Here is a 70,206-nt window from a genome sequence, read left to right on the forward strand (position 1 = left end):
ACACCTAAAGGTGGTGTGTTAGGGAAGTTGTGTTGACACAGACCTCAAGGAACAGTGGACCAAATAAAATGGAAGTTTCTTCCTTTCTTTTGTCACAGTCGGGGCTTAAGATGGTCCAGGGCCCCGATGGTGACCCCCACAGCATCAGGGGGCCAGGAACTCCAGCCAGTGGATTTCCAAGGGGAAGCGGAAGGGAAGACAAGTTCTTTCCTAAGGAGGGCACGCGTAGGAAGTCGCTCACCTCCCGCTTCACCTCTGCTCACCTCCCGCTGGGCCAGAGCACAGTTGCAAGGGAGGCTGGGAAATGCGGTTTCAAAACGCCACCTCCCATTGTTCTATAGAGACCAGGGGACAACTGGAGGTCTCTGCCCCAGGCACAGAGGGGAGAAAGTGCAGGGAGGTTCGAGGAGCCAGTAGCTAGGTGTTTCGAAGTTGCGTGAAGGAAAAACGAGAGATGGGTTGGGGGCCTTCGGTGAAGAAGGGCCACTTCATTCTGGAAGTCGGTGGGGCCCAAACTTGAGCACACCCATCAGCATCACCAGAGGGCCTATTGAAGCCCAAATCCTGAGCCGCCCCCCCACCCCAGAGTGTCTGATTCAGCAAATCTGCGGGGGGGGGGGGGGGGGAGACACAAATGCACATTGCTAATCACTTCCCCCGGTGCTACAGGAACTGAGAAATGTGGGGTCGCAGAAAGTTTTAAAGAGAAGAACGAGACGACAAGATCTGTATTTCAGAAGGCTGTTTCTGTCCAGGGATAGAGAACGAGCTGTACTGGAGCCTCCCCAGAGCACTAGGACTTCTCACCCTCTTGTTCCTGAGTGTTCCTGAGAAATTTCACTCAAGAAAAACCGGGATGATAAAGAGCCTGCAAAGCAGACTTCACAGAACGCCAGTGCTCACGGGTCACTCCCTACTTCCTGGCAGGGCTGATGGCATCGGTACCAACCCAGACCAACCCGCTCTTGGCATTGAGTGCAGGAGCCTGGATAGGGGTGAGGGTAGGCAAGTGCCTTTCCTCCCTGGCCCTGGGTTTCTTCACCAATAATACTCATGAGGAGCATTTACCTATATGGGGTGCCGATGACTGTCAGGTGGCACAGATCAAAAGGTTGGCCAATGTCCTGAGGCTGTGGGGACTCACAGACCCATGGCACCATAGCTTGGAGAGTAAAATGGCATGCCCCCCGAAAGGCAACTTGACAATCAAACCAGAATGTAAGATACCCATGCCCTTTGATCCGAGAGCTACATTTCCAGCAAATAAGCTCATAGATATGCTCACGTTTATGTGCAAAAGACAGGTTGTTCAACACCCATTGTTTGTACTGGCCAGAGGCGGGAAACAACCTAGATGTCATCCAGAGAGGGCTGGTTAAATAAACCATGGTGCATTCACAAGTGGAATAATGGACAGCCCTTCAAAATAATAAGTTAGGTCTATACGAGCCAGTTTACCTGTCAGAGATTGATGATGGTGATGATGATGATCATGGATAAATATATATAGGTATGTGTGTGTATCTCTCAATATATATGTATATTTCATATATATGTATATTTCATATATATATATATGAGAGAAAGGAAGATACATGCACACACACACAGATACAGGAAGAGGCTATATGTTATATATATATATATATATATATATATATATATATATATGAGAGAAAGGGAGATACACGCACACACACACACACACACAGATACAGGAAGAGGCTATGTGTAATATATATATATATATATGTATATATATATGAGAGAAAGGGAGATACACGCACACACACACACAGATACAGGAAGAGGCTATATGTAATATATATATATATACATATATATATATATATATATATATATATATGAGAGAAAGGGAGATACACGCACACACACACACACACACACACACACACAGATACAGGAAGAGGCTATATGTAATATATATATATAATATATATATATATATGAGAGAAAGGGAGATACACACATGCACACACACACACACACACACACAGATACAGGAAGAGGCTATATGTAATATATATATATATGTATATATATATATGAAAGAAAGGGAGATACACGCACACACACACACACACACACACACACACAGATACAGGAAGAGGCAAAATACTGCCATGATATCCTGCCATTTAAAAAATATACACGTGTAAAGAAGAAAAGAGCACATCTATATACACACACACATATACATATATATATATGCTTACCTATCTCTGGAAGGATTTGGAGAAACAGCTTGCCTGTTCAAGACAGGAATTGGAGTGGAGGTCCAGGGTGAGAAAGAAACTTACTTTTCACTGCAACATTTTTTTGTCTGTTTTTTTTTTTCAACCCTCAGTATGCATTATTTATTTAAATAAATAAACATACAAACAATGCCATATGCTTTACATACTTTATCGAACTGAATAACCTAGAAGGGAAGTACTCTTACTATTTCCAAGGCACAAGGACATTCACTCATTTGGGGGAAGGATGGGGGTGGGGAGGCGGCGTAAGGAGCCTTGATCTGTAGGGTTTGCCAGTTCCCATGGGGTAACTTCTCCCACCGTGGCTAATTTCAAGCTGCCAATGGGGACAGCACCGACCAGAGCTGGGAAGACACGCATGCACACGATCAGCTCTAATGGGCCTGGAGGAACCAGTTCCAGCACATGTCTGTCGGGGATCTTGCCAAGGAAGGCACCCGTGGCTTCCTGCTTCACACCTGAAAGGGCTGCTTTTCAAGAGCAAAACAAATGTAAGTAAAATACACCACTTCAGGACCTAAGGGCAGCTTCCGGGGGTCTTGAGACATAGATGCTGGAGCATTTATTTGTAGTATAAATAGCCTGGCTTGTTCTGCAACGGATTTGAAACAGACACCCCGAAATTAAAATTAAGCATCTGGGTTTTATAGTTGCAAATTGCTCTGCCATTCTCTTTATGAAATACTGCCACAGCCATACCAGCAGAAGGCAATAAAAGAATAATAAATTAATCAGTGTTAGCATTCTGTCAACACAGCCCCACAGACTTACCAGGGCCAGCAATCTACATTAGGAAGTTGGCGTAGAAACTTTCCCAGGGCTTTAATGGCAGAGGTGGGGGCGAGAGGACCAGACAGACTTGGATTTGCGTGGTGTCCTGGCTTTGCCGTCTGCTAGGCACCTTGGGTAAGTCACCTTACCTTCTGACTCCCAGTTTGCACATGGGCTACGTGAGGACAGTGGCATCACAGATTTGAGCAGACACGTTCACCACATTTAATAGATGAGGTTAACACGTGGTGTATACTTAGAGATGAGGCAGGGTGTTCCTTCCTTAAAAATCACCCCACAGCATAAAGTGAGAGTTGTCTTCTATTTAGGATCTTATGAAGGCTCATAGAATGTTCCATGTTCCCTAGACTCTCAATTACTTGCTTTTAAACAACAAAGTATTCTTCCAGGAAGACCCATTTATAGAAGTCACCTGATGAAAGAAGTTTTAAAAAAAAAAAAAAGCAAACGGGGTGCATGGGTGCCTCAGTCTGTTAAGTGACTTTGGCTCAGGTCATGATCTCACGGTCTGTGGATTCAAGCCCAGCATCGCGCTCTGTGCTGACAGCTCAGAGCCTAGAGCCTGCTTTGGATTCTGTGTCTCCTTCTCTCTCTGCCCCTCCCCTCACTCACACTCTGCCTCTCAAAAATGAATAAACATTAAAAAAAATTAAAAACAATTTTTGATACATTATACTGCGGTTGGCCTCATACCCCCTATAATGAAGCAAGCCTTATAAAATGACTTTGAAAGCAATAAATTAAATGTTAAGATGCTGTGATTGCAAACAGAAACCAATAGAACAAACAGAAAAACAATAGTGCCCTAAGATTAAGTGAATCAGGACTTTGAGATTAAAATCTTTCGGCAAGAGAATCAATAAAGGCTCAAAAAGTGCTGCATCACACACAATTTAAATAGGAGGGAAATTTATGCGATCCAGGAAGCAATCCAGGCGATTCAGAAATCATCCCCAGCAATAATAAAGATCCTGAAATATACGACCCACAGAAAGAGATGGAATAAAATCATTTTGTAGCTGTAATCATCAAGGCGGGGTGTGGTACTGGCACAAAAACAGACACATAGACTGATGGAATAGAATAGAGACCCCAGAATTGGACCCACAAATGTATGGCCAACTAATCTTTGACAAAGCAGGAAAGAGGATCCAATGGAAAAAATCTCTTTAGCAAATGGTGCTGGGAGAACTGGACAGCAACATGCAGAAGAATGAAACTGGACCACTTTCTTACACCATACACAAAAATAACCTCAAAATGGTTGGAAGACCTAAATGTGAGACAGGAAACCATCAAAACCCAAGAGGAGAAAACAGGAAACAACCTCTTTGACCTCAGCTGCAGCAATTTCTTGCTCAACACGTCTCCAAAGGCAAGGGAATTAAAAGCAAAAATGAACTATTGGGACCTCATCAAGATAAAAAGCTTCTACACTGCAAAGGAAACAATCAACAAAACTAAAAGGCAACCGACGGAATGGGAGAAGATATTTGCAAATGACGTATCAGATAAAGGGTTAGTATCCAAAATCAATAAAGAATTTACCAAACTTAACACCCGAAAAACAAATAATCCAGTGAAGAAATGGACAGAAGACATGAATAGACACTTCTCCAAAGAAGACATCCAGGTGGCCAGCAGACACATGAAAAGATGCTCAACGTCACCCCTCATCAGGGAAATACAAATCAAAACACACTGAGATACCACCTCACACCTGTCAGAATGGCTAAAGTTAACAACTCAGGAAACAACAGATGCTGGTGAGGATGTGGAGAAACGGGAACCCTCCTGCACTGTTGGTGGGAATGCAAACTGGTGCAGCCGCTCTGGAAAACAGTATGGAGGTTCCTCAAAAAATTAAAAATAGAACGACCCTACGACCCAGCAATAGCACTACTAGGAATTTATCCAAGGGATATAGGAGTGCTGATGCATAGGGGCACATGTACCCCAGCGTTTATAGCAGCGCTTTCAACAATAACCAAATTATGGAAAGAGCCTAAATGGCCATCAACTGACGAATGGATAAAGAAGTTGTGGTTTATATATACAACGGAATACTAGTTGGCAATGAGAAAGAATGAAATCTGGCCATTTGCAGCAATGTGGCTGGAACTGGAGGGTCTATGCTAAGTGAAAGAAACCGGGCAGAGAAAGATAGACATCATATGTTTTCACTCATATGTGGAACTTGAGAAACCTAACAGAAGACCATGGGGGAAGGGAAGGGGAAAAAATAATTACAAACGGAGAGAGAGGGAGGCAAGCCATATGATACTCTTAAATACAGAGAACAAACTGAGGGTTGATGGGGGCATAGGGGAGAGGGGAAAATGGATGATGGGCATTGAGGAGGGCACTTGTTGGGATGAGCACTGGGTGTTGCATGTAAGTGATGAATGATTCACTTTGGGGGGAATCTAGCCCCAAAATCAAGAGCACACTGTATACACTGTATGTTAGCCAACTTGAGAGTAAATTATATTTAAAAAAAAATCATTGTGTAAAATGTGAGAGTGGAAAAAAACCCAGTACGTCTCAATTAACATATTATTTCTTAATATATATTTAAATATTATTTAAATAATATATTAATAAACTTGAAAGTATGTGCATACCTAAAATAATAAATTAAATATCGCACATGGACATTTGATTATTTCATCTACGGCCTTAAGAATTTATGTATTCAAGGAGCACCTGGGTGGTTCAGTGGGGTTATTTAGCGTCCGGCTCCTGATTTCAGCTCAGGTCATGAGCTCACAGTTCGTGGGATCAAGGCCTGTGTTAGGAACACATCTGTCAGCACAGAGCCTGCTTGGAATTGTCTCTCTCCCTCCCTTTCTGCCCCTCCCCCACTCATGCCCACATGTACATTTGCTCTCTCTCGAAATAAATCAATAAACTTAAAAAAAAGGAATTTGTATATTCAAGTTGACCCCCCAAATAGTTTCTTTTTTGTAATCTTCTCGCTGTGAAAAATGGGAGGGTCGCCTTATATTTACAACTACTAAATACTGAGGTAAGAATGTGCAAGCACTTAAAACTCAACATAGCTCTGCGTGATCTGCAACAAGAACTATTACGGTTGTTAATACTATTTTTATTCTGAATGTTCCACCACCAGCTGGGATCTTTGGCGGTGCTCCTCAAAGCACTCACCTGGACTGAAATTCCCCAAGCTACTTCCTAGCTGTGTGATCTTGGGCAAGTTGCCTAACCTCTCTGTGCCTCATCCGTAAACTAGAGATCATAAAAGTATCTCCCGTGGTTAGAACTTCAACCAATCGGTATATGTAAGAAGTGTTTGAACCAGTACCTGGTAAGTGTTTCTTAAATGTTAGTTGTTACCATGACGTTCAGCAACGGAGAACTCTATTGAGGAACATGGCAGCTTTCTTCACAATGCAGCGAGATTTCATCATCAACAGGGAACCCGTCTTGCTCATCAGGATTCCCAACTCACACACAGGCAGAGCTGTAGACTGGAATTGGTGGAACCACTCTGGAAAACAGGACAAAGATTCCTCACAAAATTCAATATAGACCTACCATAGGATCCAGCAATTCCATTTCTGTGTGTTGATCTGAAGAAAATGCAAACACTAACCGGAAAAGATACGTGCACCCCTAGGTTCATGGCACCATTATTTACAACAGCCACAAGATAGAAACAACCTAAGCATCCGTCAGTGTATAAACTGGTAAAGAGAATGTGATACATGTATAGGAATATCACTCAGTCGTAAAAAAGAAGAAGATCTTGCCATTTGTGGCAACGGGGATGGACTTTGAGGGCGTTATGGGAAGTGAAAGAGGCCAGACTAAGACAAATACTGTATAATCTCACTTATATGCAGACCCTACGAAAAGAAACAAAACAAAACAAAAATAAAAACAAAAAATATTCCAACAACCCAAGCTGTCAGTTACAGAGGACAAATTAGTGGTCACTTTCAGAAGCAGGGGGTGGGGGAAACGGGTAAAGGGGGTCAAAGTTACAATTTGAAGTTAGAAAATAACATGGGGATGTAATATACAGGATGGTGACTATAGTTAATGATAGCCTGTTGCATATTTGAAAGTTGGTAAGAAAGGAGATCTTCAAAGTTCTCATCACAGGGGCGCATGCGTGGCTCAGTCGGTTAAGTGACCCACTCTTGATTTCAGCTCAGCGATCAACTCTTGATTTGATCTCGTGGTTCGTGAGTTCCAGCCCTGAGTGGGGTTCCTCCTCCTCACTGACAGTGCAGAGACTGCTTGGGATTCTCTCTCTCCCCCCTGCATCTCTCTCTCTCTCTCTCTCTCTCTCTCTCTCTCTCTCTCTCTCTCTCTCTCTCAAAATAAGTAAACTTAAAACTGTTATTTAAAAAAAGTTCTCATCGGGGAGCCTGGGTGGCTCAGTCGGTTAAGCGGCCGACTTCGGCTCAAGGCATGATCTTACGGTCCGTGAGTTCGAGCCCCGCGTCGGGCTCTGTGCTGACAGCTCAGAGCCTGGAGCCTGTTTCAGATTCTGTGTCTCCCTCTTTCTCTGACCCTCCCCTGTTCATGATCTCTCTCTCTCTCTGTCTCAAAAATAAATAAATGTTAAAAAAAAAGTTTTAAGAAGTTCTCATCACAAGAAAAATAATTGTGTGACCATGTGTGGTGATAGATATTAACTAGACTTACTGAGGTGATCATTTCATAATACACGCAAATAGTGAATCCTTATGTTTTACCCCTGAAACTAATATGTTATGTGTCAGTTACACCTCCATTAAAGAAGAAAAAAAAAAAAAAAAGCCTAGACTGGATATTTCTTTACGTCCCTACAGTGAGTTCTTCACGTCCCTACAGTGAGTTCTTCACAACAGGAACTGAATTTTATTCATCTCAGTCCCCAAATGACAAACAGTAGGTGCTTAATCAGTATTCATTGAGCAAGTGAGAATGAGGTGCAGTCTACGTTACTGCACATTATTTTTCACTGAATTGTATTGTTTTTTTCACATCTATAAAAAAGTACTTAAAAATTAATCCCAAAAAGGCATACATTAAAAGTTCAAATCATACAAAAATGTTGAGAGTAGAAGGACCACCTGGAGAGAATGCTTCTCCGCATCTAGAGTATTCTTTATCAAAATGTTTCCTTTGTGTATGCATAATCTAACATGTAAGTACCAAGGCTATATCATGTACTGGTTTAAGACCACGAGCTTTGGAATCAGATATGCTGGGGTTTAAAACCAGGCTTTACCTTGGGGCACCTGGGTGGCTCAGTCAGTTAAGCGTCTGACTACAGCTCAGGTCATGATCTCACAGCTTGTGAGTTCAAGCCCAGCATTGGGCTCTATGCTGACAGCTCGGAGACTGGAGACTGCTTCAGAGTCTGTGTCTCCCTCTCTCTCTCTGCCCCTCCTCTGCGCGCGCTCTCTCTCTCTCTCTCTCAAAAAATAAATAAACATTTAAAAAAAATTTTTTTTAAAAATCAAGCTCCACCTTTTTAGTGGCATGGTCTTGAGAAAGTCACATAACCTCCCTGTGCCTCATGTTCTATGGAAAATGAAGATAATGAAACCTACCCTATAGGCTTAATAGGCTATAAGTCTAAATAGAGCACTTAGGATAGCAACAAATACAGAGAAACAACTCGGTGAAGGTTAGTGATTATGTACATACATATATTTAAACAAAATTTGAAGTCACAGTATAGATCCTAGTTTACATTTGCTTTTTTTAATGTAACAATATGTTGCAAACACTTGTTCTGTGGTAGTACATACGGGAGCCAATTCCTTCTTTCTGATGCCTACATTATATTCAAATGTGTATATAAGTAATCTCCTGTCTCTGCCACCTGAGTATTTCTAATATTTTACCATTACAAACAACCACAATAAAAATCCCCATTGCCTATATATTGCTTTATCCTTGGGTATTTCTATAGGATAAGTTCTAGAAATGGGATCGCTGGATCCAAGTGTATGAATTTTTAACTATATTAATAAACAATGAGTTATCAAATTGCCTCCCCCAAAGGCTGTATCCTTTACACTTTGATCAACGAGTGTACTTTGTTGCCTTGTGCCTGTGGATGTTTTAACCGGGTTCCCCCAACCATTTATTTGGACTGTCCCAGTAGTTAACCAGAATCAGGGACTTTGCCCTGTTACATCTGCGTTATATTCCCTCATCTTTCCAAAAATCATAAACAACTCCTAAGAACCTAGCAACCAGTGTTCTGCGGACACACAGCCTGACAAAGAATGTTTACGCTATTCTCAGATGGGAGAAGAGAAAAGGTTGGAATTTCTGAGCCTCTTCTGCGGCCAATAGGAAGACCATTCGAAATTACAACAATCCATTAAGTTTGGGAAACAGGTGCCTCTAACTGCTTCCATCTTTATTTTCCGTGACTCGGACCCTCTTTGTCGAGTCCTACTGGAGATGCGATGTCTCCAGTGCAGCGTCCCCAGGGTGTGATTTGAGTACCTAACTTACTTGTAGCTCTTCTGATAATACCAGGACGACAGGTGGATGTCAGAGCCAGAAGCTGAACAGCGCCACCAAGCTGACAGGCTGCTTCAGTGGTAGCTAAATCCCATGCCCATGTTTATTTTTAATTTCATTTTAATCCAAGCAGTAAATATATATAATGTTGAAGAGTTAGTTGCTACTGCAAACTGGACCCTACTACAAGGCTTATAAGAAGAACCTCCCGTGCTACCCCCAGTCACAGCCATGAAGCAATAACTCATTCTGTAGTTATCTCTTCAAACCTGATTATGGGGTCACTTCCAAGATCTTTTCATTTTAGGCTTTTTGTATTGATCTGCAGCTACGGAGAAAAAGAATTTCGTTTTCCTCTCTCTCGCTCTCTCTCACTCTCTCTTTCTTTACACACACACACACACACACACACACACACACACCCTCTCCAATTTTCCCCAAATAATTACATCATAATTTTTGGTTAAATCAATGTGCTGTTTGCACATTATAATGACAATGTAATATTATCTCCAGCTAAGTGTTGATGCTTATGATAATTACAACGTTTTTCTTATGAATCGCTTTTGTTTTCTTGGCTTTAATAATCACTGTGTGTCTTATTTGCTTAGTTTTCTCTATAATAGCTCCAATCCATCTCCAACTTCTTTGCCAGAACTCCAATCCTTTATAATTGTCTCAGCTTTGTGCTCAGTCTAGGGGCAGCGTAATGTAATGTGGTTCTTCACGTGTGGTCCCTGGACCAGCAACAGGAACAGCATCACCTGGGACCTAGCTAGAGATGCAAATTACCAAGCCCTACCCAAGACTTACTGACGAGCCACCACTCTGGGGCTGGGGCCCAGCAATCTGGTTTTTTGACCAGCCCTCCACCTCCAAGGGATGCCGACGCGCACTCACACTCGAGAGCACCAGGACAATGGTTACGAGTTCGGATACCCAAACCCAAGGCCACTGGGGTTCGGATCCCAACTATTGCACCCGTTTGTGATAGAAGAGCTTCCAGGGCCCAATCTTCCCATCCATAAAATGGGGACAAAGTGTCCCTCCCACATAGCTGGGCAGCATAACCGGCTTCAGCATTGCTTTTTTCCTTTTAAGATGGAGCGCAAGCAGGGAGGGGCAGAGAGAGAGAGAGAGAGAGAGAGAGAGAGAGAGAGAGAGAGAGAATCCCAAACAGGCTCCGTGCTTTTGTCAGCACAGAACCCCATGTGGGGCTTGAACTCACGAACTGTGAGATCATGACCTGAGCCTAAATCAAGGGTTTCTTGCAGACACCCCTCCTGGAGCCCAGTAGAACCAGTTCCATTATGGGAGGGGAATGCAAGCCAGCTGCAAAGCCTCCCCCAGTTTTCCAGGGTCTCCTGCTCAGAACCAGCCCTCCTCTGAGCACCCACCTCAAGCCTCTGTCTGTCAGCACCTCCAAAGTGAAGCCCCCTCCGGCACCCCTGTAGGAGCCTCTCCTCTTTTTAATGCCTCCCATCCTCCCCTCCCCCTACTACAGCCACCATTTCACACTGTTCTCTGCCTCTGCTGCCTGGCCCTACCCTCCCTCCGCTTCCCCCTTCCCTCCTAGCCCAACAGAGCCAGCTATCCCCCTTCCCCACCATTCCTTCCACACCCCTCCACTCCACCCAACTCTCCCCTCCAGGGCCAGAGCTCTCCACTGTCCCAGGGAGTCACCCCTAGGGTGGCCCCTGGGGCGTTCTCCTCCCCCTGAAATACTGCAGGATGGGCAGGAGCATCAGCACTCTGCCTCCTCCCCCTGGGCAGTACTCAGAGTAACCACCTGCGAGAGCCTCGGCTCTCCCCTCCCGCTCCCTCGCTTTCCTTGAGGTTCCGTATATCACAGAGGCTCAATAAATCCCAAGTCCTCATAGGGCCCATGCATCCCTGCCTCACGACCCACCTACCACATCTCTCTCTCTCCATTTCCGGCTTCTCCTGCCCCGTTCCCTGCGTTCCAGCCACGCTGGCCTCCTTTGCACCTGTTGTTTCCCTGGGACACAAATGCTCTTCCAATAGATACGCATTTGGTGGATTCTATCAGGTCTCTGCTCAATGGGCACCTCCTTAAAGAGGGTTTCCCAAGCCGCCATTCGAATATAGCACCTGCTTGGGGCGCCTGGGTAGCTCAGCCGGTTGAGCCTCTGACTTCGGCTCAGGTCATGATCTCCCGGTTCATGGGTTCGAGCCCCGCATCGGGCTCTGTGCTGACAGCTCAGAGCCTGGAGCCTGCCTTGGGTTGTCTCCCTTTCTCTGTCCCTCCCCTGCTTGCACTCTCTCTCTTTCGCTCTCAAAAATAAATAAAACATTCAAATAAACAAACAAACAAAAATAATAAAAAGGCTCAGTTGGGAAACTAGCTGGAAGAAAGACTCCATTGGCCTTGTTCAGCTTCTGGGGCCAGGAACAGCACGAACAGGGCCAGCCCTGCCTCAGCACTACACAGCCTTCGGTCCTGAGAAGTGCTAAGTAAGGACACTGGTGTTCATGGCCTGGCGGGATTTGGGTTTGTGTATTCACCTTTTAAACCAACTTCATTGCCATATAATTTACATCCCATAAAAGTCCATCACCCAGAAATTTCCCTTGCGCCCCTCAGCAGTCCAACTCCCACCCCGAGGATAACCACCGATAGGTTTTCTGCTGCAGTCGATCAGCGTTGCTTGCCCGTATATTAATGGAATCATCTAGTGTACTCTTTTTAACTCATTTTTTTTTTACGGCTTTAATGAGGTTAAGCTGTAAAACTGATGTACAAAAAACCGCACTTATTCAAAGTGTACAATTTGAAGTGATGTTAACATATCCCTCCCCTGAAACTACCACAAGATAACCTCTTTTTTTTAATTTTTTTAAGGTTTATTTTTTAAAATGTTTATTCATTTTTTTAAATTTTCTTAACTTTTTTTTTTTAACGTTTATTTATTATTGAGAGACAGAGACAGAGCATGAGCAGGGGAGGGGCTGAGAGACAGGGAGACACAGAATCTGAAGCAGGCTCCAGGCTCTGAGCTGTCAGCACAGAGCCCGACGCGGGGCTCAAACTCACAAACCGCGAGATCATGACCTGAGCTGAGGTCGGATGCTTAACCGACTGAGCCACCCAGGTGCCCCATTTATTCATTTTTTGATAGAGACAGAGCATGGATGGGGGAGGGGCAGAGAGAGAGGGAGACACAGAATCCGAAACAGGCTCCAGGCTCTGAACTGACAATACAGAGCCCGACGTGGGGCTCGAACTCACAAACCGTGAGATCATGACCTGAGCCGAAGTCGGATGCCCAACCGACTGAGCCACCCAGGTGCCCCTAATGCTTATTTATTTTTGAGAGTGAGACAGAGCGTTGAGCCAGGGAGAGAGAGAGAGGGAGACACAGAATCTGAAGCAGGCTGCAGACTCTGAGCTGTCGGCCCAGAGCCTGACGCGGGGCTTGAACTCACAGACAGCGAGATCATGACCCGAGCTGAAGTGGAAAAGTTAACCAACTGAGCCACCCAGGTGCCTCTACCACAAGATAATTTCAAGATAATAAACATATCCATCACCCCCAAAAGTTTCCTTGTGTACCTCCCTCCCCACCCCAACTACGAATCTGCTTTCTGTCACCGTATATTAGTTTGCATTTTCAAGAACCATATACAGAATCATGCAGTATGTATTCTTTTGTGCCTGGCATCTTTCACTCAGCATAATTATTCTAATTCATGCATGTTGTTATATCAATACTTCAGGCCTCCCCACCGCCCCGCCCCCACCCCCAGCAGCATCTCAGGGTATAGGAAGAGCACAGTCTAGTCATCCATTGACTTACTGATGAACATTAGAGTGTTTTCTAGTTTGGGACTCTTATGGCAAAAGCCACTATAAACATTTTTATGAAAGTGCATTTGTGAACATAAACTCTCGTGTATCTTGGGTAAATGCCCAGGCATGAAGTTGCTGGGCCATCGGGTAGATCTGTATTCAACTTCCTAAGAAATTGCCGAACCTTTTTTTCCCCCAAAGTGGTTGTACCACTTCACACACTCACCAACTGGCTAAAGTTGAACATCAAGCTTGTTCCTTCCTGTCTTTGGGCTTCTATACTTTTTCCTTCTTCCTTAAATGCCTTACCACTAGTTTTTAGCATGGCTGACTTCAGGTCTGCCCCCTAAATTCATACGTTGAACTTTGATATTAGTTGATACTAATATCACTAATATTGCGACAAACCAATGTCCTGTGCCTTCTGATGTGACACACTCAGGACACAACTTTCTTTCAGCGGCATTCCTGCCAAAAATGCATAATCTGAATCTAATCATGAGAACATATCAGACAAATACAAATTAAGGACATCTACAAAACAACTCCCCAGTACTCTTCAAAAATGTCGAAGTCATGAAAGACAAAGAAAGGCTGAGTAATTGACTGCTTCTCCAGATTAAAGGAAACTAAAAAGAGGGGACAACTAAAGGAAACCTGTGATCCTGAATTGGATCCGGGGGGAATGGCTACATTATTGGGCCAATTGGCAAAATTTAAATATTAAAGGGGTGTTAAAAGAATCATACCATTGTTGAAATTCCTGATTTTGATAATTATACAGAGATTACGCAAGAGAATGTCCATGTTTCTAGGAAATATACACAGAAGTATGTGGGAGAAAGAGGCATAATGTCTGAAACCCACTCTAAAATGATTTGTGGGGAAAAAAAGTGTATGTGCATATTATACACACATACACAGGAGAGAATATGGTAATGCAAATGTAGCAAAATATAGCAATTTGTTATTCTGGTTAAAAGTATATGAGAATTCTTTACTATTCTTGCAATTTACATGTAAATTTGAAATCCACCCCCCCCCCCAACACACACAATTAGTCCTTTCGATGGATGCCCACATTATCAGAAGTGGCCTATTCCCAAACCCAAGGCACTCTTTCACATTCTCCATCATACTTACCAATGTCAAAAATTATTCTATTGTTTAGTTAATAATATCTAACATTTACTGCGTGTAAGGCCCTGTCCTGTTGTTTTAACTGTATAAGTACAGTGATTCCTCCAACTACAGTTCCTCCCATCTTACAGATGAGAACTAAAGTCACAAGAAAGTTAATTAACTTGCACAAGGTCACCCACATCGTTTGTCTCCTCCAGGGGCCTAGAACCTCAACTAAGGTAGAGATTGACTTGTTCACTGCTCTTTCCGCAGCGACTTACAACAGTGCCTAGCATATTACAGGAGTTCAATTAATACAGGTTCAGCTTAAAAATAACGAGCACCTACTAGGCACTGGAGTACAAAGCAGTGAACAAACTAGCACTTTCAGCCTTGCATCCTATTAGCCACCTTATATATATTTTGCTACTCTTAATATATGCATTTAAATTATATATATTTCATTTGGCGCTATCAACACTGGCAAGGTAAGGTCCAATCACCCATTTTGCAGAACAGAAAACTGAGGCACGGAACGGGCCCATGATTTACCCAGAATCAAGGGGCTATGGGGGGCAGGGTGTGGAATCCAACCCAGGCCGGGCGGTTCCCAGGCACTACCTATGAATCAATCAAACCGACCAATCCAATCAACCAATCAGTATTTATTAGGCGCCTACTGAGCGCAGCCCCACTTCACCAAGCGAGGGCGAGGAGGGAGGGGGCTGCGGCGCGCAGTCGGCCGCGGAGGCTAGGAGGACGCAGCGGATCGCGGAATTTGGCGCCTATTTTTTGTCGGCTGGGTGTTCTCGCCTGTGATTGGGCCCCGGCGCGGCGTGCCCGGTGCGCCTGGCTGCGGCTGCTCTGTCGACCTTGGCAAGACCCAGGCGGCGCGGTACTCGACCGGCCTCCCGGGGGATGGGCCACCAAGAGCCCCCGCTGGCCCGAGTACGGGCGGGAGGTGCGGCTTATATAAACAGGTTATGTAAAGGGCTCAGCTGGCGCGAACACGTGGAGAGCCGCGGGAGCCCGGACACCCGGTTCTCCCCCGCCAGCGCCGCTGCAACCCCCCGCGCGGCAGCAGGCTTCGGAGCACACTCGGCCCGGGCCGCCGCCTCTGGCGCCGCTCTGTACAGGAGGCAGCCCTGGCCGGGAGCGGACCATCCCCAGCCCGGGACGCCAGGGGGGAAACGGGCCGCCCGGAAGTGGAGGGGCGCCGGCCAGGTAAGGGCGCAGTCTGCGGAGTCACAGCAGGCACCGAGGCTGGAGCCAACCCATCACCTCGGGCGCTTGGGGAGGGCAATCGGGCCCCCAGTTTGGCGGGTTCAGGGACGCGGAATCTTTAACCCAACCCGCCGCCCTCGGGACTTGGGTCGGTCCGCCGGGCTCAGCTCTGACTTAATTCAATGGACTGTTTACACCCGGGAGAACCTAAAGCGGGATGCGGGGAGGGGTATCCCAGAGGAGACCAGGCAGGGAAGAAGATTTCCACAGTCAGAATTGCGTCTTAAGGCAATTTTCTTAAATTGTAAAGACTGCTGGTCCTTGTTTTTTCTGTTTTTAGACGACAGTTTAGCTGAGAAGACGGGGATGTTTTGCTTTTCTTTACGTTTCCCCCTCTGAGCCACAGTCTAGTGGTTTCGTCTTTCCCGCTTTCCCCTCCCCTCCCCTGTTCAGTCATCAGCAGCAGCTTCCGTCTTAAAGGGGCCGCGGCGGCCGGAGGAGGAGAAGGAGGAGGTGGGACGCCCTGCGGCCTGCGCTCCTAGCCTCCCTGCTTCGGCCTAGTTGGTTAACCAATCCTTTCGTCCGCAGGTCACAATCCAAGGTCCCGCTCCTCCACGTCCCGGGGCCGGACGGAGGGATGAGGCAGGGGGGACCCGGGCAGCGCCGTTGCTGCTCCCCCCGCCGCCCGCAGCCATGGAAACGGGGGAGGAGGACGGCGCCCGCAGAGGTACACAAAGCCCCGAGCGGAAAAGGCGAAGCCCTGTGCCGCGGGCGCCCAGCGCGAAGCTGAGGCCGGCAGCGGCCCAGGCCATGGATCCGGTGGCAGCCGAGGCCCCGGGCGAGGCCTACCTGGCGCGGCGGCGGCCAGAGGGCGGCGGCGGGTCGGCGCGGCCGCGGTACAGCCTGTTGGCAGAGATCGGGCGCGGCAGCTACGGCGTGGTTTACGAGGCAGTGGCCGGGCGCAGCGGGGCCCGGGTGGCGGTCAAGAAGATCCGCTGCGACGCCCCCGAGAACGTGGAGCTGGCGCTGGCCGAATTCTGGGCCCTGACCAGCCTCAAACGGCGCCACCAGAACGTCGTGCAGTTTGAGGAGTGCGTCCTGCAGCGCAACGGGCTAGCCCAGCGCATGAGCCACGGCAACAAGAGCTCGCAGCTTTACCTGCGCCTGGTGGAGACCTCGCTCAAAGGTAGGAGTGCCGCCGGCTGTCCCGCCCCCATGGGGCCTGGACCCGCTCCCCTGGATGGCTCGACCCCGGCTGACCCCTAGACCCGTAGGCCCTGGTCCTGGTCCTGTCACCCTGGGCCCAGACACACCCTCCTTCCCAGGGCCCAGGCATTTGGGCCCTCTTCTCCTCTAAGGACCCGGGATCAGCCCCTGGTGCACACGTTAGCTGGTATTTTCGTAAAAAGGGCCCCTTAAGTGCTGACTATTATCTTAGTGCTCAATAAAGGCGAACTGTTATTAAACTTCTAGCACTTGGAAGTTCCACAGGGCCAGAAGGGGATTGGGTTCAGAGTTGGTGCAAGAACTTCACAGCCCCCTCTCTAGGGCCTCTTCTCTTTCCCTCCCAAAGCAAACAAAAAGAACTTTACTGGACCCACCCACACCTCCTCCCTGTCTGGTTCCAAATGTCCTGACACCCTCCAGCTCCACTCCCAAACTCTTAACTTTCTAGTGTTCCATTTTCCTTGGGGACCCCCCAGCCCATCCCAGGACAGTCAAACACACTGGTGGGTTTCCCTGGCTAAGTCCTCTGGGTCCTGCAGAATAATAACCCCCCTGGAGGGCCTAGAGCTGTCACCTAACTTGTAACACCTTTTTCCTCCTTTCCTCTGTTTTACATACTTAATCTTTTTCTTAACTCCCTAAGACTGGCTGTCTTGGGTATTTTTCTTCATAGTGAAGATGGGGCCCCAGGGAGGCAAAGGAACTTTGCAGTCATGGGAGGGCTAATCCTAATTTTTGGGTTTTAGCTGCTGTTAGGGCATGAGTTCATGCTGAGTGTTCAGGTTTGTTCAGACTACAAGCAGCCAAGAATCTCTTCAGAGAGGAGAGGGCAGCTGGGCTAGAAAGGTCTTAGGAGACCTTCTCAAGGGAGAGGTCACCAATCTGAGTCCTAGCTAGGTCCTAGACTTTGGGTAATTTTAAAGGTAAACCCTTTCCTCTTTCTATAAATGAAGAAACTAAGGATTAGAGGTGAACAAATAGAAGTTGATGAGGTTAATCAGCTTGTACAGGAAAGTTGGGTTTCTTTACAGTTTTTCAGAGCTTAAGTGACAGTGAACCCAGATGTGTCTTGATTCAAGGCCTAGATTCTTTGAAATGGGTAATGATGCCCTCACTTCCCCAGAGAAAAAGGTGGAAGTGACCTTTAAGAATGGGTAGGATTTGGGGTGGGGCTGGATAGGGCATTTTATTTGAAGCTTTTGCCTGATTTTAATCTCCTACAGCCCATCCCAAGAGAACTCTGTCCCATTTCAGTTGTTTGACAGTGGGTTGAGGGACATGATCTGTATCACCTGGGGTCCTATTTTTCAAAACAGGTTTTCACTTTTTATGCCCAGCCCTGCCTCCCACCTTAAAAAGCCCACCCTGTCTCCCCAGGGTAAAGACATTTGTTTTGAAAAGACTTTCCAGGAGATTTGAGCTTACCTGTGTTCTGCTCCCTCTTCGCTTCCGTTCTGAGGCTGTCTTCTCCCCTGGATAGTCTGGATTTCCATGATACAGGACTGCCTTGGGATGTGGGATTTCACACTTTGCCAGCGGTCCCCTTCTACCCTCAGTTCAGCGACGCCAATCTCGAAGTTTCCACCTGGGTGTGGAGTCTTGACTTCCTCTCCTTGCCTATAGATACTGTTCGAATTCTCTCGCATGTCGGATTTGTCAAAACTCCATGGTAAACGGCCGCAGCCTAGTCTGGTGGTTAATACCATAGGCTTTGGCGTTAGGCTCGCTTTCAGTCCTGGCTTGTCTGAACTCACTACATGAGACCTACAACAAGTTGTTTAAAACCTGTGGGGAGCATTCCTCTATCCGTAAGATAAGTGTGCCTATGTCCTGAAGCTTGCGGTGCACTCTGGGAATGTCCCTAAGTGCTCAGGTCAGGAGGAACTAAAAGCCTCAGCAAGTTCAGTCCACACTTTGAATTCTCTGTCATCATCCCTCTTGAGATTCACTGTGTTCATGTTCAAGTTTCTGAAAAACTTGTCTGACCATGGAACCCATCCTGTTGTTTGCGTTGTCCATAACACCAGGTGGAGGGAAAAACTGGTATTTTCTACCTCTTTGTGTGAATTAAAACCGGTCTAGAGAAAGGAAATTAATTTTGCTTTAGGGCACACACTTTAATTGTCCCTTTCAGTTGTAGGAGTCTTCTATAAAGTGTGGGAGCCTCTACTGTGGGTCGGGTAACCCTCTGGGCTCAGAGCAATAAAAGAAATGTAGACAACCTAGCTGTTGAAACTAACATTGACATTTACATGTCAAATGTAAATTTAGCAAGCTGTAAATAGGCATTGTTTTCTGCTATTAGTATTAAAGTAAAGAACAAAAAGGCCCACTTTACTCTAGGTTAAGCTTTCCTTGCCTTCAGCTTCCAAAATTTGCAGTCTTAAACTGCCCTGGGGCGCTGCAGTATGCTGTTATCACTCAGAAATGTCCGAGCTGGAAGGAATCTTACAGATAATCTGGTTCAACCCTGTCATTAAACAAACTCTTCTGCGGTCACCTTTTGCCCAGTCTCCTGCAATTTAGACTAATTTTGAAATAGGCCAAAAAAGTGTTAATCTGATTTTAAAGCCTCAATTGAACCAAATCTACATAATTTTACTTAGTCCCCATAGTAGCATTTCTGGGGATTGCCGGGGGGAGGGGGGTGTGGAGGAAGGACAATCTTTGCCCCCAAAGCAACCTAAATTGGGAAAGTTTGAGGACCTGTAGAAGACTAAGTGCTAATCAGGGTCACCTGAGGAAAAGGTAAATTGGTTAACGAGGGCTTTCTACAGAGTGTTGCACAGGATTAACAGGAATGATAATCTAGAGTTAGCCAGGAGTTGGCGGAGAAGGTAGGCTTGAAAGAAGCATGCGTAGGACTGTGTAGATAGGTAAAGAAAGGGGATTTATTTCACAGTTGGCCAAATAGAGAATAGTTTGGGTTTTTTCCCTCTTCAGTATCTGCTGTCTGGTGAATACACAGTAGGCATCTGTACAGTCTTAATCATTTGACCTATAAATCCAATGTCGAAAAGAGAAACTTAATGTAGTTCTTGGTTCTGTCCAACTTTTTTTGGTAGCTTCTATGTCTTATGTCGTTCCCTTCTCTCTGAACATGGACCAAACAAGTCTCTGTGTTAAGTAGAGAACAGAAGTTTCAGAGTCCGTGGACGGAAACAAGCCTAGAAATGAGGATTTGCCCCCCTACAGAGTTAGTGGTAGCATTCAAACCAGCCTCCCAGGCTTTTTTAAACCAGATTAACAATCCTGTAAATTATTTGGCTGATGAGTTGATGTCTTTGTTTAGCTTTTTGAGTACTTTTCACAAAAAACAGGAGTTAAAACATCAACAGCTTGCTTTTATCCCCCGTTTCCATTGCCAAAGGACCCTGTCCCAAATGCACCTAAAACTAAGTTCAAGGTGGCTGCCGCTTAGGAGACGGCAGACAAGTCTAAGACTTAAGACTCACTGTCAACCTAAACTCAAATTCTGGCACACTCTAATGCACATGCTGATCCTTCTGACAAACAGCAACAAGTGATGTATATATAAATATATATATTTACATATATAAATTTATACATATAATTTATATATGTAAATAAATAAATTTATAAATAAATTTATATATATAAATATATATATTTATATCTATAATATATAATCTCCAGGACGAACCCAAGGCTTGTTAAACCAAATAAGTTTGGAAAAGCTGGGGGTCTGGCTTATGCCGTCTTGGTAAGACACAAGTTCTGCTTCACCAACTTTCATGTTTACTGTATTAAGAGATCTTTAGGTGGCTTCACAGGGGTGGGAATCTAGGTCCTTTGGGAAGTCTTGTCTGTGCATCTATGCCCAGTGGTGACGGTGAGTCAGGTACTGCATTGGGAGAGGCTTTGCAAAGTTCCCTCCATGGGGCGTGCAGAAGACACAGGCCTAAGTGACCGCGATTCAAGGTCATGAGTGATGGGTAGCCTAGCAAACGGCAGAGGTTCCCTCTGGAGTGGGGAGACACGGGGGAAACAGAGAAGGTAGACTAGAGTAAGTAAGATGAGGCCAGAGTTCCTGTGGGATGGGAAGCCAGGGTCTTAGCTGCCCCCACCCCAGCCTGTTGAGTGCCTAGGAAAACCTTAGGCCAGACCCCTAGAAAGCAACTCTGAATTCTCTACTGTAGAAGTGAGTCCTGCAATTACCCGTTTTACCAGTGGGGAGACTGAAGTTTGTGAACTTGCGTGGTGTAAAACAGCCAAGCAAATAACCAAGCACAGGCGTTAGGGCTCGACTCCATTCTCCTGACCAGCTGTGCCGCGCTCTTGGGACAGGTGGCTTAAGTTCTGGGTGCGCTTCTGTTTTTCTTGGTGGTTAAATGGGCATAATCACATTTTACTCCGAAACTAATGGCTACCGTTTGTTTTTAATTATGTACTAATCAGTACTTGGCACTGCTGATTTCTACTGGGGCCTCCCCCGTGTCTCAGCTGCCGGGGACCCTGTTACCTCCCTTCTGGTCTGCTCTTGAACGTCCGGAGACAACCACGCAGACTTCCCTCACTACTGACTGCCTTCTGTGTGCACTGGGAATTGTAGATATCGGCCTCGGGAGACGGGAACAGCCCTTGCTTAATCGAGAGTTTTGGCTAATTGAGTTGCACTGGGTAGGCTTTTTATAGTGGAAATTCCTAAGAATTGCTCAACCCCCTATAAAACATCCGTTCACTTTCAACTCCGACTTGGCCTTTGGTAGAGTCCTTAGTGACTGCAGAATTCTGGACCCTTACCTAGTTGTCTTTAATGTCTGGACCCTTACCTAGTTGTCTTTAATTCTGCGTGCTTTCTACTGGAACTTTCCTTGCTGTTGTTGTAAGCCTCTCACAGTTCTCATCTGGCTTCATTTCGCCCAATTACTGAGCACCTACTGTGTGTGAGGCACACCGTGAGGAGGCCAGAGACTTGGTTTCCTTCTGCCATGAGTGCCCAGTCTAATGGAGATAAACAGAGCACAGCAGAGGTTACCTCAGGATGGCCTGTGAGAGGGGCTCTAGATGAGTGGCGGCCAGGAAGGTGGACTGTGTTTAGGGGAGGGAAGGAGGAGCTGTGAAAGGGTAAACAGAAGCAATCTTGGCAAGAGGTGAGGCGTGGGGAAGCGGTAAGGCCCTCACGGGTGGAGAGAGGAAGGAGTTGGCCGCCAAGGGTTATTTCCCACTCCCTGCCTGGCTGGTGGAGTCTGCATTCTAACAAGACCCCTCTAATGTTCTAGAACTAAGAGCCGGCCTCAGTATTTTCATGCTCCTTGTCTCCTTTAATCCTCCCACTTGCAAGTGTGTGTGTGTTTGTAGCCGGGTCTCCTATGTGGAAAAATCCGGATCTGTGAAGGTCAAGTAACTCGTCCAGTACTATCAGCGAAGGGTCAGCTGTAGATTTACATCCAGATGCTCTTTCCAATCTCTGCATCCTTGACACGCTGCCTTATGACTGTCAGAGGGCCACCAGTGGTGTCCAGACACAAGAATATAATTAACGCCCAGTAGTTGTCTGTTCTGGCATCTGGGTACCGTGCAGAATGCTTCCTGTGTCACAGTTAAGCCTTCCAATAGCCTCAGGAGGTAGAGGTCTCCCAGTTGATGGAAATGAAACCAACTCATAGGGTCTTACAACACTCGCCCAGAGGTCACATAGCCATGTAAGTGGAAGAGTGGGGGCGTCGACCCTGGGCCTGGCTGGCTCCACAGCCCTTGTCCTTTTCTGTTAGGCCTGCGGCTTCTTGGGTTCTTGGCCTCTTGGCCTCTGTAGGATGCTGTGTCCTGTCTTGGCAGCCACCATCAGGGGTTGATTGTCCAGAGCACAATGACATTTGACTAATCTTGTGAAGTACTTTGAACACACCCTGTGTGTTGATACTGGACCCAGCCTCCTTATAGTAACCTGACACAGCCCAAGGTCATTGAGACTGGGAGTTCATCTTTCTCGATTTTTTTTTTTCCTAACCCTTTTTCTTAGAAAAAATTATAACTTTCTATTTTTAAAATTTTGTATTAAACTTGGCATCCGACGTGGTATGTGACCTCCTCTTTTGACTTATTTAAGTAAATTAGAAGTATAACACGACCCTTGAAAGCATTCAGCCAAGCGGCAATACCATAATTATCCACTAACCCTTCTTGGGCTCTTGTTTCCAGTCCTTCACTTTTTTTTTTTTAACGTTTATTCATTTTTTGCGAGATGGGGGGGGCGGGGGGGAAGGGGGGGGCACAGAATCCGAAGCAGGCTCCAGGCTCTGAGCTGTCAGCACAGAGCCCAGAGTGGGGCTCGAACCCATGGATCGCGAGATACGACCTGAACCGAAGTGGGATGCGTGCAACCGGCTGGGCCACCCCTGGCGCCCCATCCAGTCCTTCACTTTTACTTTGTTGTATCAAATACCAGTTCTGGTGCTTTGGGCACTTGCTGTGCCCTTCTTGTTGCTGTCGGCCATAGGATTTTTTTTTTTTTTTTTTTTTTTTGTCTTTTTGGTATTCTTAGAATAAATTCCTAGAGTGAGATTTTTTATGTCACATGGATGGAGCATCTTGAAGACTTGTCAAAATCCTAATTAGTGCTCCGCTGAAAATTGCGTGGTTGGTCTCTCAACACTAGGGACTTGGTGAACGTTAAACTCCTTGGGGGCATACGTTCCTGAACTTAACAGGGACCTTGCGCCACAGGGGGTGTAGAACGGCTAGGGGTTCCATTCAGCTCGGACCCCGGAGCCTGCTTCAGATTCTGTGTCCGTCTCTCTCTCTCTCTCTCTCTCTCTCTCTCTCTCTCTTTCTCTTTCTCTTTCTCTTTGTCTTTCTCTTTCTCTCTCTATCCCTCCCCCACGCGTACTCTGTCTTTCTCTCTCCCTCAAAACTAAACTTAAAAAGGAATCCAGGCTGTAGAGACTGGGCCCTGCCTCTTACTAGCTGTGAGACCACAGGCAAGTAATGTAATCATGAGCCTTAGTGTCCTCACCCGGAAATGGGGATACAGTTATGGTCTAAGTAGATAGGGGTTCGGAGTAAGAAGAGGGTTGGCCAGAGCTCTCTCTCAGTTCTTCCTTTCCATCACGGAGGACGGGTGATGTTCCTAAGTTCTGTTGATTCTAAACCTCCCGAGACCTCCCCCTCTCCCCCTCTCCCCCTCCGTGCCCTTCTCTCCCCTCCCCTGCCATCTTGGCGGTCAGAACCCAGCTTCAACAGTCGCGTGTGGTAGGGTTGTCAGCAGCCTGTACGTCTTAACGTAAACGGTATATCTCCAAATCAGTGACTTAAGATTCAGGAAGCAGTATATCCTTCTAAAATATGCCAACAACTTTTATGGCTTCTTTTTTTTTTTTTTTTTTTTTTAATGTTTTTATTTATTTTTGAGACAGAGCATGAACAGGGGAGGGGCAGAGAGAGAAGGAGACACAGAATCCAAAGCAGGCTCCAGGCTCTGAGCTGTCAGCACAGAGCCCGATGCGGGCTCGAACTAACGGACTGTGAGAGCATGACCTGAGCCGAAGTCGGTCGCCCAACCGACTGAGCCACCCAGGCGCCCCTTTATTGCCTGTTTCTTAGAGCCGAAGTTCAAATCCTTCAGTCGGCCAGACACCGGTTCTTCGGACCTAACTCAGGCATCCTTCCCAGCCTCATTGCTGCCCACCTCCTCCTCCGTTTTCTGCGTTGACCCCCAGATTTCTTGGGTCCCTCGCTGCAAACTCACACCCGCCCTGTGCGATGTGTTCGTTCTACATCCTTGGAGACCCAGCTCAGGGGTCGCTCTTGAGTGATTGCAGCCTGCCTTTCTTCTCTCCTAACCACCCTTCCCACTTCGCTTCCTCGGGCACAACTGTGGCCTATTCCTTGCTCTCTTAGCTGCGGTTGGTCATTCTGCATCGAAAGACCAGAATCCCTTGTGAGGGCAGAGACCACTGGTTATCTCGGGGCCGGTGTCTGACCAGCAGTGTGTGCCCAGGAAATGTTTAAATGGAATGGACTAGCGCAAGGAGATCCAACTTCTGGAGGCAGCTTTGGGTAGAGGCTTCTAAATCCCTGGGGATTTTGTATCCCTTTCTAGGAAGTTGCTGCTGTCCCAAAGCTCACGCTGACTTACCCTTATGCTGAGCCTACTGGCCTCAAGTCTCTGAACAAAGCAGGCCCCATTTTTGTTGGGAGATGCCAACAGTACCTATCCCCCTGAGTAATGAGATAGGAGACACCTGCTTGACTTTTTTTCTCCTCCCATTTTCTCTGTCTTCCTGTGAGCTGTGGCTTAGCATACGTTTTGACGTAGAGTTTATGTGGTGGTCTCCTGGCTGTTGGCCTTGAGGGGAAGGTAACCAAACTATCCTGAAAGTGGGCCTGTCTCGCTTTAATCAAGCTGCATTTCTTGGGACCCAGGCGACAGCCTTGGGTGGTGGAAGGAGTTGGCAATGGAGGTTCACATCTTACCCAACCAGTCATTTCGGGGATCTTGGGCAAGTTACTTAACCTTCCTCTTAGTTTCCCCACCTTATAAAACAGTGTCCAGAGAGATGAGACTGCTCCCACGTTGACGTTTAATGGTGCCTGGGACCCAGAGCCCAGTGGCCTCTCCCAAATCCTGAACAGTTCCAGGTACCAGTCTTTTCTCCCGCCTTGGGGAAGCTAAATTTTTAACTCCTCACCTTACAGAACTGTCAGGCTGCACCAAAGGAATTAAAATTTTTACTTTCGTTTCTATCCACTCAAAGAGCTGTAAGCTTCAAGTGGGGTTTCTACTAGACGGCACATGTGTATGCCACTTATACATCTTGAAATTGGGGATAAGCAAAGCATGGGGTGGCTTGGTGACCGCAGGGCCCGCCGGGAGATGGACGGGCGCCGAAGCTCCCTTGGGTCACCTGACCTTCATAAGCCTCCTGCTAACTGGTGGACCCCAGCAATGTGTCTCCGGGAATCCGTGCTTGGTAATCCCTGGAGGTTTGAGCCTTTTTCCTTCCCGGTGTGCAGTCACCTTGGTAAATTACAAGGCTAGGGCTGGTAAATTACAAGGCTAGGGCGGTGGCCGGTGGGAAGAAGGAAGTTACTGGGGGATCAGGCAGGCATCCAGTCGGTTGGCATTCAGGCAGGACCCAAAGGTACGCATTCAGATGCACCTGCAGAGATCTGGGAAGAGGGGAGGCCTTATAGGGAGAGAGCACCTCAAAACTGTCTGGTCTGGCTAGAACATGGGTTTGGCTCGTAAGAACCTGAGCAACACGACAGAATCTTCCACTTTTCATTTTCTGATTCCAGGGTCCTAACATGTGGGAGCTTCACTCTGGCCTACAGCACCGGGGTTATTGGAATCGGTGGCTTCCTCGGACTTGGCTGAGGCCCAGGAGGGATGTTACTGATGGTTAGGATGTCCTTTCCCCAAAGTATCTTAGGCTCTGCGAAGTGTATTTTTTGCCTGAGACTTAACTCCCAGGAATATGTGCTGTAGGTGTCCCTCTCGTTTGGCAGACGAGGCAGAGGCTCAGAGGGGTTCGGCCATCTCTCCCAACCTTTGCCCACGGTTCTAGCCATCTTTCCATGGTATCTCCGGCCCTCCTTGTTTTCCATTGAACTAATGAACCACCTAGTTAACCAGTGGGCAGAGCTGGTGTCTAAACCAGACTCCTCATCTTCTAAGTCTCCCCTCCTAACCCTTCCCGTTTCTTTGCCCGGCCTTGCATCTCCACAAAAATGCATCAAGTGCCCTGTGCCCTCCCTCCTCCCTTTTGCTGTGAGGTAGGTAGGGGTTCAGGTAGGCAGTCTTCCTGGAGGAAAGGACTGGAATTCTCACATGCCTCTCTTATGTTTATGAGTAGGTAGCCAGGGATTCCTGCGTGAAAACACATGCTGTGGTTTTCTTACGAAAGGAGCCCACGGCCCCGTGCCTGTGCAGGGAAATGGCTTCTTGCGTCTGGGACAAGTAGCCGCCTTCCCCAGTTTTCCATTCTGTCATGCTCGCTGGTGCTGTCTGTGTCTGATTCCGAGACTGCTTCGTCCTGACCTCTCATCCAGCAGCCCCCCCTGTAGCACCTTCTGGGCTTCGATCATTCCCCCAGTGCTAGCTCTTCAGTCCTGGGGCCCGTCTACCCCCCTCCCCTCCCCCCCATTCCCTGCTTAGGGCACTTACGTACCCTTCTCCCCCACCCCGGGTTCTTCCAACCTGGACCTACAGTGTAGTCTGTTTTGCCGACTTGTTTTCTTTTGCCTTTAGTTGCTGTGGTTACCAACTTTGTATATAAAGTAATCACCATTCCCCACCCTCTATTTCCCCACTTTCAGTGAAAAAGTTTCACTGTTTTCTGATGGTCGCCCTTGCCGAGGGAATTTGATGGCTTTTTAATCGCTTCCTTTCTGGCTGTACCACCAGTAAACCTCTCTTGCCCTCCTTTTTATGAGTCTTTACTCTGGAGCCTGGATTGATTTGGGCTTCAGATCACTGCATCATCTTGCAGTGTTTTCAGATAAAGAACCTCAGCCCACCAGAGCCAGCGACCTAGAAAGAGGATGAGGAGGTGGGAAGAAGCTAATTAAAAAAAATAATAATAACAACACCCATCTGCCCTAAACTGGTTCTACCTGTATTGCTTTGATTGTGAGTAATCTAAACAAATTATATAATTACAGGGGAAGTGTGGTCTGACCGATCGTGGTCAAAAACCTAGAGCTTTTGCCTTGTTCATCTATCGGTCTTGCCTCACCCTAGAGCGCCCAGAGTGGCGGCTTCTGGGGGACTCTGCCTTGGTGGAGGCTGCGTGAAGAGGTGTGACTCTTGCTTTCCGGGGGAGTGGGGACACTGGTAGGCATCTGAGGACTGTCTTCGGGCATTGGCTCAATCATGAATGACCCATATGCCCACCCCCGGTGGGCCCAGCCTTTTCATCAGCAACATAAGCCGTCTGCCTCTTTAGACTCTGGGGGCAGTTCCAGTAACTTCCACCAAAGGACTCCATGGGCCATTGATTGCTTTATAAAGAACATTGGGATTTGTCGGTAGATGCCAATCACCAACTTTCCTGGAGTTTCTTTGGGTCCAAAGGAAAGACTTCTGGAAAGGCAGAGCCGGAGTTTCCGGCCGACACAGTTTGATTCTAACCCCTTCGTCTACTTTGGACCCCACTGTTCCTCCAGACTTCCTGTTTACGCCTTTGGTCCGTTTGTTCCTGTGTTCCATTATCCATCCCGTCTCGCAGCCTAGAATTCTCTTGCTTATCCCCACTGATCTGCCTGTCCTTTAGGTGTAACTCCAGTCTTCCGCCTCCCTCCTGACTCCCAGGTCTGGCAACTCCCACCCACCCTTCCCTGTTCGTAAAAGTTGACTTCGATGCAGATGCTTAAGATGCTTGCCGTTCTAGATACCTGTTATGTCCCTGAAGCTAAACTTTCTGGAGACAGGGGCCTGTTATATAACTAGCTTGTGCTGGGCAGATGTGGGTGAGCAGGAAACTCTGGTTGGAGTATGCCTCTGAAATAAAATTGTGGTGCCATTCTAAGTGCATTGACAAGAGCCTCACCAGTTATAGGAGAGCAGGGTGGGGGGAAAGGTCCTTCGCTTGGAGGGGATGAACAGACCGTTGATGGCCTCCGTGCACACTTGCCCTTGTCTGGCCCGCAGCCCCGCAAGCTGTGGGGGCGTGCTGCTGTCTGGAGGCACGGTAATGAGATACCATGGCTTCCTAGTCACGCATTTGAGTCCCTGGACTCTTAAGTCTCTGTGAGCCTCAGATTCTTCATCTCGTAAGATGGGGCTATTTCCTCCCACCTCCTGGGCGGTGGTAAATACTGAATTGAATGGCAGGTGCCGGTATAGGTATTCTGCAAGTGATTACATGTGGCCGTTTACAGGTGAAGCAGCGGAAGCAAACTTGGACAAGTGGACCGAGGGCAGTTGCCTCCTGGTTATTCATCCAACCAGCCAGCAGTAAGCCCCTTGGTACCCAGGCACCGGGTGATTCCAGAGCCAGGTGTCTAACACCCGCCCCTGCAGCCCGTGCCGCTCCTATCTTGTTGACCCTGATTTCCTCCTGCGTGCTTAGAGATGGGCCTGCTTGTGCGGTGTTGGCTCAGTGCCAGTTTGGCGGGTCCTCTTGGACCGGAGCGTTGTTACCCGTGTCACTCTTCCCTTCCCGAGCTGCGTGCCTGTCGCCTTACCGGTGACGCGAATGTGTCCGTGGCACTCAAATTCTTTCCGGTCTTCTTTGATTTAGGAGAAAGGATCCTGGGTTATGCTGAGGAGCCCTGCTATCTCTGGTTTGTCATGGAGTTCTGTGAAGGTGGAGACCTGAATCAGTACGTCCTGTCCCGGAGGCCGGACCCAGCTACCAACAAAAGCTTCATGCTACAGCTCACGAGCGCCATTGCCTTCCTGCACAAAAACCACATCGTGCACAGGGACCTAAAGCCAGACAACATCCTCATCACGGAGCGGTCTGGCACCCCCATCCTCAAGGTGGCAGACTTTGGACTAAGCAAGGTCTGTGCTGGGTTAGCCCCCCGAGGAAAAGAGGGCCATCAAGACCACAAAAATGTGAATGTGAATAAATACTGGCTGTCCTCAGCCTGCGGCTCCGACTTCTACATGGCCCCCGAAGTCTGGGAGGGACACTACACAGCCAAGGCCGACATCTTTGCCCTGGGCATTATCATCTGGGCAATGATAGAAAGAATCACTTTTATTGACTCTGAGACCAAGAAGGAGCTCCTGGGGACCTATATCAAACAGGGGACCGAAATCGTCCCTGTTGGCGAGGCGCTGCTAGAAAACCCAAAGATGGAGTTGCACATCCCCCAGAAACGCAGGACTTCCATGTCTGAGGGGATCAAGCAGCTCTTGAAAGATATGTTAGCTGCTAACCCACAGGACCGGCCTGATGCCTTTGAACTTGAAACCAGAATGGACCAGGTCACATGTGCTGCTTAAAATTCAGGGCAAAGCATCTTGAGTGTTTTGAAACTAGGTGAGTGTACTCCTTTTGCTCTGCATGCACGCTTCCTGGACTGGATCCTTCATCCTGGGCCCTTGAGGGAGCCCCGTGGAGTTGGGGGGAGGGGGGGAGGGGCAGATTGTAGGGTGAAAGACCACAAAGTGCTTGTGATCAGAGACCCCCCTGCCCCCACCCCCCACAGGTCACGAGGAGGAGATCTGTGGGGTGGAGGAAGAAAGAGCCCGAAAGTCTAGCGAGGTTTTCCGAGTGGACGTTGCATTTGAGCGGTGTCTCGAGGTTTTTAGAAATCCCTTTTCCTCATCCATTGATCAATAAATGTGCAAAAGAGGTACGGACAGTTTTTTTCAGAGACTACACGCTACCCCTGATGGTATCCCTCCTGGTCACACGTGCAATTCTGCACGGTTTAGAACGTGCTATATTTAGGCACCGCTTTGTTTCCTGCCCTTTCAGCGCTAATCTGAGCACTTCCCCATGTGATCCTTTGAAAGTACAGTTTTCCAACATTGGCATTCCGTTACACGTGCCATAACATAACCTTTCTCCTGCTTTAGACATCTGATGGGTTTTCTCCATTTTAGGTACTGTGAATGACGTGCGAGTGAATAGTCTTATGCGGAAGTCTTCGCTTATTTAAGGAGGTTGATTCGGGCTTTCGTTTGAGCGCTGTGCTGGGCCCTGGGGTGGCAGTGGTCAGCAAATTCAGAAAATGGCCCCATCCCCATGAATTCTGCAGCTTAGTTGGGGAGAGAAACATTGATCGGTACTTAACCATAGTTGCTTTGCCACAAAGGACAACTGATAGGAAGGGAAATGAGCCTTTTAGGGGAGTTGGGGAATTGGGGGTCAGGGGAGCGTTGCAGGGAAAAGGACTAGCCTCTGCAGAGGACCTGAAGACAGGCAGCCTAGCGCCTTTGAGTACCTCCCCTGGTTTGGGGTCGCGGAGACAGCAGACCGGTGGTAACCAGAGAGACTGTCACCTGCCAGGAGAGCTGAGGTGGCAAATCCCAGCAGTGGCAGTGGGAGTTCACCTGGACCAGAGTCTGAGGCGTGAGCGAGGGAAATGAAGTCAGAAATCAGGTGGCACCAGGGACCCTGGAATTTGGCCTTGACTTAGTAGGCATCTGGGAGCCACCCGCGGGGCAGAGCAGCGCAGCAATTAAGAACTTCCGGCACGTGCGAGTTGAGTTGAACTGGGGCCTGGGAGACCAGACGGACCAATTAGTTTATTCCCACCATGAGGGATGTCGTTGAACCTGAACTTGAGCAGCCGTGAGGATGGAACGGTGCCTGGGTCTTCAGGGCAGGCGGTTGGCAGGACAGCTGGCCGGATGTGGAAGCACAAGGAGCTCCTAAATTTGGGGAGATTCGTGGCAGCAGACACAAGTGCTGGCTGGTGGATTGGTCAGATGCGAATTAAGCTCACATCGTCCAGCCTAGTTTTGCGTGAAGGGAAAAGAACGTCGACCGCCAGATACGCCAGGGGGACACAGTAGCATTTTGGTTCACCTTTGCGACTCCGCAGGGGGTTAAGTCATTTCTCCACCGTCCTAAGTTAAGTTGCAGGTGTATTTCTCCTCCCTCCTACCTTCTTTTTCTTACGAGGGCAGGTTGGAAACGAGCTCCTCTTAAATTCGCTGAATCCCTGAGATGAGGCGATGAGGCGTGCTGCTAATCCCAGGGGTCACATTGGGCACAGAGCCGTCGGTCACCCGGGTTGGTTCTCAGTCCCTTCCTTCCCCTTCATCACCCTCAGAGTGCTAGTTGGTGGTGCTGAGTGCCGAGTTGAGCCTGGTCACATCTGCAGTGTTCTCCGTGAACTTCTGGATTGAGTCACCAGGTTAATCCTTTCCAAAACCCCTGAGCACTTTCCAGATGCCAGGCCAGTTCGTCCCCACTGCCCACCGAGAAAGAGTGCTCCCTAAAGCTCAATAGGAGACAGTGCCGGGTCAGAGCCCAGAAAGGGTTGGCTAGACTAGGTTTCGTCGTATTTCACACCATCACATCTCCTCCCTTCCGCTTATAAAAAAGCTCTTAGAATTCAAGTTTGCCCTGGAGTAAGATGACGGTTGTCATTGGAAGAGAGACCTGAATGTGGGTTAGAATCGTGGGGTTGTCGCAACTGATTGAGATCGGGGCTCCATTTGCACAGCCACGGTTGGGATTTGCGCTATTTTGCAGGGCACAGTTTTAGCTCCTATAGGGGTGATTCCTTCAGGTAGGAGAAATAGATGACCTTGACATAAGATAAGATGGGGCATGTAGCCCTGCAAAGTGCCCCAGGCTCTGACTGCTAGTGAGGACAATAGTTGTGAGCTGTATCTGGCCAGTTCAGGGATCCGAGGCTTGAGTTGGGATGAACTATTGTGCAGCCTCCCCCTGCTCCCCACTTAAGTTTAATAGACGGAGAAGCTAGTTCCACATATTCAACATACTATTGAGAAACTATTTGCCCGGGACTCTTTGGCACCAAAGATACGTCAGTAGAGAAACTAGACAAATACTCTCGGCAGTCGTGGAGCTTATATTCTGTTGGGGAGATGGACTTATAAGTGATATGTTCGAAAATACTCAGTACTCTGGGGGCCTTAGAGCAGGACAAGGGACATCAGACTACTGAGAGGTGGAGGGCGGAGGTGTACTTTTCAGTGGAAGAGATCGGGGTGGGTCTCTCGAGACAGTGACATTTGAGTAAAGGTTAGGAGTGGAGGGAGTGAGTCATGAGGATTTCTGAGGGGGTGGGGGGGAAGCATCCCAGACAGGGAGCAGTCAGTATAAAGGCTCAGAAGCTGGGCAGAGCAGGGAGGGGAATGTACGAAAAGAAGCAAGAAAGGTGACTGGGAGTCAACTAGGGTAGGCCTTGGAGGCCATTGTAAGGATTTGGGGTTTTGTGCCTGGGTAAGATGGGAAGTCCTGGCCATGTCCTTCAGCTGTGTGAGAACTGATCTTTTGAAAGGATCATTGTGGCTGCTGCCCTAAAAGGATAGGGGATAAGATAGGAGGCTACTGTAGCAACCCAGGTGTGAGAGGGAGTGGTGGCTTGGAACCATGGAGCCAGGGAGGGGAGATTGGATTGGGGATGAGTTTTGGAGTCAGCCAACAATTTTCCTGCTGGAGCGAATGGTACGAGAGAAAGGGATCCAGGATGACTTAGAGGTTTCTGGCCTTGGAAGCCTTTGGAAGGATGGAGTTGCCACCAAATGAGATGGGAGGGGCATCGAGAGGAACAGGTTTGGCTGGGGAAAGTTAGGCTTTGCTGTCGTGTGAAAGTTTGGAATGCCTAAGTGGAATCCAGGCACAGAGGCGGGACAGGAGCTAGAGGAGTCTGGGGTTCAGGGGTGAGATCTGGTCTAGAGATAACAAATTTAGAGACTGCCAAGGCACCGCAGCGGGCATAGTGATTTCCAAGAGGGACCGAGCTCTGGGCCATCCCACAGTGAGGTTGGGGAGAAGGAGAGGAGCCAGAGAGAGAGGAGACCTGGGTCTGGTGTCCCGGAAGCCGGATGAAGATGAGACATCAGGAGGGGGAAGTAATCAGCTGTGGTCCTTGTGGCGGTGGGTTGAGGGAGAAGAGGACCGAGGATTGACCTTGGGCTTCAGCGATCAGGAAGACATTAGCACTCACCAGCAATTTTGGTGGCGCATAATGGGGAGAACCCCTAATGAGGGTGGGTTTGAGAGGAAATGAAAGGAGAGGAGTTGGAGACAGTGAGAATAGACCATTGATTCTCCCAAGTTTTTGGTTTAAAGGCTCGGTTATACTCATGAAATTGAGGACTCCAAAGAGGTCCTGGTTTGGGTTCTATCTATGGATACTGGCAGAATTAACAATTAAAAAACTGAGAAGCGTTTTAAGTGTTCTTTTCAAATGAATAAAAATCAGCTACGCTTTAGTGTAAGCATCATAGTTGATGAAAAATATTTTCAAAAAAAAAATTTGGTAGAGTGGCCGTGCTTTCTATCTATTCTTGCAAGTCTTTTTACCCTCTGCCTTAACAGTCAGCTGGGTTCTCCTGTCTGCTTCTGATGTTTAACCTGGTGCCACGTCCCTCATCACATAACCTCCAGAAAACTCCACGGTACATGCAAGAGAGGAGGAAAGTAAAAAGGCAAACGTGTCTCGGTGTTACTAAGAAAAGGTTTGGCTTCATGGAGTCCCGCGCTCCAGACCACACTTTGGAGAACCGGGGGTGTAGATGTCTCTCCCTGAGGAATTTTGTGTGGAGGGCAGCTGGAGGCCTAGAAAGAAGGAATTATTCAAGGTCCCAAATGAAGACAGGGAACTTGTGTGTCCTTAGTCCTTGCCAGCTTTCCCATTCGGCCTGTTGTCGTGGCTCAAACTCCCACCACGTGTAGGCAACACTCTTGTCCCCAGTACCGGCATGATGGAGAACCATCTCCGTAATCTGGGGTTGTAGATTTCAGAGTAATGTCCAACTCAGGGTCCCCCTGGCTTTAGCTCTCTGCAGCACTGAACGCATGCACTTGGGGTTGACAACACAGGGCTCCTCCGAAAAGAGCCTGGTGGACCGTCCGGGACCAAGTGTTTCCGTTTTCGTGGTTGGCTGTCTGTGGGACCTCGGGCAAGTTATTTTACCTCTCTGGATTTTATCCTCCATTAAATGGGGTAGATCATAATTATCTTACTGAGGTTTTACTGTCCATAAAATGAGATAGATATTTCTTGTTGAGGTGGCTGGAATCACAAGAGGTTGTGCAAGCGCCCTGTGTAAACTGTGGAAGTGCAATGCTAAATTTTAGATACACACTTTGGCTCGAGGCGAAAGTATTGTCTTCTGTTCTTCTCCGAAGACCATGGTTTTTAGTAGCCTTGCCTCAGAGGATTACCAGATTGCTTTTTCTTTCTTTCTTTCTTTTTTTTTTTTTTTTAAACAAAGCTGGGCTCAGAGGCAACTCTGTCCAATTGCTTGTTCCAGAAAACTTCTCTATTTTTAAAGATTACTCGATGGTGGGTCTTATCGCTCCCTTATTTGTCATTTTTTAAAGATGTTTAATAATTCCTAACGTTTCCTCCCAGCTGGCCACAAACCTTACCCAAAGTGGGTAAGCCAGACTGGTGTTCTGCGTGCCACTGCCCATGTTACCAAGGGAGGGTGCTGTAAGATGAGGGAATCCACATTCGTGTCCAAGTTTGCTGTCTCCTATACAAGCCTCGGTTACTAGGGCCGGACGAAGCCAGGGCCCTTGAGTGACATTTACTTGGAGCGGGTGGCTCAGGCCTGCTGAAGGAAATCAGATGTTGCTGTGACCTGAAGGGTCATAGAAAATACTCTTTGTTCCATATGTGATCTTGGTAGCTGCCTAACATCGGAGAGAAAAGAATCCGGCTTAAGTTATTGTTGAAGTAATAAAGGATATATTTATCCTTGGCCTGTGGACCAAAGACGTGGCTCTGGGCTCGCATGCTGGATGACCTGAGTTGACCCCTTGACCCGGGCTTCAGATTTTTCTTGTTTTGTGAGATTTGAGAGGACGGTCCCCCAACCTCTGGCGGGGCCCCTCACGGTCTTCTGCAGATTCCCAACCTTTTCCAGATCATCTAACAGGCAACGGCATGTTCGTTCGCATCGGAGCTATAGAAATCTCTTCAGATCATTTGTTTGCTTTCGGCAGAATCCTACCCAAATTGTGTCCCATTCTGAGTGTCCAGTTAATCAAAAGTGATGCTGGAGACTAAAAGATGGGAAAGAAATGCTTCACGTGGTTCGTTTTGAACAGCTGAATTTCCAGAACAGGATCCCTGGAGGGTAGATTAAAACACGGGTTGTCGGGGGGACATTGGGAACCTGGGACAGATAGGCATTTGGGTCCCCTCTCAGTTGAGGGTGACTTCCTGCCCCAGCTGTGAATCCAGGAGCACATAAGCCCTGCCCTACCCTCACAGGACTGCAGGCCCTGTGGGAAGCAGACACATGAAACTGAGCTTCCCGGCCATGGGACCCCCACCTGGAGACCCTGTGCATGTGAGGTTAAGGTTAAAGGGGTAGGTTTTGAAGAAGGGCGACAGTTCCGAAGGTGGCCAGGATGGGGTAGTCACTGGCCATCCGTGGGCCAAGTGTTTTTGACCATTATTTCATTTATTTCTTCTCATGTGACTTCCCAAAGGTCACCGCTGGTCTGGAGCTGAGTCTAGACTTAAACCCAGGTCTAAGTCCCTGGTGTCAGCCGGTATGGGGTATTGCCTCATTGAATCATCTATGGAAATCATGGGTCTTTGCATTTTTCTTTTTTTTAATGTTTATTTTTGAGAGAGAGAGAGACACCATGCAAGTGGGGGAGGGGCAGAGAGAGAGGGAGACACAGAATCGGAAGCAGGCTCCAGGCTCTGAGCTGTCAGCACAGAGCCGGACACGGGGCTCGAACTCACAAACGGCGAGATCGTGACCTGAGCCGAAGCCGGCTGCTTAACCAGCTGAGCCACCCAGGCGCCCTGAAATCATGGGTCTTTGTAATTGTGTTCGGCAAACGGTTGAGCACCAAGTGAAGGCTGAGACGAGTAATATGGGTACTCCAGGAGCACCTAGTAGGTTTCTAGTTGGGAGCTAGTTTCTTCTCCAGGAAAGCACTGCGTGCTGGTGAACAGCTAGGTAGCCCAAAGAGGGATAAGAAGGACACTTTGTCCGTGAAGCCTTAGCTGCTGAGGGGACTGGAGTCCGTTTGATTCCTCCCACCCCAGAGGCTCATCCCACTTAGTCTCTGGTGGAGCCTTGACCCTTCCAAAGAGAGGGTGGGAGGAGGGAAACGCCATCCTTGCCCTAAGTAGATGACCTAGATCCTTAAAGAGTGGGGGTCTTATTTAAAATTGAGAGCTGAGGGGCGCCTGGGTGGCTCAGTCGGTTAAGCGTCCGACTTCAGCTCAGGTCATGATCTCACCGTCTGGGAGTTCGAGCCCCGCGTCAGGCTCTGTGCTGACAGCTCAGGACCTGGAGCCTGCTTCGGAGTCTGTGTCTCCCTCTCTCTCTCTGCCCCTCCCCTGCTCCTGCTCTGTCTCTCTCTGTCTCAAAAATAAAAAAAATAAAAACATTAAAATTGAGAGCTCACTGGAAGGGGAATAGATTGAGTGGGTGTTTATCAATCCTTTGATCCAAGGAGATCTGTAGTCTTGAGCCCCTCTTGAGTCCCCGTCTGTAAAATGGAAATCTCCCCGCTCGCACTCCACGGGACTGCGGGGCTGTGTAAGAGTGCAGGGGTCGGGAGCAAAGATCCAGAAGGTTCGCTTCTCCTTTCCCCTGGAAATTAAAGCTCAGCCTTCACTGTGAGGACTTGGCAGCCCTGGGTACCGGCTTACAGGGAGGCCGCAGGGCCTGGTCCGTCCACTCATGTTTTCTGGAGGCTCCCCCGGGTCACAAAGGCTGGTGTTTGTGAGACCAGACAGTTCCCTGGGAGGGGCTGGCTTCTGCCCCTGCTGTCGCCATCCCTGCTCCGGCTCCAGCTGTATCAACGGGAGGAAGCTAAGCTGAGCCGTGGGTTATGTAATGGGGCTAGTGGCCCCCAGGGATAATCTGTCCCTTGAAGCTCCTCAGGACATCAAAGCCTCAGTGAGGGGACAGGCCTGCCCCAGGGCTGTTGTTCCTCACATTCTGCTCCTCCCTGGCATCCTTGGCTCCTCTGAGCCCAGACGGCATCCTTTTGGGCAGCGCACAGCAAAATCGCTTTTGTAATCATCCAGCTGTAAGCGGGCCTGCCTGATGGTTGGGGTCCTTCCAAGTCCCATTTCCTGCCCCCCCCCCACCCCCCACTCCAGGACACAGGCACTCCTACCCACGATCGTAGCCCCTGGTTATCAAAACCTGCTCTGAGGGGCCCCTGACTGGTGTTGAGCAGAGGTTTTGTCCTTTCTCCTCACCTGAATTAAATACTTTCCACATCTTTTTTTATAGTGGACACTCTGTATATAATCAGCCCATAGCACCTGCATACCTGTCCCGGGCGGCCATCCTTCTGCAGTTGAGGAAGCAGAGAACCACTCTTACTAAGTGCTGAGAGCCAGGATTTGAAGCAGGGTGTCCGACCGGAGGTTTCCCTGCTCCATTCTGCTTCCTGCAGCCTCTTCAAAAGCGGCTTTCGATGGGTTGACGTTTTCAGGCAGACGACAGGGTCCCTCTCCAAGCAGCACCGCACCGGTGACCCCTAAGGCATTCGTGCATGGTGCCGCCCGTGGGCAGCGTTCAGTCTGACGGCCGATCTTGGCCGCCACCCGCCCCTTCGGGTGACCTCACCTGTGTGCGGATTCCTCCTGTGTCACACCGCCGCTGCCTCCAACGTGGGCAGGGGGCGGCGAGGCTGGGAGACGGGAGGCACCCACCTAGCCAGGGGTCGGGGAGCGGGAGGCAGAGGCCACATGAGCAGGCAGAAGTGAGAATTAGCCAAAGGTTGGACCGTGGGAGACCCGAAGCCCACTGCTGCTGATGGCCGCCAGGAGGGCGCTTGCGCTGAGGGAGTGCTGGAACCGTCTGTGGCACCAGTGTGCGGAAGGGACTCGACGTGACCCGCAGCAACCTGTTGCCTGTTCTATCTGCCAGGTATCCTGGTGGAAACCCGTCTCAAGTAAAAGTGGAAGTAGTCTGGGCGGTTGAGGCTCTGGACCCAAAGCAAAATGGCAGTAGTTGTTGGGTTTCTCCCCGACGAAACTTCCAGTGCATTTAGTAAATCTTGACTAATCTTGTCATCATTTGGTGCCTCTCAATGGGGCCACGTCACTTTTGGTGTTGATCGTTTGGCCTCCAGTGTTGCCCCCTGGCGGTTGACCCGTGTGGCAGCGCAGATGAGACATGGGTGCTTAGTTGTGGTCGCTGTGGCTCCGGAGAGCTACAGGAAGCCTGGAGAGAGTGGAGGGAGGGCTTCCCGGAGGAGGTGGTACCTTGAGCTAGTTCCCGAAGGCAAGTTCAGAGGCATCTTGTAAACCAGGTGATACGAGAGTAGGTCACAGCTCAGGGCTCGCCAGAAACTCGCCTTAGCTTTACCGAGGCTTTGTTGGGTACAGGACCCAGCTGGCGAGGAGAGAGGATACGGTTCTGGTAGCGAAACCCCCAACCAGAGATGCGCTGTGGACCCAGGACCTGGGGAGAACGCCCAGGGTGCTGTCTTGATAAACTAGGGCAGCAACAAACAGTATTGCAGCCCTTCCTTTCATTTCCACTAGTGAGTCCTCTGTGGTATTACTGAATCAAAGGAAATGGAGACCTCCTCCAGCATTTCTGGGATTCAGAGGCATGGCAGGCCTTAAAACTGCCAGCCAAGTTTAAAATAAATCAATACCATAAAATACTGCAATGAATTTCCCAACTTTAAAGGAATTTCAATTTCAGTCAGAGGTGCCCGGGGAAAGCTATAACTCAGCCTGCATCATACACAGGTCAGATTTCTGTGTTTTGTTTCTTTGTAAAAGAAAATGATGTCTAGGGACTCGGGAGGAATGGATTAGAGCCACCCAGGCACACCATAGGGCATAGTGAGGAAGATGAAAATGCCTCTATTTTTCTAGGCTGCAAAAAAGGAGCCTGGAAGGCACCTGGGCAGGTAACCTCCCGCGTGGTAAACCTTGGCTCTTTCGTCATTCCAAGGCCTGGTCGGTACTGTAGCAGTGATGGAGAGCAGGTCAGCTTTGGTATATGATGTGGGATTTTGGCATCGGCCAGCTGCTCCAACGGGAAAGTCACAGCGATGGACTTGTTCCAGTGGACTCGTTCTGCGTTTACGTCCATCATTCTGGAAAAAGGAAACCCCGAAATCTCACGGACAGCACCCTTTAGGTTTTGTTGTTGCTGTTGTTGTTGTCTTTTCCTTTCTGCTTTTTTCAGACATGTCTCAGACATGTCCTTCCAGAAGGCTCTGGTCTAGGGCACATCTGAGGCCTGGGCTGGAAGTACGATGCAGTCAGATCTTGGCAGAGTACGTGGGCCTTCGCGGCCCAGCCCAGCCTCGCGCAGACATAAGGAGAGCTGGAAGTCACAAGTAAAGACTCATTTGTTGTTAGTAACCAGATTGCATACTCGGTTTGACGAATGTTTGGAAGGAACCCTTGGTTCGCATGGGGCAACAGAAATGAGGGTGAGTATACCACACCCCAGACAAACAACAGAGTGGCTTTTACCTTCTAGAAAAAAAAATCGTTTGGGAGGTTAGGCCAGTTGCCTAAGCTGAAATCCAGATGTCCCCGCTGATGGGATCCAGACGTCCACCCCTCTCCCCTGCCCCTCAGATGCTCAGGGCAGGGGCACCAACCAGGTGTAGCACGAGGAACCTCGGCAGAGCACCTCGCTCCAGCCCAGTGTTTTGGAAGCCCTGTGGCGGTAGGACAGCTGTTCTGGAACTCTGGCATCCTGCCCACTCTTAGAGTGTCCTGGAGTTGGGCGTAAGCTGGTGGTGCCGTAGGCAGACCCAGATGTGAGTCTTCAGCGTCTCCAGCCTGATTACGTGGCCTTGGGTAGGCTTTAACGAGGGTCCGAAAGATTGCTTCCATTGCAGCAGTGGCAGGAACTGTGTGAATGACCTAAGTGAGAAGTCTCCTACTTGATAGATCGAGATTCTATCCCGTGGACTTGAAGATATTGACAAGCTGTTGCCACACTCCTCCCCGCCTCCCCTCACGAGCTCCCACGCCCCAGCACACATGGCATTAGTGACCAGTCTTCTCAAAGTGTGGTCCCGAGGCTGGCGGGATCCCCTGGGAACTTGTTAGAATGCGGATCTCGGTCCTATGGAGCTGGAAGCCAGGGAGCGGTATTGGGAAAGCCCTCTGGGTGAAGTTGATGCCCACTCAGGATTGCGAGCGGGCCGCACAAAAGAGGGCTACGGCACGGCCTGCCTACCTTGCCATCTGTTGCACCTTGCCTCTTAACCTTTTGCCCTCAAAAAGCTTAGATTTAGGCTTAAGCACTAGGAGGAGGGACCCCACCGGGTCCTGATCCTGTCTCTGCCTTCCATAATTACCTAGCATTGGGACTTCAGGCAAGTCACTTCTCTGTGGGCCGTGGTTTCCTCATCCAGAAAACCAGGGCAGCTGAAGGACCGCTGGCGGCCCCCGTCTCCCGCTCCCTCAGCCCTGGCGCACTCGTGGGCTCCAAGGTGGAGGAGTTTCCAGGACTCAAGACTCCCGATTCTTTGTCGGTTTCTCCCTCTGTGCAAGTGTCCTTAGGATGAGGTTGAGTTCCTGCAGCCACCTGCTCCTGGGAGGAGAAAGGAAATAATTGAACTTCTCCATGGGCTTCCGTGGCCCTGGGAGACTAGACTGCTGAGCCATAATAATACAGTGGGCCTCTTGGGAGGATCCCCAGCAAGTACCGCCAGGGGAATACGGCGCCCTGTGGGGTCTCTGTGGTAGGACAGGCGATCGCCCTTCCAGAAAGGGGGGGAATTTGAGAGGCAGCTGGACCGCGGGAATGGGGGAACAACAATATGCAGGTAGGGCTTAGATGTCTAAGTGGAGTCTTAGACGTGGCTTTGAATCCTGACTCGAAACCTTCACTTGTTCATCCCCCAGGCGCGCATGGAGCCCCTGCTCTGTGCCCAGCTTGGGCCATGGAGATGAAGCTAATCCCTGACCTCAGTCCGGCTAAACCTCCGGCACCTCTCTGAGCCTTGGAGCCCTCATTTATAAGATGGCCTGCTAGCACGTCCCCTATAGGGTTTGCATGTGGATTAAAAGGAAAATTAATATACAGCTGGCCTAGGAATGCTAGGCATGCGTTAGCCACTCCATAGCTGTTGGGTTCTGTTGTCTTTCCATACTAATTCTTGGCCACGCCGGTAACAGCTAGAAGCAGTCTCAGAATGTGTGTGCGTTCATGTGCTTCCCACCTGCGCCCACCAATAAAAAGAAAACACACACCCCAGAGGGGCTCTTTAATTTCTTTTAAGTTTGCTTATTTTGAGAGGGAGAGAGAGGTGGGGGGGGGGGGGGCAGAGAGAGCGAGAATCCCCAGCAGGCCCCGTGCTGTCAGCGCATGGGCTCGATGTGGGGGCTCGATCTCACGAACCGTGAGATCATGACCTGAGTCGAAGTCAAGAGTCAGACGCTCAACCAACTGAGCCACCCAGGCGCCCCCCCCCCCCCCCCCCCCCCGTTAAATTTCTTGATAGCCTGTAGGTGTTGCAGTATATCGGGGACAGCTCAGATCTGGTCCCCACCCTCCAGGTACTTGGACCATGGTTTGAGAGACAGGTCAGGTCCTAAGGGAAAACTAGAGCTACGATTTCAAGCATGTACGGGTAGAGGAAATAGCAGAAGATAGGGGACCTGCCCGAGGCGGTCTGAGAAAGTCTTGTAGACGAGGTGACATTGAAACTGAGACCTGAGGAATGAGGTGTCTGCCAGGCAGGGGGGCAATGAATCGGTAGGGGCAGGTGGAGGAAATAGGAGCCTGATCTGTGAGGCTCTGGAGGTGGTAAGTCCCTGCACCGGTAACCATCGGTTTCCGTGTTTACAGGAGCACTGTGGCTCTGTGGCCAGGGTTGGAGAGGGCAAGTCCAGACCCGGGTGGGACAGGGTGGGCAACTGGGAAGTCGAGTTTCCCAGGTTAGGGTGGATGGTGCATGGGACGGGGAAGAGTGAATTCGGGGTGCATTTGGAAGTCGCCGGAGGCTTGCAGGTGGACCGAATGAGGGAGACGAAGGTAGGGGTGGCTCCGTGAATCTCTGGGCTGGGGATCAGAGCCATGTACGAGACCATGAACCCTGCAGGAGGAGAGGGGCTCTGGGGGGTGGAAAATACACAGATATATCTTGGAGCTGTGGCCATAAACCCATCCTCTCTCCTCTAGACAGGCAACTGGTAAGTTGTATGTGATTTTCTGGGTCTTTTTTGAAGTGCCATTGGATCCCAAATTTGGGGCTAAACACAGGATACCTTCTTGAGCCCCGAGAGCCCCCCTGAGACCCGAGGCTGCCTTCGCAGCCCTCGTTTGATTACCGTGCCTTCCTGTGATCTGTTCTTTTGTAATCAGCTTCTCATTAGGTGACTGATGTGTCTGGCTCTTCTGTCTTGATTTGCATATGCACTCTGCTATAATTATGTCCCAAGAACATAGCGTTTTGTTGTTTTTTGTATTTACTTTTGCTTTTTCAGAGCTGAAAACCTGTGCAGCGTCCTGTCACATGGGCAGGCTGCTGGTTCTGCCAGAGAGCAGCTTTCTAGCGCTGGCATCTCGCTCTTTGTGGGTTTGTGTGTGTGTGTGTGTGTGTGTGTGTGTGTGTGTGTGTGTGGTTATATAACATCAGGACCATGATTGCTGGCTATAAAATTGATTTTGAGAGCTACTTTAATTTGTAAACTGGGAACTGCTTTCTATTTTGGGTTAAGGACAGGAGTACAGGGGGAGAAGGTGCGGGGGAGTCCTCTGCTCTCGGTTGCCTTTGGGCATGTCTGTGCAAGAACCAAGAGCTGCGGGGCGGCCCCATGGCCTGAACTTGACACGGGGAAAGGGGCTTCAAAGTTAGTCCTTCAGCTGTCCCCAGACACCTTGGTTTTCAAGGCATGTGGGGCACAGGGTAGAAGCTGGCCCCACCTGTTCACATCTCCTTCCCTGGAACCGTCTGTTTCTTTACTCCTTTACAGATGCTTCCTGAGAGCTTTTGCAGCTAGCTGGTGGCCTTGCCTTTGCTGTATTTGTTTCTGCGTAGGAACAGGCCTGGTCCAGCCTGGAGTCTTTATTATTATCGTAAGGCGTGAGGGCAGGGGATGGGGGGCTCTGTCTCTCTCTCTCTCTCTCTCTCTCTCTCTCTCTCTCTCTCTCTCTCTGTCTCTCTCACTCACTCGCTTACTGAGCACATGCCGTTGGCCAAACTTCGTACTCTCCCACTATGTTTATTATCTTGTTAAAACCTCACGTGCGTCCTGGGTATGGAGTCCTTTCCACTCCAGAGACAGGAAGTGACTTGCCCCACTGGCCACGTGGCTAGCAAATGCCACCTCCAGGGCTAGAGGTGTCCCTGCTCTTTTCCACCCGCTTCCGAAGACAGGTCACGTTAGCAAGTCTAGCGGCCCGGTGCTCAGTGCTCCTGGGAGCTCAGCAGAGGTAGCACTGGCTTGTGGTTGAGAAAGTGGGTAATGGCAACACGTGGGACCTGTGACTTATGGTAGCCATTGAAGAAAGGAGGGCCGACGGGTGTTCTCAGCAAGGGACACCGCACGAGAACATTGAGAATCTGTGTCAAGAGCAGGTCTTTGGGTTGGTTCACACAGCGGTGCAGTGGGAGAGCGAAATAGCGTGAAGTTGCCGAGAGCCTTGAATGTCAACCTAAGGAGGGTGACCTTCGCCCTGGAGAAAAGGTGGGGGTGGGTGGCAGTGGTTGTATACAAGTCTGTATTATTCTCGGCAGATGAGCCAGTCCGCACAGGGGGAGGGAGGAGATGCCACACCCGACCATGCCAGCCTCCAGAAGGTGCGAGACGGCACAGCCCTTTCCTGAGCCCGTGAAGGGCGATGGGGCCACACCCGGGGAAGCCATCGGGAGCCCGGCGCTTCCACGCTGGTGCCAGGAAGGCACCTGCTTGGGGATCTGGTATGCTGATAAATCTAGGTTTGAATTGCAGCCCTCCCGCTTCCTAGCTGGGTGACTTTGGTCAAGCCCCCTAACTTCTCTGGGTCCCCACTTCCCGTCTGCTCAGTGGTACCCGTTGGTCACGGCCGTTCACCGTCCGCTGTTGCAAAGACTCCATGCACGAGAAGCAGGAAGGGCCCGACGCAAGTCGTAGCACACGGGGAGAGCTCGGTTAACCGGCAGCTCGGTGCGTTGGCCTTCGATCCGCCTGTTTGTTTTCACCAAATCCGTACGGGCTAATCGTTCGTTTTCACGTGGCTTTCCGCTAGCGATCCGCAGGGCTCTTCTTTTCGCTGAGAGAGCGCCAGGCCCCTTAGCAGGTGGCCCCAGTGAGTTCCCCTGGGCACGCCGGGCCTCGTTCTGCCTGGTGGCTGTAGCCAGAAATCCATATGGTCTCCTTTTGCCCAGACCACTGTGGGCATGACCTCGTCGGAGTCTTGCCTTTTATAACCACCAACTGTCCCATCACCATATGGAAGAACCACCTCTTCCCTTTAGCTGTGCCCGCACCTTAGATTTCCTCCTGGCGGGGGGCCAGCGAGGAGAATTCTCCCCGGAGCCCTTTGTCTGTTCATCACAGCAGCCACAGCTGCACCTCAGTCTCTTCGGGGACCGATTGAGGCCCTTGGCAGCGATCGTTTCATCCCCACGCTTAATCAGTTGAGGAGGGGAATTAGTTAGGGTGTCCCTGTAGCCGACTGCCGATTACCAGGGCTGTTTCTGCAGACAGAAAGTTCCCCCTTAGTTCATCTGGAGCGCCAGCCGGTACCTGTCTACCAGGTCAGGTGCTCCCCGGCTCCTGAGGGTCTCCTGAGGTGACTTCCCAAGGCCAGGCAGACCGGCTTTAAGTGGGTCTGCATCCTCAGATTGGACCCAGGTGGGGGTGATGCGGGGTACAGTCCTGTGGTTGCTGGTCACCAGAGAACCTTCCAGATGTCCGACTCTTGGGTCTTGCCAGTACTTCCTTTTGAGGGGGGGCGCCTGGGTGGCTCAGTCGGTTGAGCGTCAGACTTCGGCTCAGGTCATGATCTCGTGGTTTGTGAGTTCGAGCCCCGCGTCGGGTTCTGTGCCGACAGCTAAGAGCCTGGAGCCTTCTTTGGATTCTTTGTCTCCCTCTCTCTGTCCCTCCCCTGCTCACGCTCTGTCTCTCTCTGTCTCAAAAATAAATATTTTTTAAAAATTGAAATACTTCCTTTTGGGCATCTGGCAAGCTTTGGGGCCGCGCACTTGGAGGAATGGGAAGGTTTGAAACACTATTAGGCAAGTCCACAGCGGTGACGACAGGAACACTGCTGTAATCCGTCCCGGGCTCGGAGTCTGCAAGCTTCCGTGGTACCTGCTGGCTGCGTCGTATGCGGAAACGCTCCCTGCCCTGGACAACCTGGCTGACATCCTGGGGATGAGGCTGCCATCTGTTTGCAGCCGCTCGCCATCTTGGCTCCAAGTTCTGCCCGCTCCCCTTTCGCTCAGCAAACCAGGCCCTGCCAGCTGTTGCCGCGACAGTGTGTGTCCTCACTGTGGTAAGTGGGCCACCGATCGAGCTCAGCTGACTCGGCACAGAGCCTGTCTCCTCCCCACGGCCTTTGTCCGCTCTAAGAGTCTCAGGTTTGGGGCTCCTGGGTGGTTCAGTCGGGTAAGCGACTGACTTTTCGGCTCAGGTCATGATCTCGTGGTTGGTGGGTTCGAGCCCCACGTCGGGCTCTGTGCTGACAGCTCGGAGCCTGGAGCCGGCTTCGGATTCTGTGTCTCCTCTCTCTGCTCCTCCCATGCTCGTGCTCTGTCTCTGTCTGTCTCTCAATTATAAATAAACATTAAGAAAATTAAAAAAAGAGGAGTCTGTGGTTTGCCTTGAACATCTGCAGGGAGGGGATCTTCCCCAGCCCACCTGGAGGAAGGGCTCTGGCACAGTAAAGCCGGAGCCTGCCCCCCAGCAGCGCGCCCCGCAGCCCTGAGCCCCGGCCTGGCTTGTTGTGCTCACCTGTGCGGTGGGGAACCCCAGTAAGCCCTCCAGCATTGCTTTCTGCTCAGAGTTTTTGCTCTGATAGATAGGGAGCCCGCAGAGGTGCCCATGGTTCTCAAGATTCCTTGCGTCGCAGGCCCTTCTCCGAATCTGAGTGTTGGAGCTGTCCCTCCAGAAAAAGGCCCAGGACCGACACGCACTGTGATACTTCATGTGGCTTCAGGGCACATGTGGTCCCCGTGCATCCTTGGAGTTCCGAGGACCCCAGATTTAGAACCCCTGCCCTGCTGCCAAGTGCCCTGGCAGCCCAGGAAGAAATGAGGTCCTCGGCAAACAGCAGGGAAAGCTAGATGACCGGAAACGGGTTCCCAAGGCCAGGAGAGGTCCTGTATCATTTTTCCGCATTTTACCGTAGTGTCTCTTAGCGGATTGCAGCACAGGAGTAAATTCCTGTAGTTGGGTTTGTGCCCGTTACAGCCTGGGTGACGGTTTGCCTTTCAGAATTCCTGGGGCTGCTTCCTCCGGACACGCATGAGTGGGTAAAGAGGATGCCGAAGACAGGGCAGGTGGCCTCTGAGACAGAGGTGGGCCGCTGGCTGCAGGAGAGCTGGTGTTCGGTTCCTCGGGAGGGGGGGAGGCTGCCCTGCCCCTCTCCGCCCTGCCACCACCTGTTGCAACAACCCGCGTGCTTCGAGTGTAGAGTGTGGGTGTCCGCCCTGCCCGACAGGACCCCGGCCGGCTCACCGCCACCCCCTCCCTGGCCGGCTAAGGCGCGTCGTTGAGCATCGTTGCATTTTCCAGGTAGCCACCCCTGGACTTCAGGCTTCCCTCTCTAGACTGAACAGAAGGGCAGTTAGGGAGGGGATGGGGGAGAGGGCCGAAATCGGCCGGGGTGGCCAGTGGTAGGCGATGTCGTGTCGGGGAAACCCTTCATCCCCGTGCGCCTGGTCTCTCCACCCAGCTTGGAAGGTATGTGGGGGCGGCATGGTGTGGCCCGCTTGCACAGGCAGCATCCCAGCTCCTGCCTTGCCACCTGCTGGAGCCTGGACAAGTGGCCCGGTTTTCCAAGGTGAGGGCGAGCATCTCTCTTGACCCAGCTTGGTGGGGGACGTTCAGTGGGACCCCCACTACAGGCAGGGATTTCATAACCATATTTTCGCGTTAAGATCTCGTCACGCTGAATGATTCTGTGGAGTTTGTAAATTAATTCTCTTACTGCCTCGTGTGAACTCCCGGTTCCTGTCCGTCAGCCAGGATTGGACTCCTTCTGGGCTTGGCAGCCCGAGAGGCTCAGGAGAAGCACAGGACGGTCCTGTCCTTTAAGGCAGCTTGGGGTTAGCGGTGGAAAGAGGGGAGCACAACGGCTTGGCTTGTGGGGGTCTGTGGTCCCTCCGTGTCTGCTCGCCGGAGCGCAGGGACTGGGGCCTCCGGGAGGAAGCATGTGGAAGAAGCCTGGAAGTGTGAGTGTGGTCTCAGGACAGCGAGGGGGCAGGTCGAGGGCCAGGGGAAGACGCAGCCAGACCAGCACTTGCTGAGGCCCCAAGCAGAAAGGAGGCTGTCCCCTCAAGAGTGGAAAAGGCCTGGAAGGGTGAGTGTGGTCTCGGGACAGCGAGGGGGCAGGTCGAGGGCCAGGGGAAGACGCAGCCAGACCAGAACTTGCTGAGGCCCCAAGCAGAAAGGAGGCTGTCCCCTCGAGAGAGGGCTGACTTGAAACCAAGTCGCCTTGCCAGGCATTTTTGCCTCAGCTGGTGGTGCCGTGAGGTTTTGGTTTGGGGTGTGGTCTCACGCGGCCGTCCCCGCACGTCCGTGACCTCCTGCACCCCTCACCGTGCCCGTGTACCCATGCGGGCACGTCCACGTTGTAAGTTGAGAAAACCGAGGCTCCGGGGCCCCGACTAGTAATGGGAAAAGGTGGGATGTCCATTTTAGATCTTCTCCCTCGAAGCCCAGACCCTCGACACAGCACCAGCCCTCTGCCACTCTGTAACAGTATGCTCCACGAATGATCTATCTTCTCCCCACGTTCGGCACCTGCTTCTAAACTTGGCGCCTCCGTTGGGCCTCCGGGTCGGGGCTCAGAGACCGTAACGCATGCCAGGACCCCGCCCGTGTGCTGTGCCACTGGCCGCTCGTGGCAAGGTTTTCCCTAGTGGAACAGCCCCGCTCCGAGCCCCACGGTTGCTAACAAAGCCTTAGATAAATGGTACGTCAGAAAGCTTGGCTCCTGGCCTTGGTCCCTCTGCCAGTGAGGGGACAGACGGTGTTGCCGTGGCCGCTGAAGTGGGGCGGGCATGTCGATTGCTGAATAGGAGAAAAGCCAGCGGCTCTGGTGTATTAAACAGGTGAGGAATGACTTGGTTTGAAGCTGATCCTACTTGGGAGGGGACTGCCTCTCTGTGACCCTGCCGTCCTCTTGCCTCTGGTGCCTCCGCGGCATATGATAGGCTGAAAACGAATCCCTGAGCCTTGGTTTGCCCATCTGTAAAGTGGAGACGGTTCCTACACGGCCCCTCGCTGGGGGCAAAGGAAACATTACTGAGGCCTTGCATGGTGTGTAGCTGTCAGAGGCATCATTAACTCCATGGTGACACCACCACCCCAGACTGCGGGGAGAACTTGGGTAAGAGTTGAGTTCTTAACACTGCAACTTGAGTTTGTGCTGTGTTATTGTATGGGCCTGCCAACCAGATGGTTTCCTTTTCTGTTGAACAGATGAGAGGAGGGGCGCCTGGGTGGCTTAGTCGGTTAAGTGTCCAATCTCACGGTCCGTGGGTTCGAGCCCCGCTTTGGGCTCAGTGCTGACAACTCAGAGCCCGGAGCCTGCTTCGCCCACTTGCGCTCTGTGTGTCTGTCTGTCTCTCTCTCTCTCTCTCTCAAAAAATAAACATTAAAACTCCATCTTGAGGCCTGAGCAGGTTGAAGGGTGCCAAGGGTACCTTTGCCCGCTGACACTCCTTGAGGCAGGGGCTCGCTTTCAGAGAAGGTGCTTGGAGAGCGCCCCTCTCCACTACTCCATCCGCCGCCTTCATGTTACATCTCCATATGGAACTTATGGGGCAGAAAGTTCCTGAATTAAGCCCCATCTCTGGATGAGCTGTACAGTTGGGTCTGAGAACCGCAGTGACTGTTAACACAGCTAACAACACGGTAGCCCGTCCCGGTGTCCCGCCCGGTGGCAAGTGCTGGGGCGGGCAGTTCCCTTGAATCCTCGCGGCAGACCCTGAAAGGGTAAACCCCATCGGCCAGTAAGGAAAAAGGAGGCTCAGATGATTAAAAATGGCTGGTAAGCGGCAGAGGCAGGATTTGAACCCAGGACCGCCCACCTCAGCCTGTGCTGTTTCCCCCGATAGAGCATTTGAGTGAAGATAACGGAGTTAAAACGTAGGCGTGGCTCCTGGAGGCTTTTAAATCCTGTGGCTCCCAGACCTGTGCATTTTGAAGGACCCCGTGCAGTTTGAAAGGAGGAGGCGGAGTATAGGAGTTGGGGGAGCACCAACCAGTCCCAACTGGTTCCATCAAAACATGACCTTTTGACATCAACAGAGTAGGAAGGCCGCACCTTTGGAGTACGGGACAGGCCCCTCTTCACCCGGGCGTTCCGCGTCTGCATCCTGGGGGGCGGGGGGGGGACGGACACGGGACGTGGGAGCCCATCCATCCTGCACCGTCATCCTCGCTGCCACCACGCTCCCCCCCCCCCCCCCCACTTCCGTTGTCCAAACTGCTGGTGGCATTAATGGGAGCACTTTGCTCCCCGGTCTCCTTGATGAGACCAGACAACCGCTTTGCTGGCAGAGGAACACCGCATCCTGTGACGGGCTCTAGACCCCAGGCCTGTGCGACGGTACCTGAGCCAGGCCGTCCGTGAACCCTTTCCTGGGTGACCGTGTCCGTAGATGAAGGGATTACGTGGGTTTTAAGCTCCACGTAAGCGCTTCAGGAAGGGATTTCCTGTGACCGTGACATGCTATGAGCAGGAGCTGGGGGGGGAGGCCGACCTAGGCCCAAACCCTTTCCCCTCCTGCCCCCCTCGCCGTGCAGTCCTTGTTCTCTGAGCTTCTCTGGAACTGGGTGACGATAGGTGCTGCGTCACCAGGTGGTTGGCTGAGGGCTCCGCGAGGGGACACGCTGGGTGGCAGCGTAAGAGAGCTGAACACCGCCTTGATAGGTTGTTCTCTACAAAACCCGTAGCATGTGCATGTTAGTGCCCCGTGAGTGATTGCTGTTACGATAAGTACAGAGAAATAAGGTTGGATGTGCTGAGGGGCCCTCATCCGAGAGCCGAAATAAGAAAGTGCAGGATTTGCCAACACGCCTTCCCCGGCCCCTCTCCCCCCGACCCAGGACCATCGCAGACTCGGGCTATCGGAAGCCACCGGCCAGGCAGCTCTGGGAGCACCAAGTGCGGACCGTCAGAGCGGAAAGATTGGGCAGGGACACTGGGGAAGTTTGGATTCGGTGCCGCGTCTGCTGCTCAGCAGCTCTGTGGCGGGGGGTGAACTGTGGCCTCTCTCTGGGCCTGTTCCCTTGTTAAAATGGGGCAGTCATCCTCACCGAATGAGATGGCCAGGGAGGCGAACGGCGCAGTGTGCTGCTGACGTCATCTGTAGGTTAATCACACACGACTCTTCGTTGTGCCCCAGCCTCCTCCCAAGAGGACTCTGTGGTCAGAGGTAAGCTTTCCACTGGGAGGGATGAGGCAGCCCCTGGGTGAAGCTGAGAACAGAAGGGGCAGTCAGGGATCTGGGTCTGACGTCTGCTAGGATGAAGCCCGGGGGCCCATTCGTTGTTCCAGCAGGTGCCCGGGAGGGTCCGCTGCTGCTTTAACCCGGAACTGGGGGGTCTGAGCCATTCCCACTCGTGACCGCAGATCCTGTGTTCTGGTGTGGCCGCTGCCATTGGCTCCATAAGAGGGTCGGAGGACCTTCTGTCATGGGAGATGGGAGAGAAACCCAAAGCCAAGGTTCTCCTCCTGGAAGACAGCCCTCTTACTTTCATTGTCCCTGCCCCCCCACCACTGCCCCAGGGAAGACCCTGACCTCTAGGCCGTCCTGGGACGTCCTACCGGGAGGACCAGACCCAGTGCCAAAGCAGGGGGAGGGGGGAGGAGCCGGTGGGAAATGTCCGCCTGGCTTCCTGGCAGGGGACCCGGTGATCACAGTGGTCATTGCACGCTGGTGTCTCGGGAGCGCTTGCGGAGAGCTGTGCTGTTGGTTTGACCTTCCATGGGCACACTCTGGTTCTGCTCGTTCAGTGTATACAAGGGAGTCCCGGGTTCTGAATCTCTCCGCCTCCTCGACCACTGCTTTGCTGCTGCCGTGGGCCACCTCTCTGCTGATGGGCATCCCTTCGAGCAGGTTGTCCTCAGCTTGCGTCCTGCCAGGGGAGGGAGGAAGGCAGGGTTGAAACTGGTCGTCACTGGTCCCAAAGATGATCTTAGGAGATCACACACGAGCCTACAATTTCCCGGGCTTTTCTTGTCCTATTTTACAAGGACTTAGGATGTCCTGGATGGTGAGATTCCCCCCAAGCCCTCCCGCCCCCTGGCTGCTGGTTGCTCTGCTTCATCTTGAAAGCATGGGGCCAGGAGGCAGCGGGCACGGCAAAAAATAAAGCCAGAGTTTGAGGTGGCTTCTACATCATCCCAGGGTGTGCTAATGATGATTTTATTTTTCCAAGTCAGAAACTGGGATACCAGACCCACCAGTGGATTTGTTGTTGTCGATTGAGGGGACCTAACTGCAGGGAAGCAGAGGCAGCAGAGGAAAAGGTTGGGGCTGAGAAGTCCAGTGTTTTCTTCCAGATCAAATACTTTTCCGAAAAGTGCCTTTATAATGCACTCCCCGCTTGACTCATCTACAGACCCGGGGAGCCCCCTCCCTCGCCTTGAACTAGAGGAGGAATTGCACGGTCTAACCGCACCTGACAGATGTGGCAATTTCTCACCGTGCACTGTGTGTGGAAGAGCCCAGAAAAGAGCCTGGGTCTGGCGTCTTGGGCTGCTCCTCCCCAACCTTCCTTGGGGGCTGCCCGCTTTTCTTATCCGTTAGAGTGCGCGATTTTTCCCATCACAAAGTAAAGCATGAAAACGCGACGTGTCCTCGCTCCTAAGTGGGGGTAGAAGAAAACACACCCGTGACAAGTACCACGTTTCGACGTATTTCGTGCCAATTTCCATCCACTTGGAGGTTTTTGGTTGTTGCACAGTGATGGCCGTACCGTCTGCCACGGAACTTTGTAACCTGCTTCTTTCTTAACCCTGGGAAGTATGTTCAAAACACCACACAGCCTCGTTTCCTCTGTAATTATACCACTGAGTAGATGGATCACTGGCTTCAATCTTTTATTTTTGGATTTGGGGGTTGTTGCGTCAAAATTTAAATAACGCTCCGGTGAACATCTTTATTCGTAAAGCCCTTTTCATGTGTTAAGATGATCCATTAAACTAGGTCTAGAAGTGGAATTTTGGGGTCTAGAGGTCTTACACCCATCTGAAGCTCTGAGAACACATGGCCAGATGGCCCCTGCTCCCCTCACCCACAGCTAGGAGCAGTTCTGGTGGTCACAGGACTACAGCCTGCTCAGATCTCACACATTCGCGATTTCTGGCCAGCGACGAGGGGAGGACAGGTTCGCGGAGTAAGTCAGTTCCCACCATGGGCGAGGTAGTTTACAGTCATTTACTCAAGTCAGACCTTAAAGAAGCACCCCCCCCACCCCCATTTCGCCCAGGAGGAAACAGGCTGACAGGAAACAAATTGTCTAAAACTGCCGGACCCCACGGCCTCTCGTGAGGACTAGCCAGGCATCTCCCCGGGACCTGAGGACGACAGGCCTGTGTGGTCGGGCTGCACGGGCAGCGAGAGACAGTGGGCAGGGCGCTGGGCGGGGAGGGCAGACCTTTCAGGCCGGACGGAGTGTATCCAACAGTGAGGCCCGTCGGGGGGCGGGGGGGGGGATTTGGAGGGATTTCAAGCGTGCCATGGAAGACTTGTGTGATTCAGTTGTTCAGGGTGAGAGCAGGCACTCCAAAACCCCGAGATGAGGCCGTGTGCCACACAGATGGAGCGTTGCTGCCCTGGGTACCCGGCCTGCCTAGGACGGGGTTCTGCTTAGCTCAGATGGGGACAGCCAGGCTGGAGCCAGGGGCTGGCCCAAGGCTAATCTGCGTAGGCTCTTGTGTTCTCAGCCTCCAAGAAAACAGGTCTCTGAAAGGCTGGTGGCTGGTTTTGCTCCCGACACCTGGCACCAAGGCCGTTCCCAAACAACAGCTAATCATAATAGGGCCAGGCGCAGTTTCTTTCTTTTCTTTTTTAATGTTTATTTTTGAAGGAGAGAGAGGGGACGCAGAGAGAGAGGGAGAGACAGAACCCGAAGCAGGCTTCGGGCTCCGAGCTGTCAGCACAGAACCCGACGCGGGGCCCGAACCCACAAACCGCGAGATCATGACCTGAGCCGAAGTCGGACGCTCAACCGACTGAGCCACCCAGGCGCCCCAGGCACTGTTTCTAATGTCACGTGTATTCGTTCATTTGGTCCTCATCATAGCCTGCGATTTGGTACAGGCGATGGGACCACAGGATGGAGGACGTAAATCTACCCCATGGTCAAGTGGCAGGACCTGTTCACCACTGCAGGTTCTGGCTCCAGAACCTCATTCTTAAACCACGGCCCCGAGTCACCCCTGTTCGTCCGTGGCTGTGGGATGCTGTATCCTCTGGAGACCTGAGAGCTTCGGCTACAGGTTCTCAGGGACCCGAACCTCACTTGTCTGTGAGATAGGGTAAGTCAACTCGAGAGCATGGCCACAAGGCACAATCAGGGCGAGGAGGACCGTGGGCCAGGGCCTGCAGGGACGGACAGCTGGGGTCCCATGGCAACTCTTCCTAATAGCATAGGGAAGGAGTTCGTGATCGGAGTTGTAGCTGCAGCCCACAAGCCTGGGTTCCCGGCCAGGGCCTGCCCCTCGGTCAGTGCGTGATGTCAGTCATGTAATTTAACCTGTGCCTCAGTTTCCCTCTGTGAGAAAGAATAATGTGTCTCGGGGCACCGGGGTGGCTCAGCGGGTTGAGCGTCTGACTTGGGCTCAGGTCATGATCTCGCGGTTGACGAGTTCAAGCCCTGCGTGGGGGCTCTGTGCTGACAGCTCAGAGCCTGGAGCCTGCTTCGGATTCTGTGTCTCCCCGTCTCTGCCCCTCCCCCACTCGTTCTCGGTCTCAAAAATAAATAAACATTTAAAAAAAATTAGAAAGAAAGAATAATGTGTCCCTACAGCAGGGTGCTTACAGCATATCTAGATTTACTCCCTAGCAGGGGGAGAATACAGGAACCTCCCCGGCTCTCAGCACATGACAGGTCCTGCCGTCCTGTGGTCGGATGCTGGAGCCTAAATCCCCAGCCTTGGGTCCACTCATCCCCTGCCTTCTGTCCTCCAGGTTGATCCTCGGGACCCACAGTCTCATCACGTCTCACACAGAGGACGGCAAAGCATGCAGGCGGCGGCTTGGTCGGTTGGCGATCTCCCAACAGCTGGATCTCCGACAATGTGAAGCTTTTGTTTGGGATTTCCCCCCTCCTTTTAGTTTCGCTTCATTTTTTTTTTAATCTTATTTCATTTTTTGTCCTTTTTTTCTTTTTTCTTTTTTCTTTTTTTTTTTTTTTAATTTAAACGATTAAGACTTCAGAAGAGCAAGAAACTAATGCTGTGGAGAAACGACACGGACAAAGCATATGTGTAAATTTCATTTTTAATTTTTATAAGGGGTTAGGGAGCTATTTTGTTTTGTTCCTTTATTTTCCCTCTGTCTTCTTGGTTTTACCCATCCCCCGGTTCTGCTTCCAACACCTCACTTCCTCAGAGCGGGGCGGGGGGGTCGGTCCCACCACGGGGGCGTGAAGACAGGAGGCGGCCCGCGGGCTGTCCTTCCGTGTCCCCCACCAGACGCGGGCACTGCCGTGCTGCTCCTCGCTCGCCCTCGGGCCTTAGAAATGATCAGAGGCGAAGAACCACCTGGAAGAGGAAGACAGGGTTTGGCCAGGAGAACTCAAGAAAGTCCAACCTGCGGGTTTGTTCTCTTTCGGCTTCTGGAAACTCTGGGCCACGCCAGGACACGCAGTGGTGGGAGTCCGCGGGTGGCGGGGGCAGGCGGGGGGATCGAGGTGACTCCGCCCCCTCCTCCCTCCCCCAGCTTCCTATCGGTTGAGTGTCAGCCCCGCCCAGCTCGACAAGCCTACCTTTCTGTTATCGGGTCTCCCTCCCTGAGGAAGACCCCCCCCCACCCCGCCCCAGGAAAAAACTATTGTGCCAAACCTCTACCTGGGACACGGCCGGGTCTTCCGCAGGCGGCTGTCACTCCTGTGAGGTCAGCGCCCGTCACCTCCTGCCTCCTGGATCGTCCCCTTCCCACATGTGCCCGCCAAACGTCCCCGTTGTCACAGAGACTGCCTGAGTCCCTGAGATCCCGTTGTGACCATTGCCATAAGAACAGGGTGTCCTGAACTGCCTGCCACTGTCCTCTCCCCGTGAAGGGTGTGCCCCGCGTGTGGGCCTGTGGTATCATGGCCAGAGACAGGGTCAGGTGCCGTCTTCCTCACCCCTAGGGACTTACTGTTAGGTGTCCCCACTCAGCGTAAGCGTGTCTGGTGAGGAAAGAAGGGACCTGCCGAGAGCAGAGAAGGGGACGGGGTAGACCCCCTGCGGCTGTCAGGTGCCCGTTTGTGACCTGCCACCTTAAAGCTTCCCCAGCGCCACCCCGTGGACCTCACCACCAGTGTCTGCTCGGGCTGTGGTCTGTCTGGCCGTCCATGCTCTCTGGCAGTGCTCTCGCAGCTCCCTCCTCTCGGGCTTCTGAACCCTGGCAGGGGCACGGGGACTGGCCTTGTGTGGTCCCTGTCACCCAGAAGCTGCTGGGGCCACTTCAGAGGCTTTTCACCCCCTAACGGCCAAGCAGGAAAGGGTGTTGGGGGAAGGGGAAAGGAATTGTCTCACGTTTGTTTTCTGTTCTCTCTAAACCAGCATAGGATCGATAGGGGGAGGTAGTTGGAGGGCATTCGGGTTGGTGTGTGACCAAGGTGGGGGTCCCCCCCCCCCAGACCCCAAAGCAGCCGTCCTTTGGCCCCGGGAGTTTGGGAGAGACCCACACAACGCCACCCCCCAGACTGCAACCCCGCAACACATTTCGTACTGCTCCCCATGCCCCCCCCCCCCGCCCCGAGCAGGTGGTTGGCAGCTGGGAGCAGGGCTGCAGGTGCGAGCCGGGCCCTTCCCTTCCTGGTGAGACCCGTTGTGCCCACCTGCCTCCTGTCTCCTCTCGGGCGCCTTGGGGTTGGGCAGCGCAGTGTCCCTAATTACAGCACACTCCCCTTCTCTGCCTGTCGCCCGGCCCCCACGTCCCCTCGGGGGGCTGCTGTCTCTGTATGTGAACGGATGGGAAAAACAGTCCCCGAACTCGACCCCAGCCCTCCCTGCCTGCGGCCCCTGCCCTCAAGTCCCTGGTGAAGGCTCAGGCCTAACAAGGTATTTACCTTTTGCTCGACTTTTCCCCCTCTCTCCCCAGGTCCCTTCCCTCCATCTGGGCGAGGTCTTGGAGCTGCCGCAGTCCCCCTTTGTTACTTCTCTTGGCATCAGAGTAGCCCCTGTAGGTCCCAGGGTGTCTGTGCCCTTGGACAAGGCAGGTGGCCTGGTAGGGATAGCCGGCTTCTGCGTGCCCTTCCCTCGCAGAACTCAGCTGATCCTTGCTTGGTGGCGGGGCCTCCTTCCCTGGCTCAGGATGGCCCGCTCGTTAGCCCCAAGTGCCTGCCTCTCCACCCCGAAGAGAGCGCCGGCTCTGCCCGCGGCCAGTGGACCAGCTTAGGGTTGGACCCGAGGAGCCCCATCCTCTTCCTCGGCCACCTTCCCCCTTTTCCCCCCTCCCCCACCCGTCAGCTTCCTGCCTTTTCATCCTCTCCACCTGCGCAGCAGCTCAGGGGCACCTCATTCTCCATGCCACCGCCTTCGGAAGGCCCGTCCAAGTTCTAGGAGTTTGCGGACCTTAAAATAGTAGTCATTCTCTTCTTGGATCTGTGAAAAGGTTAGCCCGGAGGACGGAGCTTCTGGGCCTGAGCCCTGTGGGTGTAGGGCTCAGTTCCCCCCTCGGCTCGAGGACTCAGCAAGACAGATCATAGTGCCTTATTCCACTGCCCTCCCTTGACCAGACCTGCTGGCTCCGCCTGAAGCCCGCGGCATCCCTCTCCCTGTCCGTGTCCATGTCGTGCCCGTCTGTCACACTCTCATTCCTGCCCACAGAGAGCCACGAAGGAAGGGTCCCCCTGTCCCCTCGCCCCATCCCACCCCGAGGGTTGCGGCCAGGCATGGGGTGTCCTTTAGCTGAGGACAAAAGAACCACCGACTGGACTCTGGCTCTCACCCCCCCAGCAGGTCCCCTCCCTCTTACCTCTAGCCAGGAGGATGCCGCCATCTGTTCGCTCAAGACCGGCTCCGTCTGACCCCTTTCTGGGCACCGGGGACTGAGGACCAGGCCTTAGCCTCCTCTCTTCCCAGAGGCATCAGGACAGGAGGGTGGGAATTCTTTCCTCCCACCTGGACGTGGCTTGCCCCCGACGGCTGCCCTTCCGAGGAAGTGTGTTCAATGTTTACTTGAGAAATACCCTGTTTACAGCTGGAGGAGAAACGTGCCCAACGCTGGCGGAGATCTGCCTCCCGACGGGGCCTGGCCTCCTTTACGGCACTGCCAGGGGTGGTCCCAGAGCAAATGAGGGCAGAGATGGCCGGGCGCGCACCCTGACCCCGCGGTGCTAAGACTACCCACTCACCACCTTCCTCGCAGCCTTCTTGCCCCCTGGACATTCCCCGCCTCGACCATTCCCTTCCTCCAAGGTTCTCTGCTCCTTGACATATCAGCTGGCTCCTAGAAAACCAGTGTTAGGTTATTTTTTGCTTGAGTCTTTCTAAGAAAAGGTAGAGCTGGCATGGTGGGAACGTTCTTTCTATGCTGTCGCAGTTCACCTTTTTAGAAGACGGATCTTAATAGGCTGGATGTCTGGGTTTCAGCCTCAGAGTCTCTTGTGGAAAGTTGGAACCGCAGGAGTTGGGCCTCTACCCCGTAAGGAGGGGACCCCCCCAACTCTCTGCCCTCAGCTTGCCCCTTGCTGCCTGGGCTTCCGGCCCTGCCCCCGAAGTGCGCCTCTCACCTTCGATCCTGCTCGCGCCCCCCCCACCCCCCGAAACACATCCAGGGGCTCCTGGGCGATTGCTTCCCCCAACTCCTCTCCCCTTCTTTGGCCTGTCCGGTGGCCCCCAGACAGACACAGCACTACTGGAGTCACCTAGAAACCGGCAGCCTGACCACAGCCAAGCTTGGGGCTGAGGCCAGGCCTTTGGGATGCTGGGCCGGTCTCTGCTCCTGCCCGCCGGGCTTGGTGGGCAGGGACTCGACTCCTGTCTAGAGCGATGCCCTCAGAAGGAAAAGCAGGAGGTGGGATATGAGGGTTTCCTCCACGGCCACCCATGGAGAAGTGAATCCAGCTGCCGTCGGTTGCCCCGGGGGGGGGGGGGGGGGAGGGGGTCCCCACTTTCCGCGAGAGGCCACAAGAGGAAAGGAATGTTCAGGAACATTGTAAAGAAATCCTTCGTGCCCCAGGGACGTCTTTCAGCAGAGCAGGGGAGCATTTGCGGGCGATTTCACATTCATGTGGGGCTGACTTGGGGGTGAGGGAGGCACGAAGTAGCCCAGGCACAAAGTTAGCTTCGAATACTAGTTGATAAATCTATTTTTCTTTATTTTCTTGTTTTGCACAGAAGCTGGTAATCTAGGACCTACGTGTGAACAACTTTATATGACTATTTTTTGTACTTGGTTTACTCGGGTTGGTATGATACATTATATTTAAGTTCCTTGAACACTGTGGATCCCCCTAATGTGTATGAATGACTGAGGCTTTGTAAATTAAGGGACGTTTGTGTGAATAAAGTTATTTGATGGGGTCAAAGAAGCCATACGTGATTTGGAAACGAGTACTTTGTGGTTTTGTTGCCACCTGTTTGGGGGAGGGAGAGGCCAGCCTGTGCGGTGGCTCCCCAGGCCCGGGCCCGGGGTCGGGGTGGGTGTGGGGGGCGGGGCACAGCACCAGACAAGAAAGAAGACCTTGGCTGCTGGGTGAGAAATCTCCCTGGTGGCCTGTGAGTGGGCTTCCCACCCCACCCCATCCAGCCTGGCCAGCCCACCACAGGGGTTCCAGGGGATTCCAGGGCCTCGGCCAGTGTTACCAGGCCCTCAAACGCCCTTCCAGCCCCCAACACTGCTTCCACAAAGTTCTGTCCTCGGGATTTCCTTTTTTTTTTAATGTTTCTTTTTGAGAGAGCGGGAGAGAGACTGAGCTTGAGCAGGGGAGGGGCAGAGAGAGGGAGACAGAATCCGAAGCAAGCTCCAGGCTCTGAGCTGTCAGCACAGAGCCCGGTGTGGGGCTCGAACTCCTGAGCCGTGAGGTCATGACCTGAGCCGAAGTCGGATGCTGAACTGACTGAGCCACCCAGGTACTCTGGCCCTCAGGATTTTTAATGTAGAGATAAGGAGGGTCTTGCAGGGGGAAGGGGACAGGGGACTGTCCTTGAAAAGCTCTGGGGGGGGGGGGGAGGTGTGCTGACAGAGGAGCACAGAACACCTCTGCGAGCTGAGGGGGTACCGCACGCGTCTCGAGAGCAGAGGGCTTTCTCCGAGCTAGGCCGCACTGGTTGGCCATAGAGCCGCTCTCCCTTTGCCTGGCCAACAGCAGCCAGTTAATTCCACGGGACTGGTGTTAATTAAAAGCCAGGTGCTTCGGGGCGCCTGGGTGGCTCAGTCGGTTGAGCGTCCGACTTCCGCCCAGGTCATGATCTCGAGGTTCGCGAGTTCGAGCCCTGCGTCGGGCTCTGGGCTCACAGCTCAGCGCCTGGAGCCCGCTTCCGATTCTGTGTCTCCCTCTCTCTGCCCCTCCCCCTACTCACACTCTCTCAAAAGTAAATAAACATTTAAAAAAAAAAAAAAAGGCAGGTGCTTCGGTCGCCACCTTGGTGGCGGATTCGGGGTGTGTGCCCCTCTGCTGACGAGGACACTGAGGCCCAGAATAATCCAGACTGCTGGCTGAGTGCCTGGCGCACCGGGGAAGAAGGGAACTAATGCCACTTGGCGGGCAGGGACGGGTGATTTCGTCTCGCCGCACAAGTGACGTCCGCAAGCAATATGGAGGTGATGATCGCTACCTCCAGGGCACCCGAGACTAAATGGGAACCTCGTACTGGGCCCGGCACTTAGGCTCCCAGCAAATGCTTCTATAGTTCCCTCTTCCCAGGGAGACAGGTTTGGGATTTTCCCGGAGTCTGCCAACTGATAAGGTACTACTCGGCCTCCGGAAAGCTTATCAATCCGTACAGGCCGGTGGTGGTGTTTGTGGGGCCCACGACTCGGCCTCCGACTCGGGACGGAGGGACCTTGTTGACCCACGAATACTAAACGTGCTGGAGGCTGAGTCAGGCTTCTGGAATGTGCGCTAGAGGAACAGATAAGTCAGGCTTCCTGCCTGATCTGAGAGTGGGCACGCCGCATTCCAGGCCCAGGCTTTGGTGTCTGAGAGGCTGCGGGGGGGGGGGACAGAGCTTCCTGCAAAGGATCCTTCCGTGCTTAGCCTGCAAGCTTCGGAGAAGGACGACCCGCAAGTTCTCTCTAATAACTTGGTCGAGATAATTCACCCTTCTGAAGCGCACGAGCCCGTGGCTTCTCATATATCCAGAGCTGCGCAACTTTCGCACCGGCCGATTCCGGAACGTTGTTATCACCCCAGGAAAGACATCACACCCGTTAGCAATCACTTCTCATGCCCCGTCCCAACCGCGCACCCCCAGCCCTGGGCAACCGCTGATCTACCTTTCGTCGGTGAATTTGCCTATTCTGGACATTCCGTGTGAGTGGAATCCAAGACACCCGGTGGCCTTTGGTGCCTGGCTCCTGTCACTTCCCAGTGTTTGCAGGGCCCATCCGTGTCCTAGCGTGCGTCCGGGCTTCGTCCCCGCTTACTGTGGAATCGTGTTCTGTGGTCGGGGAAACGTCGCGTTCTAGAATGTACCCCTTCGTCCTCGATGGCCATCGGATTGCTTCCGTCCGGGGGCTCTTAAGAATACTGCTGCCGTGAACATTCGTGGACAAGGCTTCGCGCAGACCCAAGGTTTTAATTCCCCTGGGCACACGCGTATCTCGCAGAACTGGTGGGGCCTGTGGGGCCTGTGCAATTGTTGAGGAACTGCCAAACTGTTTTCCAAAGAGGCTGCACTATCTTACGTTCCCGCCAAGGACGCACAAGGGTTCTGCTCTCCCCATACCCTGGCCCCCACTCGTAGCCCTCCTTTTTTTATTGTGCTTCTCCCAGCGTGGTAAAGACGTCTACGCCCTTGTGTGATTTGTTGATGGCAGACAAGGGGAGAAGAGCAAATAGGTAGTTCGGTCCTGACCCAGCGAATACGAGGTGCCTAGCAGAGTTCAAAGAACACAGGCTGACTCTGTTTATTGGCTCCCTTGACCTTGAGGCAGATGACCTTTCTGCAGAGGAGTAACTATCCCCTGCATAGGGTAGTTGGCGAGAGTAAAGTTTTGTCCAGCAAGCTATATGGTGGGCACTCCTCAGGGCACCTCCTTGGCCCTGTGTCCCCAGCACCGGGGCTAACTAGGGCAGGGCTCACAAACGAAGAGGCTCCCGGGGCTCCCAGTGTGTCCGCGTCACTGGCCACACGAGCAGAGAGAGGCGTGTCCCCCCCGGTTCCCCCGTGGGGCCTCACTGACCTTCCCCTCCAGACCTGAACCTGATGGGCCCTGCCGGCAAGGCGCTCCGGGGCCAGAGGAAGCAGGGCGCAGAGAAGCCGGACCGGGAAAGAGGGGAGCTCCGGGGGCTGTGGAGCCAGGCCACGGAGACCCACTGAAGGCGGGAGGCCATGCTCGTCTGACCTGCCCGGCCTGGGCCCTGAGCCTGCGAGGCCCGGACAAACCCACCTCAGCGGCACGGCACCCTCGCCCTTCGCTGGTCTTTCCTCTTGAAGGGTTGCAGCACCTCCCTGGCTTGGGAGGTCCCTGCACCACGTCCCACCCAGAGGAGCCCAAGGAGGGTCTATGGCATTTGAGACCGAGCCCCCAACCCAGCCCCCAACACCACAGATTTCCTTTTAAAGCATCAAAACAGGCCAACGCGCAAAACTCTCTGTAGTCCTCCATTGTCCGTAGAGTATTGCCCAGACCCTCTCCTTGGCCTATATAAGGCTCTTCTCCACCTCCTCCCCTTACTCCTCAGACCTGCTTGCTGCCCAGCACCTCCCACCCCCAGGCTCTACCCTCTGGCGGGCTGGACTTGATTGCTGTCCTTTAAGTGTGCAGGCACACACACACACACATATGGGACATTTCCACCTCAGGGCCTTTGCACCTGCTGTCCCCTCTGCCTGCAGCACATTATTACCTCCTTGCTTCATATCGGTCTCTGCTCACACACCTGAGAGACCTTCCCTGGCCTCCTTATTTAAAGAAACACCTCACCACTGTCACCATCTCTTTAACATGCTCTCTGTTTCTGGGTAGCCCTGTCACTAGGAGGAAGCTTTCGTATAGCATGCATATATACATCACCCATGCAAGTGTGTGTGTATATGTAAATAATCTCACCTTAAACAGTGCCTGACACGGCCCATAGTAGGCCTTCAATACATATTTAGTAGGTAGATGGATGAGATCAGATTGCATCGGTACGAACACAGCCCCAGGGGAAGGAACCTGCTTGGGCGCCTACAGGGTGGGGGTGAGCGTCTGTGAGCGGGGCCAACGGTGGACAGCATGGCCTATAACCGATGGAACCAGTTCAGGGATGTGTCCCTGGATCCAGACCCAGCAAGGTCTCCTGCTGGCTGTGTGGGGTGTGGCAAATTCTCCTCTCCGGGGCCGAATTGTATGGTAGATGCTAGGAATCGGACAGAAGGGTCTGGATCACTGCTTTAACACGTACAGGCTCGTGACCTTGGCGTGTTACTCTCTGAGCCTGTTCTTACCCAGAAGATGGCAGCAATACCTGTACCCACTTCATAGGTGTTTCTGAGAATTAATGAGATAATGCGTATGTCATCCATAGCGTGGTGCCTGACGTGAAATAAATTATCCATAAATGGTATCTATCGATACTATTTTTTAATGTTCTTTACTTTTGAGAGAACGTGCACGAGCCTTGAAGGAGGGGCAGGGAGAGAGCGAGAGAGAGGGAGACAGAGGATCTGAAGCGGGCTCTGCAATGACAGCAGAGAGCCCCCCTGTGGGCTCGAACTCAAGAACTGCGAGATGGTGACCTGAGCTGAAGTCAGACGCCTAACCGGCTGAGCCACCCAGGCGCCCCTTGATAATATTTTTTGGAGGGGCAAAAAAACATCCTTTTTAAGGTGTTTCTCCAAAGAAAGAAAGCACTCAGAGTACAGATATTGTTAAGGAATGTTGTGTGTCTCATACCCCCCCGTGTCCCAGTGTCCACTAAGGGCCCTGAGAAGGTCCGTATGAGCCCAGCTTCTCAAGCTTCGCCGATGCCCCCACATCGAACACCTACTAACGTCTCCTGACGTCAGGGTTCTGGAGAGCTAAACAAGACCATTTCTGCAGCTCTCAGATCCTAATTCCCCATCAGGGGACTTTAGCCACCCCATCCGGTTTCCGATGGGGCGGGAGTGACTTCCCTCTGCAAAAGCCTCCAATAATTGCCTCTGCTTGGTCTGCTGGTTCCTTGAGGGCAGATCGGAGTATGAGGAATTTAATAACCATGGTCCGGGCCCCCTGCCAAAATGCTGTAGGGCCCTGGCCCGGACGGCTCGAATGTGGTGAGAACACAGAGAGCAGTGGCCCCAGCCAGCAGACCAGGCCACTGCCAAAGCCCTCTCGCTCCTGGTGCCCGTCTGGCCGGAGCCCAGGCACTCTGCGGCCAGTGTTGATCCAGCACAGATCTAGCACTCTGCTGGGAGGCACCTGCAGTTTGGGGGATACGCCCGCAGGCCCCCCGGTGAGACTGCCTGGGGTCAAGTTGCTTTACCTCTTCAGGACTCAGTTTCCTCCTATGAAAAGCGGGCGTCGTAACCACACCGTGGCTGTGAGGACTCGGTGTGGCTGCCTGAACAGGTGACCCCAAGCAGCAGCCGCCGAAGCAGGAGAGAAGCTGGGTCTCTCTCTCCCGTGAAGGAAGGGTGAGGCGGCAATCCAAGCGCTGTCACGCTGGTCACGCGGTGAAGTCACGGGGGATCCCCTCTCCTCCTGCCTTCCCGTCCTGACCTCTTCACCAAGTGGCTCACCCTCAAGGTCACTTCCCAGCCCAAGATGGCCGCAGGAGCGTCCTGTTCTCATCCCGGGCAACGTCAAGGAGGGAGGGAGGAAGAGAGCTTGCCCCCTCCTTCCGTGGAAACTTCCCTGAAGTCCCACACACCCCCCCCCCTTCTGCTTACACCGCACTGGCTGGAGCTTAGCATGCCCACCTCCGGTGCCAAGGAGGCTGGGAAACAGAGGCGGCTGCCGTCTTGTTCCTGAGGTTGAGGGAGGCTGATGCTAAGGAAGGTCAAGTATTACCATTCTGCGGACCTGGGTCCAAAAGAAAAGAGATAAACAGATTAGCCAGCGGACGTCTAGGGAGGCTCAGGCAGAGCTGGGGTGACGGCCATGTGGTGCCACCAGCACAACTGCCCGATGCGAAAAGCTGTAGCCTTGCGTTCTTGTCTGCCGGCCTGTCATTTCTTCAGCGCGTGTGTATGGAGCGCCACCCTCTAGGGCTGGGGACCCAGGGGAGATGGGCGGAGAGCCAGTGTTTCTTTCAACGGCGATGGAGAGCGAGCTCTGAAATCCGGGGCCTGGGTTAGAGTCCCACGTCTGCCACTTCCTGTGTGTTGCTGGACAATGTCCTTAACCTCTCTGGGCTTTGTCGTCTTCACCTTTAAGATGGAGAAGACGAGAAACACCATCACAGGGTGATTCGGAGAGCTAAAGGAATGAATACAAATAAAGGGCTTGGAACCCTGCCCAAAAAAATCCCTCCGATCTCTTCAATGGACCCAGCAAGCCTGTCCATACCTTCTCCGCTTCCTTCCTGCCCGCACTGACCATTCACTGAGCACGTTCTCGGCTGCTCCCTGGAGATTCAGAGGTGAGATGCATCCAGACCTGTCCGTATTCCTTCGCCACAGGGATGTTTCCTGAGCCCCTACTGTGTGCCAAGCTCCGTGTCACAAGCAGACCGTCCCGAAGGGAACGGGGCAGAGGTGTGGCGTCGGGGCAGGACATGCAGAGGGCATACGGTGGGCACCCTGGCTCAGACACGGACCTAGGAGACCCGGGGTCTGGCCCCGGCTCCGTTGGTGGGGCACCGCCTGTGGACGCCTGTGTCCCATGACTCTGGACGGGCAGCCCAGACAGGCCTTGTGGACAGGGCCTGGGAGAGGAGGCTACCGATTCCAGCACAGAAAAGTCGTCCTTTATTTTCCTGGGTCATTGAATGAGCAGTAATCAGGGAACAAAAGGTGATTAGCCCTGGATGCCTGCAAAGTCCAGCCAGTTCTCTGCTCTCAGGGCCCCAAGCTCGCCTCCCGGGACAGTTCCTGTCACCCCTCGCCTACCCCTGCCTATTCTTGAGACCCTCCCACCCCAGCCAGCTTGGGAAAGTGGTGAAGATCATGAGTTCTGCCCACTCATATCAGGTTTGGTTTTTGTTGTTGTTTTTTTTTAAGTTTCTTGTCATTTATTTTGAAAGAGAGCAAGAGAGCAAGTGGGGGAGGGGCAGAGAGACAGACGGAGGGGGACAGAATCCCAGGCAGGCCCCGCACTGTCAGGACAAGAGCCCAACCCTGGGGCTCGAACTCACGAACCATGAGATCGTGGCCTGGGCCGAAACCTAGAGTCAGACGCTTCACTGAGCCACCCAGGCGCACCCCCACCCCGCAACCCGTATCAGTTAATTCACAGCCCCTCGGTTCCGATGGCTCCTTCCATAAATACTCTACAGTGAGCAACAAAATTCCTTTAAGTATTTCTCCTGCAAAGTGAGCATGATTTTAAGATCTCAGCAGAGGACTCCAGGGGGCCGTTGTAGAAGGAAAAGAAAGGCCTCTTGCAATTTCAGCTTGGGAGGTGGGGCTGGGGGTCCTGCAGTGGATTCTTACCTGGCATAGACCCAGAAGGTGATCCGCCTGTGCCCTTGCGGCCTCAGCCCGGTGATAACCTTTCTACAGCCCTCCTGTAACCAAAGCCCCTCTGTGACCCACACACAGTCGCCTGTGGCCTGGAGAGTCTCCCAGACACAACAGTGCTCTCTCTCCAAGCCCATGTGCGGCCCAGGGAGTCTGGAGGTCACCCGCCCGGCCGGCGCCCAGTCTCCCGCTGCCCTCGGCAGTTGGCCGAAGGCCTGCTCCCCCCTACACACACCCTCTGGAGCGTGGCCTGTGGCTTCCCCCCAGAAATCCCAGACCGGCTCCAGCCTGGTGAGGCATCGCACGTTCCCGCTACCTGGTGATGGCCCTACGCCTTTTCCAACAAGGTCTAAACCCCGCCATCCTCCCTCGGGCATTTGTGAAAAAAACCTACAGCCAACATCACCCCTCAAGTTGAAAGACGGGATCCTTTCCCTCTTACATCAGGAACAAGAAGGGACGTCCCCTCTTGGCATTCCACCTTTTCTGGAGTTTCCGGCCAGTGCCAGCAGACAAGAACTACAACTCAAGACGAGGCACGAGATGAGAAAGAGGTAAAACCATGTCACGATCAGCACACGACATCACCATCTCTGGAGCACATCCGAGGGAATCCATGAAAAAAAACCGCTAGAACTGATCGAGTTTGGCAGGGTTTCCGGGACACGAGATCAATACACAACAGTCAACTGTATTTGTACATGTCAGCGATGAATAATCGAGGATTGAAACAGGAACAAAAAAAAAAAAATAGCATTTACGGTATCATCAGAAAGTCCGAACTACTTAGGGATCGATCTGACAAAGGATAGGAAAGACTTGGGCAGTGAAAACGACAAAGCACTGTCAAGGGAAATGAAGGAAAGCCTAAATAAGCGGAGGGACATAAGTCAGTGCTCATTATTCGCAGATTCCACGTTTGCGAATTCACGCACTCGCGAAGACGTACTCGTGCCTGCCAAATCAATAATGGCGGTGCTGTCGCAGTGAACTCCCAGACACGCGCAGGGCAGCAGAACATTTGAGGGGCCCGATGCACATTCCTAGCTGAGGTCAGACAAGGCAATGCTCTCTGCCTTCTCGTCCCTGCTCCTGGCTGGCTCAGTCAGAAGAACACGTGAGTCTTGATCTCGGGGTTGTGAGTTTACGCCCCATGCGGGGTGCAGAGATTACGGAAATAAATAAACTGAAAAAAAAAAAACAAAACCAGACACGGAAAAAAAAAAAACTTAGAAGACTAACACCGACGGCTTTTAAGAATTATTATGAAGTAAGGGGCGCCTGGGTGGCTCAGTCGGTTAGGCAGCCGACTTCGGCTCAGGTCACGATCTCGCGGTCCGGGAGTTCGAGCCCCGCGTCGGGCTCTGGGCTGACGGCTCAGAGCCTGGAGCCTGCTTCCGATTCTCTGTCTCCCTCTCTCTCTGCCCCTCCCCCGTTCATGCTCTGTCTCTCTCTGCCTCAAAAATAAATAAAAAACGTTAAAAAAATTAAAAAAAAAAAGAATTATTATGAAGTTATAGTGATCACAACAGTATGACATAAATGCAGACATATAGATCACAAGACAGAACAGGGTCCAAAAATAGACCCACACAGGAGTGCCTGGGTGGCTCTGTGGGTTAAGCGACTGACTCTTGATTTCAGTTCAGGTCATGATCTCATGGTCTGTGGGTTCGAGCCCAGAGTCAGGCTCTGCACTGACAGTGTGGAGCCTGCTTGGGATTCTCTCTCTGCCCCCTTCTCTCCCCCTCCCTGCTCTCTCTCTCTCTCAAAATAAATAAATAGACTTAAAAAAAATAGACTCACACATTCGGACAACTGATTTTCAACAGTTACAAAGGCAATGCAGTGGAGAAAGTACTGCCTTTTTTTTTTCCTTTTTAAAATTTGTTTTGAGAGAGAGAGATAGAGAACAAGCGGGCAAGGGGCAGAGAGAGAGAAGGAGACGGAATCCCAAGCAGGCTCTGTGCTGTCAGCGCAAAGCCCCATGCGGGGCTCGAACTCACCAACAGCAAGATCATGCCCTGAGCCGGACGCTTAACCGACGCAGGAGAAAATCTTTGTGGTCCGTGGTTGGGCAGGAATCTCTTAGATCTGCCACCGAAAACACAATCCATAGAAGAAGAAGCACTACATCCAAACGTGACACTCCCGCAGCTCCAGGGACGCTTCGTAGAACGTGAAGACAGCACACAAACTGGGAGAAAGTCTTTACCCAGATGTCATCAAGGACTCGCATCCGGGATATTTAAAGAACTCTCACAACCGAAGAACAAGAAAGCAACCCAGCACAAAACTGGCCAAAGATTTGAGTAGGCGTGTAACAAGCGAGAGCAAACATAGGGCGAATAGCGCGTGAAAAGGCGCTCAACATCCCTGGTCGCTGAGGGAAGTTGGAGTATTTTAAGTTTTCAACATGCGAACGTGACACTTAACACCGCAGTGAGATGTCACTGCACACTGAATAGAATGGCTGCAATTCTGTTCATTTACGCTGACCACGACAGTCTGGGGGGGACGTATATGCAGGAACCAGAGCTCAGACACTGCTTGGCAGGAATACGAAATGGTAGGACCACCTTGGGAACACGTTGATGGTTTCTTCAAGATTAAATGCACACCTCCCAGATGATCAAGCCATCCCACTCCTAGGTGTTTATGCAAGAAGAGAAGTATATGCTTTTGCAAAGATTTACACGAATGTTCATAGCAGCTTTATTTGTAAGAGTCCCCAGCTGGAAACCGCTAGAATGTCGATCACCATAGCAACACGTGGGCACATTGCGATATATCCATCCGACAGAACGGATGCCACACAAGGGATGAAGTCTGGGGACCCACGGGAACAGGGAAGGAGCCCAGCGATGACACTGAGTGGAAGGAACTAACGTGAAGGAGCACAGAAGGGTGCTTCCATTTCTAGAATGCTCTAGAAACTGCAAGCTCATTGACATGACTGAAAGCAGATCAGTGGTGGCCTGGGGACGGTGAAGAGCTGGAGGGGAAGGTGACCAGATGAAGACGGAAAGGCACGAGGAAGCATTTGGAGTGTTCGCTCCCTTGAACACGGTCATGATTTCATGGGTGTAGACATATGTCAAAACGTATTAATTGTACACTTTAAATACATGCAATCTATTCTATGTCAGCTATGCCTCAATAAAGTTGTTCGTAAAAAAATTGTTGGGGGACATAAAGAGTCAGCTTGAAGGGACTTCCACCGGCCAAACTCAGGACATCAAAAAGAACAGGGATCATCACAGATTTTTAAACCCATTGAATAGTAACGATGATAAAAGAATCTATTGGGGCGCCTGGGTGGCTCAGTCGGTTAAGCGTCCGACTTCAGCTCAGGTCACGATCTCGCGGTCCATGAGTTCGAGCCCCGCGTCGGGCTCTGGGCTGACGGCTCAGAGCCTGGAGCCTGCTTCCGATTCTGTGTCTCCCTCTCTCTCTGCCCCTCCCCCGTTCATGCTCTGTCTCTCTCTGTCTCAAAAATAAATAAACGTTAAAAAAAATTAAAAAAAAAAGAACCTATTAAGTGCATCGTAATACTACAAGAAGGTGGGGGAAGA

The 70,206-nt window shown here is 51.7% G+C and overlaps 1 protein-coding gene and 1 long non-coding RNA gene across 5 annotated transcripts; one reads left to right on the plus strand and one right to left on the minus strand.

Annotated features, from left to right (window-relative positions):
- Positions 1-2,225: 2,225 nt before the first annotated feature.
- Positions 2,226-19,007, minus strand: LOC113602491 (uncharacterized). The gene is made up of 3 exons (XR_003423948.2): positions 18,379-19,007; positions 6,397-6,582; positions 2,226-2,749 (listed from the first exon to the last, which is right to left on the minus strand). It is a non-coding gene; the product is annotated as an uncharacterized LOC113602491 (long non-coding RNA).
- On the plus strand, positions 15,357-57,356 carry STK35 (serine/threonine kinase 35). 4 transcript variants are annotated; one of them, XR_008289177.1, is made up of 5 exons: positions 15,359-15,726; positions 16,315-16,912; positions 29,160-29,909; positions 54,855-54,964; positions 55,097-57,356. XR_008289177.1 is itself a non-coding variant. In XM_027069732.2 (4 exons), exons 1-3 carry the CDS (start codon positions 15,421-15,423, stop codon positions 29,870-29,872), a joined length of 1,617 nt encoding a protein of 538 aa, XP_026925533.1. In that variant the 5' UTR covers positions 15,357-15,420; the 3' UTR covers positions 29,873-29,909; positions 30,079-30,890. The 4 variants fall into 4 exon arrangements, 3 of the variants coding, with proteins under 3 accessions (XP_026925533.1, XP_026925532.1, XP_026925534.1); XM_027069732.2 differs by lacking the exons at positions 54,855-54,964; positions 55,097-57,356 and adding an exon at positions 30,079-30,890 and having other exon boundaries at positions 15,357-15,726; XM_027069731.2 differs by having other exon boundaries at positions 54,855-57,356.
- Positions 57,357-70,206: the final 12,850 nt, after the last annotated feature.

Source organism: Acinonyx jubatus, chromosome A3 (genome assembly GCF_027475565.1).
Source record: "Acinonyx jubatus isolate Ajub_Pintada_27869175 chromosome A3, VMU_Ajub_asm_v1.0, whole genome shotgun sequence".
NCBI lineage: Eukaryota > Metazoa > Chordata > Mammalia > Carnivora > Felidae > Acinonyx > Acinonyx jubatus.

Excerpts from the sequence above, each read along its gene's own strand:
- STK35 (XM_027069732.2), top strand. The coding sequence starts at position 15,421 with ATGGGCCACCAAGAGCCCCCGCTGGCCCGAGTACGGGCGGGAGGTGCG. Across the intron at positions 15,727-16,314 it reads AGTGGAGGGGCGCCGGCCAG|GTCACAATCCAAGGTCCCGC; the intron begins GTAAGGGCGCAG and ends TTTCGTCCGCAG. Across the intron at positions 16,913-29,159 it reads GGTGGAGACCTCGCTCAAAG|GAGAAAGGATCCTGGGTTAT; the intron begins GTAGGAGTGCCG and ends TCTTTGATTTAG.